At 33.3% G+C, this 59764-nt stretch overlaps 1 protein-coding gene and 2 long non-coding RNA genes across 3 annotated transcripts; 2 read left to right on the plus strand and 1 right to left on the minus strand.

Moving 5' to 3' along the window:
- Positions 1–20897: 20897 nt before the first annotated feature.
- Positions 20898–22373, minus strand: LOC149906934 (uncharacterized). The gene is made up of 3 exons (XR_016456960.1): positions 21800–22373; positions 21612–21673; positions 20898–21537 (listed from the first exon to the last, which is right to left on the minus strand). It is a non-coding gene; the product is annotated as an uncharacterized LOC149906934 (long non-coding RNA).
- Positions 22374–37142: 14769 nt separating this feature from the next.
- On the plus strand, positions 37143–38533 carry LOC149906935 (uncharacterized). Its single transcript, XR_016456934.1, has 3 exons — positions 37143–37709; positions 37836–37897; positions 37972–38533. It is a non-coding gene; the product is annotated as an uncharacterized LOC149906935 (long non-coding RNA).
- A 4713-nt stretch (positions 38534–43246) lies between these two features.
- LOC149906936 (uncharacterized) lies at positions 43247–44197 on the plus strand. Its single transcript, XM_090103849.1, has one exon. The coding sequence runs from the start codon at positions 43247–43249 to the stop codon at positions 44195–44197; it is 951 nt and encodes a 316-aa protein (XP_089959975.1).
- The last annotated feature ends 15567 nt before the right edge of the window (positions 44198–59764 follow it).

Consider the following 59764-nt stretch of genomic DNA (forward strand, 5'->3'; position numbering starts at 1 on the left):
GTTGTTTTGTTAACTTAGAATTAGAGTAAAATTGTTAATTTAAAGAAGAATAAAACCGGCCAAGTGCGAGTCGGGCTCGCGCACAAAGGGTTCCGTAGCAGCAAATATAATAAATTACAGTTAAATCAACCTATCTCAAAAACTATAAGAGATACTTTGATCAAACCAAAATTCGTTGAAAGAGTTAATTAGCATGCATCACCTCTATTTTTTTTAGAATTTTATACCCCGTAGTTATAAAAATAGAGGGGGGGGGACATACTTTTTACGACTTTGAGAGCTGATATCTCAAAAACCGTTCACTTTAAGAAAAATGTTTTTTAGAAAACTTTATATCATTTTAAAAGACCTTTCCATTGATACCCCACACGGGTATGTACATCGAAAAAAAAAATTTCATCCCTCAGTTACATGTATGGGGGGCCCCACCCCCAATTCTTTTTTTTACTATTTAGTGTCATATTTTTGTAGCGGTTCATACAACACATATTCCCATCAAATTTCATCACTGTAGTACTTATAGTTTCCGAGTAAATCGGCTGTGACAGACGGACAGACGGACAGACGGACATGACGAAACTATAAGGGTTCCGTTTTTGCCATTTTGGCTACGGAACCCTAAAAAAGCCAGCTTAGAACTGAGAATTTAAATGAAAACCAATTAACTTTAAAAGTGGCGTTCAAAACAATTTTGAATACAAAACGCGACTCAATTACGATTATCTTAACCATTTTATGTACCCTGAAGTTAAAAAATTATAAAAAGCCCTAATTAGTGATTTTTTGAACCAGTTTAATCGTTGACCTTAAGTAAATTGCCTCTAATTCAACAGCGGCCCTTTTGTTTAGAGTTTAGCGATAAATTGAACAAAATGGTTTCGCGCTAAAGCTTATATTTAACGAATTTCTGCTTTATTTATTAAAATTAATCGCCGTGGTTATTTTATTTACTAACCGTTGTTCCCGCCTTCCGCGTTCCCGAAGTTCAAAAGAGTTAAAATTGGTTACTTTATAAGTATTTTACATTGTGAAGACAAAGATTTGTCAGGAAATTTCTGAATTTCTTGACGTTTTTCTTACGGGGAACGCTTGTGGATAAAATAAATTAATCTTATAAATGAAAATTAATTAATGGTCACGCTTAAAAGACAATAACGAGTAGGTACTTAGATTGCATATTCAATGTTCATCAAAAATCATTCAGTACTTTCGTCGTAATTGAAACATACATTCAAATATCTATACATCTATTCGTCCAAACATTAATCAAAGTATTATAGATTATTGTAACACCCAAAATTACTACTGGTAAAATAATTCAGAAAAAGGTCGAGTATAGTTTCGCGTTAAAACACAACAAACAATCAAACCTTTCCTCTCCATAATAGTTTAGGCATATCTTTATTACACAGTCTAAGTGCCTAACTACGAGGATTCAACGTAAACTATAAAAGTATATCGTGAAACGCTTAAAAAGGGCTCATTAGATCCGGTCATGATGGAATTATTCATAAAGTGAAGTTCTAACTAGGTGGTTAGTGAGGTAAAGCATACTTTAATGGTAGGACGGGAAATCACTCCATTCTCCTCGGCCGGCGTGTGATAAATCGTCACAATTTTTCTTTCATGTCCGTGAAATGCTTTTGATGTACTATGATGGAGTTGCGGCAAGTCTAGAAAGTTCTTTTTTTGCGTTTTTCATGTCGGTCGGCTCAAATCTTATATATAAAAATGAATCGCAAAATGTGTTGGTAAGCGCATAACTCGAGAACGGCTGAACCGATTTCGATAATTCTTTTTTTATTATATTCCTGGAAGTACGAGGATGGTTCTTATGTAGAGAAAACGTAAACATGTACCACGGGCGAAGCCGGGGCGGACCGCAAGTTTCTTATAAATACGACTATAAAGACAAACGGCTGGAAGGGAACGAAATAAGGTTGAATAAGAAATAAATAATACGTAAAAAAATCTAAAAATAAATGCGATATAATCTCAGTAAAAGCATAATCACCACTTAGAACATTTAATCTCTTTGCTAATTTCTTCATCATTTTGTAGGGAGCTTTACGAAAAGATGAGACGCAGACGATTCACAATAAATGTAACAAAATTTGTGTACACAAATACCGTTTATAACATGTCGTTTATTCATTATACAATGTACATCCTATTCCATTCTATTCCAAACAGGCATGTTTACGACGGTCTATTTCATTGTCTGAAATTACATAGCGAAAATGTTATAAGTTTGCGCGAAAATCCGTGTTATACATAGGTAATGCGGATATTTCCCTAGCAACAGTACAATGGCTGCGTATTTCGGAAAGGAATTCTTTTAGGTCACGTACTGTGACGGATCGAGGACGGAGGAGATAGGCCTGCACATATCCGATATATTTCACCGATCAACGTTGGCCGTGGAATTTGTTTTTCGCTGGCTTTTGCGGTTGATAGGTACGTTACAATGCTCGACAGTGGCTAGTTTTTTTTGGGTTTCGTTTTTTTATATAAAAAAGAGCGTGTGTGCCGAGCACACGTGTTAAAAGTGAAACTTCTTTAGGAAGATTAAAAGATACCAAAATTGTCGCCTTCCTCCATGACGTGCCGGTATTGCCATGACGCGACCTTGAAATTTTACTCTCAACGCACTTAAGGCAGTTTCACTTCAACAGTTCTCGTTGTTCGCAGAGTATACCAGGTAAAAAGTAACAAGGTAAATGCTATCTCATTTATATAAATATACATTTTCTACAAAATGGTGCTAAAAGAATTCTGTTATAAAGGCTTCGCTGTTAGTCTCTTCTATCAAAGTGTTTATGAGCTACATTATTTTAGCACAGTATTATTTATACTGAAATAATAGGAATAAAAAATATGAATCCCACTATGTAGGTACGAGTATATCGGATTTCAGCTTGCATTTGACCGATTTGTGTAATAAAAGATAACAAACTAAGCTTGTATTCTAAATTGAAGAGGTTCAATTGAGAAGAAATGGAGGGTTTGAAATTTGTTTTATCCCTTACTAGCTTACCGCCCGCGGCTTCGCCCGCTTTGTCTAAAACCTAATAAATTATATACCAAAACCTTCCTCTTGAATCACTCTATCTATTAAAAAAAACCGTATCAAAATCCGTTGCGTAGTTTTAAAGATTTAAGCATACAAAGGGACATAGGGACATAGCGACAGAGAAAGCGACTTTGTTTTATACTATGTAGTGATTAATATCTAAAAATACTCTAATAAATGTAACACGAGTATAAATAAAATCTTTGTTAAGTACCTATTTTCGGAGAAAAATGACTCAATATAATATATTATTATTTTACGTTAATTACTACTTAGTACTATAATTCAGGTCACCTAAAACGTACTTAAATATTTAACATCGACCACTGTTAATTACCATCTACGTAACGAGTACAGTAGACTTATAAATAATATGTAATAATATCTTAAGGGCCCTTAGTAGGTGAAAACGGCAAAATGTGACTGTTTTCTATGAGCTATAATTGAAAATATTGAAGTTTTTTGGCACTGAAATTTCTAATATATATTACAGAACGTATGTGTGATGGGATGACTGTTTCCAAAACACGATTGGAAAAATTTTGCTCGATAAAAAAAAATCCTGCAGTTACCTCTAAAATATCATATAAATGCTCATTACAACCGTATTTTACGATAAAAATTCGTATAAAATCACAAATACATAGGTATTTACCTTCTCGATTTCGTGACTGTTTTAGATTTAGAAAATACTAAATATTTTCATTCACTTTTTGATAAAAATGTGAATGGCGCTTACGATTTTTAGTTTCGAGCACGTTGATTCCATACTAAACGTGGACCCCCTCATCCCTTACCTCAGGCCCGAATAGCTGAATTTTCGCTGACCGCCTAACCCCCCTTAATACAAGGACAACACATTATACTTACTTTTCATTAAAATAACTTTCATAAAAACTCAAAAGATATTATGTACTAGCTGTCCACCCCGGCTTCGCCCGTGGTACATATTTATGTTTTCTCTATATAAGAACCATCCTCGTACTTCAAGGAATATAATTAAAAAATAATTATCGAAATCGGTCCACCCGTTCACAAGTGATGCCGTGACAACGCGAAACGGGTTTCATTTTTATATACATATATAGATGACTATATAGCTCAAAATATAACTACCTATGGATTATACAATTAAATTTAAGAAATATATGTCGGAGACGGTCAATAGCGCGGATGTAAAACGACTCTAAGCACGAGTTCCGGGAGGTGGCAGCACAGTGAAGTTGGCGGCTTACTTCATGCTTGTACCGGGTCGAGCCCGTGAAGGCTCGCCCTCGGGACGGCACTTCACATTCGAACATCGAAGAGTTCGGACCTTCCACTACTAGGAACTGTTAACCTTTTCTTTGCTAGTGTTTAATTTAAATGTGTAACGTAACGGTTATTAAGTGATTGTATTTAAAGTGATTGTATTAAAACTGACATGATTAAAAAGAGCAACTATAGAGTTTCTTGCCGGTTCTTCTCTGTAGATACTGCTTTCCGAATCGGTGGTAAATAAAGAAATGATTGAGTTTGAGGTGTTTCTTTGCTCGATTACCCAACGCAACGCCCACAGCTTGAAAATAGATTCACAATCTACATCTTGCTCCGACATCAGAATTGGGATCAAATCGAGCAAATGAGAAAACACGTGGCGATAACCTCGATACGATATACGATAACCTGATTAAAAGTCAAAGCGCCGCAACCACGTGGCACTTCGATCCAGTTTCAACGGGAAGAAGCATCCTACAGATCTACGAGCATACGTGTCACTGAGCAGCTGGTGACAAAGGGAGAGCTCGTTATGTGCGGGCAGGGTGGCAACTTCGCCTCGCACTGCGCGGATGACACTGCCGCTCGCATCACCGCGTCGGAAGCCGTATCATCGAGAGCAGCGCCGTGTCATCATGTCGTGCACCGTGCCATTGCGTCGAGCGTCCGGCTTCGAGCATCATGCGTCGAGCGTCGAGCGTCATGCGTGGCGCCATGTGGTGCTGCATCCATACTGTGCGCCGCGGCACCAAGCTGGGCTCCGCGACACCACGCCAGGCGTTGCGCATCCACGCCAGGCGCCGCAAATCCACGCCGGGCGTCGCGCTACCATCACTACCATCAACACGTCGAGCCTGAGATCACCGGAACCAGAGCGACGTGTCGACGTGTCGTGCAACTATCCTTCAATCTCATACAAAACCGGTCAGTAGATAACATTCTACTTTGAGTGTACAGTAAGATAAAGAAAGTAGGTTTTCAAAATGTAGTAACTTCAAGTAACTTATTCGAAAGAAAAAGAAATTTATTGCCAAAAACATTAGTTACAAAATTTATTTTAAATTAATTGAGGAAAATGGTCACAGCCGCGGCAAAATGCTGCACAAAAACAGTGCTGATTTACAGGTTGTACCGAATGTAACGATTTGATTTTGTTAAAAGTTGTAGCCTACAAGACCAGTGTATAGTTTAATCTTATTGCATTACATTTAACTAAACTCATTTACGCAGTGTTGTTATTATTAGGTCGTGCGATATTGCTTTACGGTTTTGTAGTTAAAACTTATCCCATTACATTCAGCCCATCTTAGTTACGCAGTGATCAATTAACAGTACCTATTTCACTTATTCAGGGACGGGTTTACATTAGTAGGAAATTCACGTAATTTTAAAAAAATATTTTGTGGCGTAAGCACTGCCATCAAGATAAATCAAGTAATGAATTGCTTTAATGTTTGTTATTTTGTGAGCTAACACTAACAAAGAAAGCACATTAATTGGTACACTGCATCCAGATCCCTCAATGGAACGTAAACAATAAACATTCACTTGTCCGTGTATCAGAACAAAAACAGTATGCGAATTACTTTCAAATTAGTTTCTAACTACCCGCGTTAGTTTCTTGACTACCCGCATTAATTTCTTGAACTACCTGCGTTAGTTTTTATTTAGGCTATACCCTTGACAAATAGCAATTAATTGCTACACAAAGACAGCCTTATTGTTATTCGAATAAAAACGAAAAGTAATGCGTTAACTAGTGCATCAAAGGTTTAATAAACTTTTCGTAGGTTTTATTTAAGGTGACGGTGAAGTTGTGAACAATTCACAGTATGCAGTTTTTACAATATGCAGTTTTATGAAATGTTACAGATTTAGTTTGATCGAATAAAAGGTAAATCGAGGCATTTAGTTTTGAATTTTTACTTGGAGAATTTATTAGGTCCTTTCATAATACAATGTCGCAGATAATTAGTGTGTTCAAATAAACAGCTGCCCTAAGATAAATGTTATGATTGGAATACGGGTCTAGATTTAGTTTGAGTACGTAACTTGATTGCTTTAACTATCTCATCGACGTTTGGGTCCGTTCAATGTTAAGATATTAAGACTGTTGAAAATAATCTTGAGGTTAATAGCGCCTTTACAGTTTACATACTGTCGTAGAAAGAAAAACCCATCCAGGTTTTCTGAAGGTTTTTGAAGTGAAACTTCTTTATCGGGGTTGAAAAAAAGAATTTAGTGTAACATTTTTTTTCGTTACGCGTGACATTTTTCCGTTACGCACCATTTTTTTCTCATCCCTATCACGCGTGATTCGACATATTTTGTAAAGTTGCATATAGTTAGTAAATTATTTTTTGAAAAATAAGGTCATAAAGAAGTTTCATTTCTTACGTGTGTACACGTACGCGTAGTACACGCACATATTTTTTGTTTTTTTAGCTTCAAATAAGTCCTAAACGTGGAGTATTCGATAGTACCTAATCGATTTACATTGTGTGCATTTAATGTAATTTCTTGCTAATCGTTTTTGTGACTAGCTGCAGTTTGACATCAACTGAATACATCAATTAGGTAGTTGTACAGTAGTTGTTGAGCAGTTCATTCTTATTAGTTAAAAGTTTTGAAGGGTTTCTCGCGATTATTTTTTTTTTGGTAGGCAGATATATTATCACATGATTACTTTAAATTCAAGTTGGTAAATATTCAGTTGAGAATAAGCGTTCACCACTTTTTGAGTGTTTTCTGCTGTTCAGTTACGAATTATTCGTTTTAAACTTTTTAAGGTGTTATTTTTGTGTTGTATTTTGTTTGTCAATGATCATAACAACAAAATAAAACTGCTGTTAACATTTGAGCAAGCTGCACAGGCTGTCACTATGATAGACTTGGGAGGTATAGTTCAGTAGAGTTGTAGTGGAGTATAGTTGTAGCATACTGATGGTTGTGTTGTCTCGTACGTTGTGAAGTAAATGTGTGTTGCGTGAAATAATATTGTGATGGTAATGTAGTTCATCGAAGGATTGTGGTGTTCTATCTGGCATGAGGTCCAGGATAGTAGATATGTGTTCTGACCGGTCAGGAGGACCGGGGCAGTATGGTTACCCTGTAAGGTCAGTGTGGGCTGAGGCAGGATGGTAGTTATTTTGGTATCCCGAGATGAATTACCGTAGTAATGTAGTGTGAGAAATGGCGTACGGGGACACATGATTGTCAGTATGGAGGATAGGAGATAACTTGAGTTTATTAAAACGAAAAACGATTAAGAATATTGATTCTGTTGGAAGAGTAATATTCAGTTCAGGTTTCACTTTTTTTTACTGTTGAGGTATTGAATCCTGTAAACACCAATAATCACTTTGAAAAGACAGATTTTGTTTATACTATGTTCGAGTAACTTCACCTTGTTAATATATTGAGGATGCCTGGGGGCCAAGTACCACTTGAAGTTGATTAATGTTTGAAATTTGAGTTTGAGTTGAGTTATAGCGGTGAATCTTAGTTCGATTGGTCAGAGTGTGCCAGTAGTCATTTCGTAGCCGTAGTCCGTTGAAGTCGGTGTCTGCTATAAGGGGTTATGGCTGCTTATAGTAAACCGTGGATGCGCGGTTTTATCGTAGTCCGTTGAAGTGCTATTAGGCGTATCGATAGCTGCATGTAGTAAACCGTGGATGCGCGGTATTACCGTAGTCCGTTGAAGTCGGTGTCTGCTATTAGGAGTTATGGCGGCTTATAGTAAACCGTGGATACGCGGTATTACCGTAGTCCGTTGAAGCCGGCGTCTGCTATTAGGAGTACAGATAGCTGCTTATAGTAAACCGTGGATGCGCGGTGCGCGGGTGACGCTGGCGGAGGTTGGGTCTTGTAGAGACCATTGGATATGGAATATGGAGTCCGTGGGACTCGGCATTCGGAGGAATGCGTGTGGAACAAACATGAGGTTTGTTGTGGGGCTTAGTGAAAAGCCAGAGTTTGCATTCGGAGGAATGCGTGTGTGTTGTTGGGCTTAGTGAAAAGCCAGAGTTGGCATTCGGTGGAATGCGTGTGTGATGATGGGCTTAGTGAAAAGCCACAGGCCTCGGATAAGATTCATGCTCTAGTTTTTTTGTGATACTTTAATAATGATCTGCTGATGACAATAGCAGTGAAAGTGGTATTTGGTTGCTTAAGCGTTATTTTCTTTTAGTAGTTAGTTCATAAATTTAATCGAAATGATCAGGATTCAATGTTTCATTACTTTAATCAAAATGGTTAATTTCAAAGAATTGAAGTTGGAAATTATTTTAGGATATTCAAATTAAGAAAAAACCTGTTTTCATATGAACTTAAATTTTGTATTATGAGATTCTTTGCTATAGGACGTTTCTTGTACAAATTTCATGATTCTGTGTTCACAAGAAATATCCTGAAGGTATTGATTCCTCGTGTCCCCTGCGAATGTCGAAAACTGCTATCTTTTGATCGACTGTTATAACTTTTCAAAGCTTAACGGGACGATGGTATAGACTGATAGACTTACGGACAACTAAGTGATCTTAAGGATTTAGTTTTTTCAGTTTTGTGGTTTAAAAGCCTAAAAATTTAATATCAGAGTTTAATTGTAAAAATTTGTCAGGATTGGCCGAAGAGCATGTACTGTGCGAGATGTTTTCTGTGTTACAGCACCCACAAACACGAGGACGTGTTCAGCGCAGGATGGCCGTGTCGGAGACGGTCAATAGCGCGGATGTAAAACGACTCTAAGCACGAGTTCCGGGAGGTGGCAGCACAGTGAAGTTGGCGGCTTACTTCATGCTTGTACCGGGTCGAGCCCGTGAAGGCTCGCCCTCGGGACGGCACTTCACATTCGAACATCGAAGAGTTCGGACCTTCCACTACTAGGAACTGTTAACCTTTTCTTTGCTAGTGTTTAATTTAAATGTGTAACGTAACGGTTATTAAGTGATTGTATTTAAAGTGATTGTATTAAAACTGACATGATTAAAAAGAGCAACTATAGAGTTTCTTGCCGGTTCTTCTCTGTAGATACTGCTTTCCGAATCGGTGGTAAATAAAGAAATGATTGAGTTTGAGGTGTTTCTTTGCTCGATTACCCAACGCAACGCCCACAGCTTGAAAATAGATTCACAATCTACATCTTGCTCCGACATATATATCATATAAATAGCGTTTAACCCGGCGTCATTGTGGCTACTAAACAGAACTTGGTCGTTGTGGCCGGGTAAATTTTACCCATGTACATTATTGTGCACTGAATCAAGCTTATGTCAATATTAGTTTTCTATAATAGGGAAATAGGTAGTTAAATACATAATTAATAAAAATCAAACATTTATTTATCATAAAATGAGCATATTACTCATCAAATTAAATCTGTTTATTCTGTGATAATTTTTTTAGAACATAACTTAAAACGTTTCTTCGAAATATAACATAATAGATATTTAGAGACAAAACATAAAATTTTCTTTAGAACATAAACCTGAAATCATGAACTATATAAAACAAAGCTTATTTACTAATAATATACCGACTTATTCGCTATCGAGATCAACGCAGCGTTTTCTGACCTTGTGCGGACGTTGGTCCGAGGTGGTGGAGACCATTTGGTGGAATTGTCTTTACCAATATAAAACTGTTGGTTACTTGTTGAAACAATTACTTCTTGCTCATCATCGCTGCATTCCTGTTCCGTATATCACTGCCTTGACTTTGCTCTGAAATATGGTCGAATTCACCCTCGTCGTCTGAACTGCAATGTTCATTTTCACTGGCGTCAGCTTGTTCAAACAAGGCTAGTAGTCGACGTTGTTCGCTTTCGTAAGACATGGTTCATAAAATTGTGCAAAACGATATGCAATTTATCAATAAACAATAAAAAACAACAAACACACTGTCTTTATAAATGTTACGTGGCCATTGTGGCCGGGTATAACTTACCCGCGCGCTCTTTACACATGTCTACACTACGAGGTAGCCGAAGCAACACAAAATAGAGAAGAGAATATGCGAACAGAGGTCAACGACCGCAGCTACTGTAACGGACAAAAGACGTGCGCATTTTGTTTTAAAATTATGACAGTTTTAAAATGCGTCGGGTATTAGATACCCGGCAACAATGACGCCGGGTTAAATAAATACAAAGCTCTACAAATCGTATTTATTTCCAATAATTCCTAATTTATTACGTAATTACTGCGATCTGAAGATATTTTGATTCTGAGTGAATTCACATGTATCATGGGCCTCAGCCCACACCCATACATATTTTATCATTCGGTTTGCTTGCGTTTCACAAATGTAGAAAATAAAGTATAATCCTCTGGGTACGGTTAATCCTTTCGCTTTCAAAAATTCATTACATTGCTCACGTTCTTATTTCACGGTTCAAACGAGATCAAAAAGTACTAAATAGAAATGTTTTACGTGTTAGTGTAGTGCGGGTACTCAAACTATGTGTGAATAAATCTATGGGGACTACATTTATGATGGTTTATGAATTCGTGTGTAGCTCTTAGATGATTTTCTCTTATTTTTCTTATATTTATTTTTAAGCTATTGCATAGCTTCTATCGCGGGCCTTGAGCACGGGGACCGAATCGAGAAATTCCGTAACGAAAATACCTCACGCTCCCCACTCCGATGGAAACGGAGGTGTGGCTTGAAGGCATGCTATACAATAGCTTTACCGCGGCAGTCCCCGAGTGCCACACGTCTTTTTAATTTTACATTTTCATTAAAATTGATTACAAAATCTATGTTATAATGGCTAACGGTTTGTTACAAAGTATTGTAATTTTTAGTAAGACTATCATCAGTTTAGTTATTAATGAATTCTATTCACATTATAAAATGTGTTATTTTACATAAAAGTACACCTTTCAAACATCCTCTTCCCTCATAATGTTATCTATTTACAAACACGCTCTATTTACACGTTCATAAACTACCACAGCAAACACTACTTTCATATGTCCACAAAACTTATATTATCTGTGCGATCAAAAGAAATACCCGTGTATAGTCTGTGACGTTGACATAAAGGTTGTTGCGTGACCCATCGTGTGTCAACGGATCTGATGAATGCCTTGCTAAAACTGTTTTTAGCTACGGAAATATCCTTCCTATTTAACTGGCTGTTGACTTGACTAGACAAGGGAAGTCAACCCATAGGGACACCGGACACGGGACTTTTAACTAGTTTAAGAATTAGTAGGTGAAATACATGAACATTATTTTTGGATAAATACACAAAAATTCATGTTTTATACTGAAAAAGGATTTGTAGTTTACAATTAATGCAAAGTGCACAATAAGTATTTCTGTTGTTTGAATTTTATTTTTCAGTGATATTTTTAAGCATTCAATATAAAAATGATTTATAGAGAATAAAAGATTAAAATAAAATCACAACGCCTTAATAATACAATTTTATTTAAATACAATTTTATGAGTATAATCTGTATTTCTGAGTATCGTTATAAATTGTAACAAAACGCCAATTATGGAATAAATAAAATGATTTTAAAATTTGTTACACAACCTATCTTGCTACCAATGTAATAAAATAAGATTTCTCAGTAACACGAATTTACTTATATTTATCTGTTTCGCATAAGAATTCTTTCTTTTTTATAAAAGAATAACGGTGTTTATTTACGGCATGCCAACTGGATGGTTTCTATGCAAGAAATGTTGATAAATACGAATAAAGTGATAGGATTCTCACATCCCACGCTTTCTTTTATTAGTTATGCTTTCAATACATTTGGACGAAAATATAAGAATATATCGGAACACCACAATAACGGTTTATATATAACCTATATTAACAAATTTCATTACTTTTCTTATTTCTTAGAATACTTAATTAAGATCTATCCTAATTAACTCCTATCTGTGACAAGGCTAATATGCTAACATGGACCATAGTAGGTACTATATCTTCATAATAACAGATTTATTGCACAGAATATTGAAAATATTGAGTTTCCACAAATTAACAATTACTGTTTATACATCAAATAATGTTTGTGTACTAAACTCGCTACCCAAATTTGTATTCATACGAACAAGCACAAAGTGAAATGAAATATTGTATTTACTTTTATTTCTTACCGGGAAAGTTTTTATGAAAAACTTTGCTAATATTCAGGTACTTTTATTAAACAAGCCATGTTAAAGCACTGTATAAACTAATTTTAGCGAGAAGCGGCTACTGGGTCGGCTTCGCAGTTCGCAGATAAAAGGTGCTTGCGAAATGAATATTTTAAGTAATTAGTACATTTAAAAAATTCATTCAGTGTTTCATTTAGTTTTTATCACACCTCTATGTTCTCAGGTATAATATGTTTGTGAAACTAGTTATTTTGTTAAACTCATTCAATGTGGAAATGTTCGTCTATGTACAGTTAAATATTTACTAATATTATAAAGCTGAAGATATTGTTTGTTTGAACGTACTAATCTCGGCAACTACTGGTCCGATTTGAAAAATTGTTTCGGTGTTAGATACTTAGATAGCCCATTCATCGAGGAAGGCTATAAACTATATATCATCAAGCTATGACCAACAGGAGCGGAGCACTGCTGGTAAAACCGCGGAGCACAGCTAGTTACAGATATAATTCAAATTCTCAGTAAATTTATTAAAATAAATTAAGTTAACAGCAAAATGCGAGTTTATGATTATGGTATATAAAATAATAAATACACTATGACAGACTAAACTTTAATAATCACTAGTTTCCCCCGAAATGTACAAAGTACTAGATTATGCTTCTAGACTCCAGAGAGTTCTTGCAAAGTTGTATAAAACAGGGACATGGCTTAAAGTTATTATAATTAAAAAAGTTGCGGAATGATTTTTTATATTTTTATGATTTACGGTCACAATATTTACTTGCTTTTTATTTGGATTCGATCCCATGTAAAGATATATTTATTACTAGCTTACCGCCCGCGGCTTCGCCCGCTTTGACTTAAACCTAATAAATTATATACTAAAACCTTCCTCTTGAATCACTCTATCTATTAAAAAAAACCGCATCAAAATCCGTTGCGTAGTTGGAAAGATTTAAGCATACAAAGGGACATAGGGACAGAGAAAGTGACTTTGTTTTATACTATATTGTAGTGATAATATCTTAGGAATTGTGATTTGAATAACGCATTTCAAGAGTTTATTGCCTCTTCTTGAAGTAACTGCTTTCGAAACAATATCTATATGTCTGTAATCAATTTTTATATGATGATGCAAAACCGCATGTAAAAGAAACAGCTTAGCTCTTGTAAACAGATTTTTTAGTTTTTAATCAAACGGCTCTAGGTACTGAATCTTAAAGCAGGTGAAATGCTTGTATAAGCGGGATTATCTTGAATCTAGATAAATATAAATACTGTTAATTCATTTTTACTGTGAACTCAGTAATATTAAGTAGATATTTTTTCGTTCCACGACCCCGAGCTTTTTCTACTTAATTTTAATTTTGATATGAAAGTCTTCTCTGAGTAAAAAAATAAGTCTATTCCAAGCGTAATCATGTAATAAGCAATTACCATTAACTTGTGATTCACCTCAAATTACATACAAATCACATCAAATCTATACCGTGCCTTCATACCATCCGATGCGATATATCGGACGATAAAATCGGAGACAGTAAAATACTTTACTAAAATAATATCCCTGTATATTTCTAATTAGGCACAGTCGTAACATTAAGATTGTATGCTGTAATTATTATATTGAGTTAAAAAAAATCACTTACTATCCTGCTATTACTAATGAATTACGTAGACAAGGACGCCATTTTGATCTCATTCTAGCAATTGACAACATTTCATTTTTTATAAGGCCATGAAAGAAAAAAACCGTTTCTTTATTTTGCTCATGCGATTACAGAAAAAAAATTATTTCATTTTTTAATCGCATATTTTAAGAGAAATTAAATAAAAACGATAAATGTGATGATGACGTCATACATACGGAGGAATAAAAATACGCCTTAGCCTAATTTAAAAAAAGCTAAAAAAAAACTAACACTGACATTTACAGGGTATGGCATGTGTCAAATTTCATATTAATGTCATTTTTGTGAATTATTCATGTAAACAAACTTTTAAATCGTGTTATTGTGTTTTGGTTTTCTAATTTAATCTCATTAGCGTGATGTTTGTTTGATTGGAGTTGGACCAATTCATTTATATTATACAAATAGTGCCTATAGTGTTCATAATTTTCTTGAAATAAAAGACTTTGTTTACTTACTAAAAGTTGTATTTATTTAACACTTTCCAACGTTTTTGGGATAGTATATTTGTTTCCCAGAAATGTTCAGTACCCCATAACAAATCCTGCATAAAGTCATCATCATCAGTACTTGTAAATAAGTTTCTTTTGTTTAAAATTTGGATCAGCAAATAATAAATAACAATATTTACAAATCAAAGTGACAAATGTGCCAAAATGTCAAATACCAAGTTTTTTTTTTTTAATTTAAACTAGGTATGTGGCAAAGGAAAAAATGTATTCCTCCGTATGTATGACGTCATTTGGCGCTTACGACATTTTAGAATGAGATGATTTTAAAACTCAAAAAGATGAATGAAAACTTCCATATTTAGAAAAAGAAAAAAATACGTGTATCATAATTTTTGATCTAGTTTTCATTAAAATAAAAAAATAAGTAGCTTAAAATTTTGAAATGTTGTCAATTCTACATTTCACGCGTCTAACTTTTTAATTGGCTTACAATAACCAGAATATCGTATCGCATATGAAACTTCGATTAACATAATCTAAACTAAGCTAAGTCGATAAACTAACACGTACTAAAAGTTATTAACGTGATTAAGGTAGGTAACGTCTACCATCTAAATATAACGAGCCGCGCTTGTGACATCGACTTTGCGTTGGCTAGATAACTTTAATTAGTTTTTTAAGCCACGAAATTGTATGCGGGCAGCAGTTTATATTATTTCAACGCGAGATAAACAGATTAACAGCTTAGTTTATATCTGGATTTCACCGGATTTTAGTGGAACTTAACTAGTTTACAAGAATAATATTATCTCAAGAATGTTTTGAAATTAAAGGGTTTATAACATCGCGCTATGATCTTTCGGGTGTTGTTAGTTTGGTGAAATTAATTAAAGGCCTTTATATAATTAATCATGGCGTTCATTTCTATATTTAGATGAAATCGATGTCGATTCTTATGTAGACATGGTAACGATGTTAAACATATTTATTATGTATTATTCATGCTTGTAAATTTATGCCAAAGAAATTGTTGTATAGAAAATTGAGTTAAGTATAATTGAACTAAAATTAATACTCATCTCGATTTTCCAATATCCTGAAATATTATTTGAAAGTCGAAACTCTCACTCATCGAAAGCTTTAGTGAAGTGATATTATCGATTATTGACGAACTTCATTCGACGTTATATTATATTTGCAGTGATAAATAATACAATGCTTTACATGTTCATTTTTCATACGAACCATTTGAAGATTTGAAGATCTTCTTTAGTTTTCCAGTATTATTTTGAAGATCAAAAGAGTTAGAGCCGCTTTATTTAAATGAGATTCCTTCCTTCTATTCAGAAAAATTTATATAAATCAGCACTCAAATTAAAGATACAGCTTTTTAATACGTTTACCACTTAACGTTCTTCTTGTACTTGAATGTCTATTTCTTCTATGTAATCTTATATATAAAAATGAATCGCAAAATGTGTTGGTAAGCGCATAACTCGAGAACGGCTGAACCGATTTCGATAATTCTTTTTTTATTATATTCCTTGAAGTACGAGGATGGTTCTTATGTAGAGAAAACGTAAACATGTACCACGGGCGAAGCCGGGGCGGACCGCTAGTCTTATATATAAAAATGAATCGCAAAATGTGTTGGTAAGCGCATAACTCGGGAACGGCTGAACCGATTTCGATAATTCTTTTTTTATTATATTCCTTGAAGTACGAGGATGGTTTTTATGTAGAGAAAACGTAAATATGTACCACGGGCGAAGCCGGGGCGGACCGCTAGTATCTAATATAATAATCTTGAATGTTCTATTTCTCGAATAATATGTGTCACACATTCACACATCTGAATAGAGCCATTATACCTTTTAACTCATTTTCACTGGACACTGCTGGACTCCACTCGCTCGCAGACTCCTGATAAAATTAAATTATTAACAACACAGTTAACATTGAGATATTTTCCGCATTTGCAGTAAAACTCATTAACAATATGTAACGCCTACAGCGAGATACTTTAAAATTACCGATGTTTATTATGCAAATGTAATAATATTCAGTTCAATGCAGTGACTGTGCTGGCATGAATTATTTTTATTAACGCTTCCAAGTAAATAATACAGTATGAAGAACAGAGAGTGTTAACATAATATTTTTTCTGCTTTTACTATAGCTTATATTATGTAAAACTTCATCAACATAAATATAGGAAGACGTTGTAGCGTGATGAAGCTATAAAATCGTTTACCTTTATACGCACGCACACAAACACATATCCACACAAATACATGTACGCAAATTTTGTATAAAATTTTGGCTACTATAATGTACTCGTAGGTGAAATTTAGACCCATTTTAGACCACTCTGTCTTGTTTTATTCAAAGCTTTGCTACAGTTTAATGCGTGAACGTAGTTCTGAGTAGAACTGAGCGGGTTCCAGGGTTCAATTCCCGGTGGAAAACTAATAAACAAAATATACCTGGGTCAGACAGGACAAGGCTGGTCATCTACTGGGTCATAAAGGAAAATGGAGCAGAAACTAATGTGGAATGTTTGTGAATTCAAAATGAAGGAAAGTTATCTTTAGTTCATATAAAATTATCTACATATCATATTATAAAAATCAATTGAATAGTTTATTACTATTATGCCAATATAAAACAATGATATAAAAGTGCTGGCTGGGATAATATAAAATTGAACAAACGTCACCGCGGCTGCAGGTGGAAAGAATTTTAATTGACAGCTGGGAGAATAAATGTTACTAAAATTGGTATACTGAAGAAAACCGATTTGATAGAAGGCAGTGTTTAAAGAAAACATTGCAGGTAGGTACTCAATTGTCATCAATGTGTGGCAGTTAGGTAGCTTATAGTCTGTCCACTATAAGAATTGCTTTTTGACAGCTCGACGGGTGATACCAGAAGTGATGTTCAAAAGATTATCGATTGTGAAACCATTACAATTATAAATTCAAAATACTATCATAAATCGAATCAGGTACGTAAATAATAATTACAACGTAAACGTACTAATAAGATATGTAATAATAAGACCACATATCTATGCATTGTATGTTAAAACTAAACTAAACTAATATTTTATTATTTATTGGTTTCTATCTTACAATTTGGTTGTCTTTACGTTTAAATTATATAACATAATAGAAGAGTTTTTCTTAATCGGATATATTTTACAGAGTATTTCTATCGATTATTTTAATCTATCGACCCATCATTGAATAATTCTGTGTAGGCATCACTAAGTGGGCGGGACCTGTCCATGAAGTACGTTAATTATTTGTATGACATTTTAACATAGACAATGCAATCCTACATAGGCGTGAAGCTGTCAAAAAGCAAATAATATAATGGACAGAGTATAATGCACCTTAATGTCTATTATTCAATGACTATTTTCTAAGTGAAACTTCATTAGGAGCGTTGAAAATACAATTTCAAGATCTCGTTATGGCAATACTGTCACTTCATGGAGTAAGGCGATGATGGTTTCATCTTTGAATCTTGCCAAAAAAGTTTCACTTCTGACACGTGTGCTCAGCATACGCTCTTTTTTATATTAAAGAGTTGTCGTATGATTTTTTTTACCATGAGTATGTATTTTGTGGATATCAAACAATTTTACCCTCGATTAGATGGAGCATTAATAAAACCGTAATTACTGAGAGTGCTATAAAAATAAAACTCAATTTCCTGGTTTAATATCGGGCTTTCTAATGGATAAAAATTTTTACTTCGTCGTAAGTTACAAAATCAATTAGCCAAAACTCACGTTAATTGGCGTCTGCAGAGCCCAGATACACAAAAACAATATTAAACAGCTTATCGAAAAAACTGGAACCTTCGCGGGCTGAATTAAGTTTCTGGAAAATTCTAATGAAGTCGGCCGGTTAGTTAAGGCGAATAGCTAATGACCTATAATGAAAAGGGTTTCGTTGATAACGTCACTTATTTATAAATTAAAGATGTAAGTTTGTACGTAATGTATCCTCTCAAGACTGTTTCTAAATTATTCACTATTTAAATAAACCAGTGAGTCAACATTAGTGACGTTGTATTTACTTGTGTTTGATATTACGCGAGTATTATACATTTATAAATGAAAGATTATAACGGATTTTAAACGCGATTTATTCATTATATCATCATCCCGACGTTTCGCACACTTTGCAGCGAGCGTGGTCACAGGGTGAATAAGATGTTATACGTCTTGACGGTCATTCAATAAATCGCGTATAAAATCTGTTAAAATATTTAATTTCTAAATGTATAATAGGTACTCGTATAAAATCAAACACAAGAAAATACATCACTAATGTTCACTCACTGTTTATTTAAATACTGAATAATTTAGAAACAGTCTTGAGACGATACATTACGTAGAGATACATTTTCAGTCGCTCGAAACTGATTGTGTCAAGTGTCAACTGTCATTTATATCGATATGAGAGAAATTCATAGAAATCTAAATAACAAGACACTAGAAGTCGTAAGCGTGCGTGACCTTGTCGCCACTCAGGTGATTTGCACATCACCAGTGCATTCGTCACTGTTCAGTTGCTCTGGAGACGTATGAGTGTATACATGGTGTGTTTCAGCAATTCCCATTGCGGAAATTCTTCCACAAGTTGTAATTATACTTATAAAGGAATAATATTTCATCGGAAAATATTTTTTTTTTAGAAATAATGCCGTTTTTCCTTAAAATTATAGAATATTTACAAGTATTACGAGTGTCACCATAGTAATCGAAATAACAATGAATGACACAGTCGACCATTCTTATTATCACGTTGTTCGTATTGGAGCAAAAAGTCTCATATACTTAGGGATGTTATTCTAAAATAAACCGTAAATTCGTGCGTTAGGATACATATTCAAAAGCTTAATTTAATAGATAAGTTAGTTTTCACTAAAATCAAGCTGTCAATAAAAGGCATAGTTTACTTGTATGTACTGTTTAGCTTTCGGTTTGAATGTGTTGATTTTGGCGACAGCGGTTTTCATACGAATTATGACATTATAGCACTTCTATGTGTCTTGTTATTTAGATTTCTATGGAGAAATTAGAGTGCTCGAATAGGATAATATTACTATTAGTGTAGGACTTATAATGTTATGGTATTTGTATATTATTTGGTCATAGTCGTAATTTTAAATGTATGAGGTTAATGTTTGTTTAAAAATATATATTAATTTGTTATCTGTAGCTTATAAAAAATTCTAAAATACTTCAGGGAGAACAGACATTCTACGTGCAATTAAAAACTTCAGAGACAAAATATGTTCTAGGTATGCGGGATTAGATATTACTCCGTCACGATACTTTTTGGTCCTTCGATATCTTGGTTTCTTCTCGATGTTTTCCTTCACCTTCAGCAGTGCTGTAAAAAAATATTAATATAAATATTATTTGATAAAAGTGTTATAAAATATTATAGTACTTATTTCTGGTTCTATTGTTAAGACGATACACAAAAAAAAATCTACTGCTTGGCGGGCGGAGTCTAATAGCTCGCTATCGCGAACGCGGGTGTGCGCGAAGTCATTCTTGCAAACTCGCCGCGCTGCCGCTGGCCGACTCGGGACAAACATGTATGGAGTCGTCATACAGTTATAATATTCTTATACATATATTTAATTGTTGATTTATTGGTTTTATTTTCTTGCTTATAAACAAATAATCTTCTTTTTAACAACTACTTAGACATTATTAATAATTATTTTTATTTCGTAATGTTTACTTTATTACAAAATAATACAGGTTATAAATAATCTTTAAAATAACAAAAAATATTGTTACTCTGAAAAAATGAAATGGTACTCAATAACGCGGACTACTGAATGGATTTAGATAGAATTTGATGCTGACGTAGATATTACATCATGCCCAGAAATGAAAGGTAATATTTCTGAAAGAACTTATAAACCCTAATTCTTCTCAGTCAAAGTCAAGAGTGGAAGATATCACTAATACAGTAAAACTGCGATGCGAAACTTTGGATGTTAATTTGTATATTTTTTTGTTAGTTGTTACTTAATCACGTCAAGACTACATTACCAATTTTGATAAAATATAGCTAATTGCCTGGATTTACACATAGGATACTTTTTATCCGAACTGAACACTTCTGTGGGATAAGACAGGATTCACGATATAATCTAATTCCACGCGGGCAAAGCCGCGGTCGGAATGATATTTTTTTTAATAAAAAAATTGTTTAAAAAAAACACAAAATATATTGACGCATGTATTTATTTTTTGCACTCTATTATAATTGTAATTATTCATTACAAATAATCAAAATAAAATAGCCAGAACAAAGTTAGGCCCTGGTAGGGTATGTAGGCAGGTACAGCAATGTGAGACGAACACTGGCTTATTTATACCAATAATAATGTATTATAAACATTAAATTAAGTTTACTTTCTAACAACAAAAATACATAATATTAGCTAATGTGAAAGCGAATCAACCAATCATCCCACAAAAATGAAATGTGCACACAAATATTCATCCAAATCGGTTCATGTCATTAGGAGGAGTGACTGCAGCGCCATCTTCCGGGCCCAATTGTGTTTCCAGATCACCCAGGAACTCAATTTAATATACTTACACAACATTTTTCGAAATGAAAACTCACATTACTATGTAAATATGAATATAAACCTGTTTTATTACTAAGCAATTTCCCGCACAGGTGTAGTAAGTATAAATGAAATAAATATCAACATCAAATTCTTTATACAACATACTTATCTACCACCTTCTAAGAAATGTAATTCTTGAAATTATTTCGTATTTTTTTTAAATATAATACTACTCCAATGAGCTCCTGTTCCATATTATGTCCGCCATACTTCCACTAAGTTCACCATGATTTTTTATTTCTTTGCACTTTGTTGCTTTTTGCTAAAAATGGAATCATGCTATAAAACCAGTAGAGCTTTGATAACATACATTTTTGACTGAATAAAGGTACTTACGAAGGAGTGGATTCACATTGTGAACAATCTGTGGGTTTATTTTCCTTCTGGATTCCGGATTTCTGAACAGATTATTTATGCTATAAATGAAAAAATCTAACACATTCGTTATGTACTTAAAACAGGGGTACATATCAAACATCGTCTATAATACAATTATCATCAAATTTAAAATAAAACCAACTAACTTCATTAATTTGTTCCAATTGTAAGCATTCTTTTTCCTCCAACCTTTATGTTTCTTCTTCTTATTTTCTTTATTGTCCCCATTTGTCTCATTTTGTCTTATCGTGTTGTCACCCTTTTTTACGATTGCGCGAGCGACACAAGTTCCCCGTGTGACGGCCGTAGCGGGAATGACTCGTGCAGCGATCGGGGTAGGAAGGTGCAGGGCGGCTCTCGATATATTGGCTGGTCGCGCGCTAATTTCAAGTATTTCTTGTTTATTTCAAAACCATCGCATATTTCAAAATTCTAACACGGTAGACGTATAGGTTGTATATTTTATAGTTAATATCCAAAAAGTCGTAACTTTACGTTTGTTATTTTGAAGATGCCAGAGATTAAAAAAAAATAACAATGATAACTTTGTATTTTTTTTCTATCGAGAAAATATCATGGAATCATGTTTCTAAAACGGTAGACGTATTGTGTTACTATTGAACTTTCTTGTCAAGAATTTTCATCACGACAACTTTAATAATATAAAAATTACGAAGGTTTGAAAAGGGCCGTAAATGTTAGAAAAATTAATTCATCACCTTAAACGAGCGCCGAGCGTGATCACAAAATAAACAGTAATTCTAAATAGGACTATTAATCGTCTTAAAGAGTATTAAGTATTATTCGAATTTCTTATGTATATTTAAAAATAATTCGTACCTATACCAATTACTAGCTAAGAGATAATGACCCCTACTAGAAAAATAAAAACAATCTATTTTGAGAGCAAATTAGTGAATTCGCTTGTCGGGCACTTTTATTTTTATCCACTAACAAAAATGATAATTTATGAGAACGAAACACGAACAAATTTCATCAAAAATCGATTGTTGTTCTTGTTTTATCTATAGTAAATTTTAGTAAGCCCTGTAATATTTTGTGTATGTGGTATAAAACTAAATATTCAAATAAAATATTCAAATATTTAATACATATCTTAAACATCTCAATTTAGAAGCATTCATTATAACGTCAATGGGAGCGCACACAAAACGCCACTAGAAAATGCTTCGTAATTAATTAAGTTCTACATTAAGTATATAAAATGCAAATTCTAAATCTCTCTGATTTAAATATGTAAATATTGTGCCTTAAGAAGCATGCACGAGTATACCGCAGTGTCTCATCTACTTTATTTAATTAAACCGACGCTCTGAACAATTGTATAAGTCTAAACCAAACCATTTCAGCTTCTACCGCATTCTAGAAGGCCTATATTATATGGATTTGAATCCTATAGGGGTAAAGACATTGTACAATAGAGGAAAACTTAAGCGGTAATATTATACAAGCGGGTAACGTAATGTAAATATTATCAGCTGTTTAACTGATATGATAATTTAATTTATAAGATCGATACAATTTATTTTAATTTGTATTACGCAGACCAATATTATATTCTTACGTTCGTTAGATATAATGTATGTACATAAATCATAAATTTTAACTATAACACGAATATTGAGTACAAGCACACAATATATTCTTCATTACAAGTACACACCCCAAATTCTTCGTATCAAATTACTCCCAGATTAAACAGATATACAATAACAGATATACTGCGCTCGAATGCTGTCACCTTGAGCTGTCACTTATCGCACACAGCCGCAAACGCGCCACTTCAAACTAAACCCTTTCAAGCAACGCGTTTCATGTTTACGTAATCCGTGACCAACAAATACGGGTCAAAGTGACCCGGCGAATCTTGTATTCGTAATTAATTCCAAGTACTATGGGGCTAGAAGCGGGCAGTTGTCACGTGACGCCTGCAAGCTACGATAAAATAGAGGCTGTTTAATTTTGGCTCTATTCCATCTATGTGGCGTTTGAAGCAAATAGTTTATAGCGTCCGAGGATTAAGTCTAGTTAAACGTTATTTCATTATGACATCGCATTGAGTGTGAAAGACGGTGCGGTATAGATGTACCTATATTTTATAGTTCCTTTGGATCTGATAATTTTGTGCTGGTTGCTTGTATACAAAACGGGTCTTTGTGCTATTGAATTAAGTGGGATGTTTATTCAAAAGATCTAGATATCGCTAGCTTTATGCCCGCGGCGGCACTCGCGTGCACTTCGCGTTATCGCGCTGTCGCGTTTTCATGGAAATTTCCCCCTTCAAGTTATTTTGGTGACCTTAGGTTGCCTAGTTTCTTCTAGTTAAATCATTTCTTGCATAATTCAAGAAAAATGGTTCAATATGATATTGTGTACCTAATGCAATAAATTTATTAGAAATTATAATATTTTTATCTACAAATTTCCCTTTGACATAATAATAATTATGTTATACGATCGTCAACACAGAAATTTACCGAGAATTAACCCTTTTTAATCGTTGACATGCCTGTCTGCCTACCATCGTAGACACTTCCGTAGACCTTCTACAAAACTGCTACGATTTAGGAAAAACATGTTTATAATATATACTATTTGGTTATCTTTTACAACATAAATATTATTAAATATAAATAAGTTGTGCTGTATAAAAAAAGAACCATTGAATAGAAGTTGAGTGCATTCGTATGTCATATAGCAAATATTTCAAATTTCCTTATAACATACAGATATCTTAATTTGTTTTAAATGCTAAAATATTCATTGTTATCACTTGTACAGCCGTGGCTTGAAATAATTGCCTTGACATAAGAAGCTTACAGTTCCACGTCGAAGTTGGCATTACTCAAAGCGAATGCCTTGTGTGCTGTGTGGGTTTCTATTTCATATTATCTTATTGAAACTAATTTACTTCTCAATAGGTTAAGACGTAGTAAATGTGGGATTATAATTAAGTAGCTTATATTTATTTAAATTTTATGCTTTAACATGCGGCTATTGGTTGTTAAAATTATACAATCGATTTGAATGTATTGCATCAATTGCAAGAAAAAAGTAGGTATGTAATACAAAACTTACACTAAAAAAAGAGCGCGAAAGGCAGTTTTATTAGAAGTAAGTGATCTCATTTCGACAAATAACTTTTGTTCATGATATTTTTTGTAAATTTTTGTCCGGTGTATTAACTTCTAGAATAAATAATACCAAAATTTGCCAAATGACTGCTCTATAAATTATTATTATAAACAAAACCATTCTCAACAAAGCGTTGTCATTATATTCAGGTTTGTGGGTGGTCAGAATACCAATAAATATATCAAATCCAACGCACGTTATATTTCAGTATTCCATAATATAATAGAAGTGTTGGGTAGCCTGTCCACGGGACACCATTTAAAAGATCTATTGTATTTTGCCGGGTTTTAAGATAATGAGCCCTTATTACAAAGGCGTATTCCGCTTTGATCGTGGTCACTTGATTTACAAGCGCCATATCTATTAAAAGGGGAAAAATAATTATTCCACTTCCTTTGATTGCAGACGTTTAGGATAAATTCTTTTAATTTGTTTATGTATGGGGATATTAAAATGAATAATGATAACACTTACGTATGGCTGTTATGTTGTTGTAAGTAGATAACATTATAAAATACTATATGTGAATGCAGAATATTATAAAAATGCAAAAACAAATTAAAAGTGATAATGAAAATAAAAAACACAAGACAATCACACTTTAGTTTTGAAATGTTTTGTACCGTACTAGGCTGACATTTCGTACTCATGACATTTTCGAAGGGAATGAGCTTGGGAATGAGGGTGGGTGGCTCTAATTTTAAATAAAAGCATTTTATACAAATTAGTTCTGTTGTATGTAATATGTAAGCTTGAACGTAGAATAATTAAGAAACATTAGAATTAATCATTGGTATATTTTCTATTTAGGAATTGGAATATTTTTACGAGAGCCCCAGTCTATCTTTTAACAGAGGGTAGTGCTGAAAACGTCATTTTTTTTGAAACGTTAAACGTCAACGCATTTAATTTCATCTTCCTGCTACAATGTGGAATTGGCTTTAATTGTAAAAACATAGCAGTGGCGTCAAATAAATTATTAACTATAAAATTAATGCACAAAAAGCAGTTTTGAACCTCGACACTATTTTAAATTGTTTCGTAGGAAGTTTCTACACAGAAAACAATCTATAATACCTACAGTTAAATCGCTTATAATATGTCTTTCATATTATATTTTTATTCAATCACGTCACCATTCACGTAAATAAAAATACGATTATAAACGTCTTTGATAAAGCATTGACAAGGGTGCGTTCAAAATGTTGACTCAACGTCGCGCCGCGGCACATCACTTGACAGCTGACAGTTCGAACGAACAAACATGGCGGACAATCGGCCTGTCAGAAGAAATATTTACCCACACTTGACACGGTCAACTCGAAACTTTGTTACGGTTTATGATAAAGATTTACGTTTGTGGTATGCGAACTAAAGGTTATATTGCGTATTAAAAATTCAGCTTGACGGTCAGTTTTGGATTAAAACGGAATTGTAGAATAAACACAGCATATCTGTACGAGCAGGTTAATTATACTACATAAATAATTTGCTTTATATTTTGGACACAGACGTTAAATTATTTACAAACATACACATTTGCAGTTATAATCGTTCAGTAATATAATATACTAGCTGCTCCGCGCAGTTTCACCCCCGTGGCTCCTCTCCTGTTGGTCGTAGCGTGATGATATATAGCCTTCCTAGATAAATGAGCTATCTAACACCGAAATAATTTTTCGGATCGGAATCGTTCCCGAGGTTAGCGCGTTCAAACAAACAAACAAACAAACTCTTCAGCTTTATAATATTAGTATAGATTTGATCACAGATACAAAGTACACGTAGACTACATGGTTTCCATCCTAACCTAATACAATTTTCTATATTTATAAACATAATATAATAAATAATATTAGTTTGCGAAAAGCCTTAAGAACCATGATAATAATATCCTTATTACGTTCTTAGTGTATACGAGAATGCTTATTCTCTCTGTTTACTGAACGACGAATTAATTTAATCTTAAGGATATTTCCATAAGATTGTATACCTAGTTGGAGTTGTTATTAATTGAATTGCTTTTATAAACAAAAAGCAATGTACAGCAATTTATTATGAGATTAGATTTTATTGTCAGCGATTTAGATCGATATACACAGGATATAATGCTAAAAGTATGCTATGGCTTATAAACATTAGAACACATCCATTATTTTTGTACCCTTATGTGTAGATATTTTTGTATTAATTATTGGGTTTTACTTGTGGCTTCCCTGAACATTAAAGAAATAAAAGCTTTATGCAATAAAATTTAAATGTAACAGAATACATTAATGATAAAAAAGTTTTATTAGCTTTTAGGTGCGCATGTTAATTTTGATGATATGGACAAGGCATGCACTATGGTATTTAGTTCTAAATAAAGATTTTTGAAAGATCGGAAAAATAAAAGCTTGGTGATATATAGCTAATTATAAGCTTTATGATCGATATAAATCGAAGTTTATCTAACTGTTTAATAGCTTGATGTGATTAGAAGTAGATTTCTTTCGTTTTCCTATTTCCATGTTTTAAATAGAATACGACAACAAAAACCAACAGTTTTATACTTGTTACTTATTTATGTCCTACCATGACGAGTTTATTTCAAATATCCGGCGTCCAACTACAAAAAATGTACATCGTTTCCTTTTCATTTGAGCGTAGGCACTAGTGTCAATATGTACGTATCAGAAAAGCTAGCTAATATCCGCTTGGCAGCATCCACAATAAATATTTTGATAGCGCCCGCTAGCTCGCCGATAATCCGTCTTAAAATTGGATTTAATTGTTTTGTAATTGTAGACTACAGGCCCATGTTGAAAAAATTATGGGTCATTTGACCCACCACCTGACCTATCTAGAATGATATAAGAGCATAAAATAATAAGATTCAGCACTATGACGTCACTCGTAAGCTGTCCACCTGAGTGCAGATGAGAATTCGAAAGTTCAGGTAGAGATTTTCTCCCCTTGTCTCCATGATTTTTGTACGGCGTTGCGGAATAATGGCTTAAAAGCAGTATAGAAATAGTATGACACAGATGCCGTACAAAAATGGTGGTCCACAAAGTCGGAATTTATTTTTATTTTTCGACAGTTGCCGGGGTAAATTTGGTCATTTGATTTTGTACGGCATCTGTGTCATACTATTTCTATACTACTTTTAATCAATTATTCCGCAACGCCGTACAAAAATCATGGAGACAAGGGGAGAAAATTTCTACCTGAACCTTCGAATTCTCATCTGCACTCAGGTGGACAGCTTACAAGTGACGTCATAGTGCTGAATTTTATTATTTTATGCTCTTATATCGTTCTAGATAGGTCACCTGGTGGGTCAAATGACCCATAATTTTTTCAACACGGGCCTGTAGTCTATTGCGTTATAATTTGCTGTATCAATTATTAGGGAATGAAAAATCTCTTCTGAGGATGGAGTCTTTTCTGCCTTTTATATAGTCTTGTATAGCGTAAAATATCTGCTATTCTTATCAAAATTAATATTTGAACCAAATATTTAAAAGTCAAATACAACTCGCATTTTCCTAAATTATTCTTTCTCCAGCCAGGCAAGCAATATCAATGCAGACATATTCCGTCATTTTCACAAAGGACCCAAGATAGCAAGAATCTTCGCGTCAAACGAATGTCTCGCAACCCAAAGTCATAATACAAAGTAAACAAAAATATCTCGTAAAATGAGAGCGTGCAAATACATTGTCCCGTTGAACAGCAACTTTGAAATACTTTTTAGAATACTTTATCTACTCCGCGGTCTGGAAGCCGACTATTGAAGTTCTCACAATTTTTATTACAATGCTTTGTTTTGAATAGACTGTGGAGTAAATTGAAAATTATTTTTGGTACACTTTTAGTCATTTTAGATATAATTAAATGGGGAAAAGATATGTAGATATTATAAATAAGCGGATTTAAATAAATAAATTAAATGATAGGCAACCATAGGTAGCCATAATAAATAATTGATTTGTAGAAATGGGAAATTTTCACCTTCTGCTGTACTAAATTTAATATTGATAATTATAAATATTATAACGTTACTATAATAATATTTAAGAATTTTTCCAAATACAATACATAATCAAATAATCTCAATCGTGAACGATATTGTATCATTCTGTCTGTTTTATATAAGTTCTATACCTTTTAAAAATATTTAAACTGAATACATAATTAAACATTAAATCATTTTCACGGTATGGTTAATTGAATTTCGTGTATTTTAAACTCTTAAAGTGTGTTTAATTAAAATATTTTGACACGCAAATTTTCATTAATAATATTCCTTCAGATTAATTAGACAAGGGTAGACAATTCCAATAATAAGCGGTCGTTTACTCAATAAGATACTAAGATGACCTTCTAGAAGGGTTGATACGGTTTTTAACGAACAATTAATAATTTGGGGACAATTATTATCTGGCTTCAGAAAAGCCAAGCCAATTCCGAAAATAATTACTTTGGCTTTGAAGTTCATTACATGGATATTTTATAGTTAGGAGCTAACGTGGTTAAATATAGTTTGTGACTATTTATTAATAAATAAGATTTGTGACTATTTATCTGTATGTTTGTTTGTAGTGCTATTATTGGATTTGTATAAATTATAACAAACAGAAATCGAGAAATTTGGCAGAAGGAGACTTTTAATACTAAAACTTTCTGTTTGAACCTGACCGCCTCCTTGGTACAGTGGTTGACGCGTGAGCGTAGAACCGAGGGGTACTGGGTTCGAATCCCGGTGGAGACGAAGAAAAAAGAAATGTCTCGGTCTGGTAGGACACAGAAGGCTGATCATCTACTTGTCCCTAAAGAAAATCGATCAGTGAAACAGATGTATGCATAATGCATCTGCCCCTTACCCCACTACGGGGACACGGGACTTCACTCACTCTGGTTGAACCACTCTATCTATTAAAATACCCATCATAATTTGTTGCGTTATTTTAAAGATCTAAGCATACAGACACACATACGGGGGAAAGCAACTTTGTTTGATACAGTGTAGTGAAGGGGAATAGAACAACATTATTTAACAATATAACGTTAAATTATAACATGGTTTCAGTAAGTATGCAATGCTTACCAATTTTGGGTAACAATAACAATTCACGTTAACGCAAACAACCATCGAACCAACAACTTTAAACTCATTTACTGATATTTACACTCCATAAAGTGTTAGCACGAAATAGTTAATCAGACGGTTATCTAACAGTTAAATAGTTTGGTTATAGGAACGCGGATACTCTGTGAAACTATCTTAAACTTCCTACACCTACGCTTTAGGAGTTTTTAACTGACTTCGAAAACAAAAGTTCAAAAACTATTTTTTGTCTCTTTTTATACTTTATAATAGATTAGCTGGTAGTTTTACGATACTTCAGACAATAACTCGGAAGTTTTGAGGAGCCTAAAATTTTTGTGAAATAATTATTTAGTGTAAGCATTGAGATATACATAATATGGAGACGACACCGCCTACATCACTTTATATGTTCCGCTCAACATAAGCCATATGGCTTAACTGCACGCTCATTTTTTATTTGTTTTAAAGTGAAACGCATCAAATATGCCTTCGTGATATTGCAAAAATAATACACATAATACGGAAAAGTGACTAACATAACTTTTCATCGGTAAGTACCTAACTAGATAATAATTTTTAAAACTTAGTTAGAGCAAAAAAATGGCGCACAGATTTTGTTCGTGGTGTCTCCTCCATATGTAGTAATATTATCTCAATGAGTGTAAGCTACTTTATCAACGTAGCAGTTGATAAAATCTATAATATATATTAAATCCTTACATCATCATCGACCGCATCATTGACTTACAGTCGATGATGCGGTCTTGAATAAACAGATACTTGAACAATTTAAATTTTCGTTGTGTAAATATACGTTGAAGATGCTCAAATCCCTCCAAATTAATACCAATTAATTTTATTTTGTTAAATCAGTTTTATTTCTTCATGAACAATAATATTATATTAAATTTGATGATATAAGACAACTAGGATATGAAGTATAAACGTAATAGAGAGTACAATTCTCAAAGTCGATTTGATCTGTTAAATTTAAAATAAAATTTCACAAATATGCAATTGCATAGAAATAGCCACATTGTATCGGTGTCACCAGTCCGGTTTCAAACAATACAAACTAAAGATATATGTGCTTGCAGTTCGTGAAATGAGAAGTCGTTATTCAAACTGTTATGATTTTAAACTTTTGAATGTTAGATGCAACCGGAATATTTATAAACGTTATTTATAAATAACGTTATAACATGAAAATGAATATTTTTGAAAGAAATAAATATTTTCTAAAAATCACACACACAAAAACTTATTTTGATAAAATGTAAGTTAAATTATATACTTTGAAGACAATCCAATTTCCCAATTTGTGTGATTGTGTTAAATGGATGTCAAATATCTCTGTTACCAGTTACCATTAAATACCTAAGGTACGTAAACCATTTAATAAGGTACCTCTGATTATGAATATCCATTTCATATTAATGTGGTACTGATAGAATGTAATTCAAAGCTTTCCCAGCAAAGGTTTCCCGACTTGTGTGTGACTCAACATTAGAAATTGACACGTATGTATAAGTTCTAGACACGTTCAAAACACCTGATTCAAATGTGTCGAACTCGTCTGGGGGAAAGCTAATAAGCTTCGGAACTTGGCTTCTTCAAATAGTTTAGTGATTTATCAATACTAACTTCTGTACTACTGGCCTACGAGTTGCGAAACGCGTATAAATGAAGATACTAAATAATTAACTGTTAACTATGTTTATAATGGTCGTATTAAGAGGAGGCTCCCTAACATAAAATGTAGTAATCCTTAAAAAAGGCATAATTTTTTAATAAAAAATGAATCGAGCGAAAATGTTACAATTACGTAACTGTCTTGTACATGGAAAGAAAAAAACCCAATAAATCATATACTAAAGTTCCATTTTGATTGTATGTGTGACTGTTTCAGAATATTAATACAAATTCACATAAAATTTAGGGAGCCTCTTCTTAACACTAACAAAAAAACAATTGAAATTTAAACATTACTGTGTTTAAACATTAGTGTGTGTGTGTGTGTGTGTTTATTTATGTAAAATAGAAGAAAGTTAGTCGAAGTTTTTGACGTCACTGTTTTTATGTTTGTGACAGCAAAACTTACTTCTTTTTGTAGTTGGAAAGTCTAGCGAGCAAATGAGGTGATATAGCACTAGTTCATTTGAAGCTCGTTTTTGTGCAAACCAGAAAACTAATATTAGACAACTTATAAATAATCCAACGCCCACATCAGAATTTCTCTTAGGAGCGTAAAAGAGCCCACTAATAAATCTTGCAGTTGCGTCTCACTGGGATGATAGATGAAATGTAAATACGTACCGTAGGCGGCTGTGGACAAATACGTAGCTGTGAAATTAATATGAATGACGCTTCTAATATCTTATGAAACACACTTTCGCTAGATAATTAACCTAATTAAATTTCTGCAATAAAATGTGATTTTTTAGGTAAAAAATTGGCTTCATGATATGTTTGTTCAGATTGATTGTTGGAATGTTTTAAGAGTCTTTTTAAATACATACACAGAAGATTATTTTAATGCAATAAGCACATTACTGTAAGCGTATATAACATATTGTAACGTCCTTCATAGTGGGCATTACAAAAATCCAGCGCTAAGTAGGATAAACGCAATAAACGACAATGGCATCTGTAATAAAGTTCCGAATGGGCAGTAATTCGTGGAACTACAAGCGTAGCAGAGCGATAATTCAATGAATTTGCACCAATTCGGTAGGTGCTTTAGCAAACAGTGTGCAATTGGGAGTTTTTCATTGGCGTATTAGCGCGCCGTCCATTACGGACGCGAATACAGAAGGGGCGCAATGGGCCAGACTCCGGTGTTATTGTACGTTTGGGATTTTTATGCAAAACATTTTTTACAAATGCGCTACCAGCTTAATGCCTACGAGAAAAAAAAATGTTAATACGCTACGAGCCAACGAGCTGTTTGTTGATTTAAAAAGTATATGGGTCGATTTGTTCGGTCTATTAATAGCTTTTAGATCTCTTTGCAGCTCGGTACTATGGTGTCTAACCTTCATTTAAATATACAAATCTTCTGCACATCAACATTTATATTGATAGTTTATACCATAGAGCCTTTCACTCTATTTTATACGTATACTTTAGTTTACCTAAAAGGGAAAAATAAATCTTATTGCATTCAAGATAATAAAAGTTAAAAATGCTTTAATTCACATTCTATGATTATTCTCACGCTATCTCTAATTTTAATAATGAGAATTTATTTAAAACACTTTCATAACGTCATTTTAAGAACAAAATTTTTCATCGTTATCATGATTTTTATTAATCCGGCCCTGGTGAGAAGTTTTTTGTGAGGCCTAGCCATCTCAATAAATCTTCCTAAGTGGCTCGTTAGTTGCTCCTCGATGGAACTCACTTTACACTGGCGTTTATCGATTTTTTTTAATTATCTTGGTCATTATAAAATATCAACAAAAAGATAACGAAATAATAAATAAAAAAAACAATATTATAAAGTTAATGTATAATTAGGCGGCCTTATCGCTTAGAAGCGATGTATTACAGGCAACTTGTAAATCTAAAACTGTAATTTTTATATTTTTATATAGAATAAACTTAATGAAAAAATCTGCAAAAATAGAAGTGGAAAGGTAAAAATTGAAAAGCGAGGAAAATAAGAACATTATCAACAAACAATATACAGATAACCGTTAATTAGTGAACACTTAGTGAACACAATCCCATAATTTTTCTCTTTTATTTTCATAACAAGTATCAAATAATTACTGTGAAGAGATTTTAATTAATTTCGACGGTTTCCTTTTAGTTCTTAACCTGTTTTCGTTAATTACGACACGCCACAATTTACAGGATTAAAAATTATAAATTATTGGTTGGCAAGCGAAAATATTGTGAAATTTTGTATATTTTTTAATGAGTACTTTTGATATATTTTTTATTGCATAATTATTTTCAATATTAATTGCAATTATAAGTGCAACAATTGCCTTAATTATAAATTTGATGAATAAAACCTAACATGTTTTGTATTGAGCGGAACGAAAGTAACTAATACGTGCTATTATAATAAATACTACGAACTACATCAAGCTTTATTATAAACTAGGCCCTAGGGATTTCTTTTTCATCATAATGCCGAAGCTTTTTGTTGATTTCCGTTGGTAAATCAAATCCGTTGTTACGTATACGAGATACGTGTAGTCGTAAGTATTATACACTAGATTTCCGCCCGCGGCTTCGCCCCCGTTTTCAAAGGAAAACCCGCATAGTTTCCGTTCCCGTGGGATTTCCGGGATAAAACCTATCCTATGTGTTAATCCAAGTTACCCTCTATATGTGTGCTACATTTCATTGTAATCGGTTCAGTAGTTTTTACGTGAAAGAGTAACAAACATCCAGACAAACTTTCGCCTTTATAATAGTATTAAGATTAAGATATTATAATTATTATTACCCCAAGATCGATACTATGAAACTTGATTCAGTAAGTGTGAATTTCCCCCGATTTGCGTCAACAACTTGTACTATAACTTGGTAATTTTGAAGTTCTATTAAATTAGGATAGTCGATTATAACAAATGATATTTCCACCCCCGGATTCGCACGCAATTAAAACACAAATCTCTTTTCACTTTTTACTACCTACCAAACATTTTTGAAGTGAAACTTCTTTAGGCGCGTTGAGAGTAAAATTTCAAGGTCACGTCATGGCAATACCGTCACGTTAGATAAGTATAAGCTTCTTGGTCACGTCAGAAGTAAGGCGACAATTTTGGTACCTTTGAATTTTTAAAGAAGTTTTACTTCTGACACGTGTGCTCGGCACACACGCTCTTTTTATGTGATAAAAAGGCCAACAGGCCTTTGTCTAAACATCCATTATTTTTATGCTAAATTTCATGAAAACTTGAAAGCGTAAAGACAAACAGACTTTTACTATACTAGCATAGAATAGGTATGGTTATTAGAAACCCGAGAATACTATACGGAGTACTCTGATTAGAACTAAACATAATAATTATTCCCTCAGTGATTTCATCTACATATTATAAGTACTTACATATAGTAGTGTGTATTAATTAAAGCCTGTCATAATTATAGTTGGAATGTGACCCTATTTCTAATATACCTGTTGACTTTACAAACAAAACTTATGAAAACTCAAATATTGTTCATGTAATATTTGGTTTTGTTCGTGTTTCTTCTGTTACTCATACGAACGTAAAATATTTGTCATGTAAAGGCGACTTACATAGCATTACACGTTTGGGGTTTGCTTATCTATATGTTGAAGTGAAACTTCTTTAGGCGCATTGAGAGTAAAATTTCAAGTTCATGTCATGGCACTACCGTTACGTCATGGAGTAAGGCGATCATTTTGGTATCTTTCAATCTAGCCAAAGAAGTTTCACTTCTGACACGTGTGCACACTCGCTCTTTTTTATTGCTTCACTGAAATTTATGGAGAAGTTATGTGTAATACAATATATTATAAAGCTGCATATAATATCTAAAGAACAGATTAAAAAGCTTTTTTCTATTGGAACTTGCTTTCTTTTCTCGTCTCGTATGGTTGCCTGGAAGAGATCACTACAGCTAAGTAATTTATCTTTACTAAGTAATATATCACTACTAAATAAATTTATAATCTTCATTACTCAAATTAGTCAAGATTTCCACTGCGTACTATTCTATTGAAGAGTTATATAAATAAAACAATTGTTTTTTTTGTAACGATATTATCGATATTATGTGTCCTACATAGAGCCAGTAAAGTCTTGGACTTGTCTACGATGACGTCATACACGTATTATATAATATACAGGGCATGCATTTTGGATGAATGTCCAAGCATCACATTAAGCTTGTATGATTCGCCGGCTATTGTATACCATTAGCATACGATTACCGGTTGATACCGCTGTTTGCGAAGCCAATTGAAATTTAGATGTAACCACTAGATCATTGTTTATTGTGAATATTTTAGTTTATCGGACATTTGTACGTGACCGTTTATAATTTTGAACTAAATACTAAATAGCAATTACTGAATATATTTTTTAATTTAAATAAAGTTTGGAGGTCCTGACTATTTAGTTTGATGAGGAGAGATTCTATCTATTGGTGATTGATAAATGGCATGTATGATTGATTTAAATTCGTATTAGTTTATGTATGTATCATTATTTCTGTTAATATTATATTTGAAGTATTGTTTCCTAATCACCTGATAGCTCATCTATAACCATAAAATGGCTCTACTTAAAGTAGTTTATTTTACTAGCGTTGAAGTTAAATGTTTGTGTATTCTAATAATACTTATGGGTTTAGCATAATATTGTTAAACAATAAAAACGTTACAATTATATAAGATTTCCTATATATTATGAAGTTTCATTATGATAGAGTCCAAAAAATTACAATAACAAATACATTTGATTACAGAATCTGCTAGTAACACTGTTAATTTAATTTTCTTTCGACATCTTTAAAACCTACTTGAAATGAAAATATATTCTTTTGCTTGAGAAAAAAAAAATGACCCCTTACTTAGCTACGCGCAACCACAGTTGCAAAAACACGATCGAGAATCTTGTTTCGCGCAACTGTGGTTGCAAAGCGACTTTCTTATTTCAATTGATTATAAACTCTATTTCATACTCTCAGAGTCTAATTTTTACGTATTTAAACCAAAGACAACTAATTGATTCGTCTATTTTTCTCCCCAGTACTACCAACCTTTCAAACAGAATTTTGGGAATATCTTAGTTTGTATCTTACGTGTCTTACAAGGAAGTGTTAAAATATGCCGTAATTGTTGTATTTTATTGATTTCTACTCGTGTTTACTTACCAGATTATTCTCTAACATGTGTTTTATTGTTATAAAGTAATATTTTAGTGACCGTTGTAATAAATATGTAATAAAGACGACTTTAAAAGTTAGTAGACTTTAGACGATTTCATAACTTTTTAAGGTATACGGTAATCATATATTGTAGTAATAACACAGTTTTGTATAGTATTATTACAATAGCAATCGATTACAGTCAATATATTTGAAGTACTCCTCTCGCAGAAGTCATAAATTAAGTTTTAATAGCGGTGCGTCGAACGCGCGGCGCACGTTCCAGAGCACTAGCAAAGTAGGCTACCTTTATTTTTTTTGCAAGCTATTTAGCGTATTTTATTTTTGCAACTGTGGTTGCGCAAAGCATATGAGCGGTGATGAATTAATTTTTCTAACATTTACGGCCCTTTTTAAACCTTCGTAATTTTTATATTATTAAAGTTGTCGTGATGAAAATTCTTGACAAGAAAGTTCAATAGTAACACAATACGTCTACCGTTTTAGAAACATGATTCCATGATATTTTCTCGATAGAAAAAAAATACAAAGTTCTCATTGTTATTTTTTTTTAATCTCTGGCATCTTCAAAATAACAAACGTAAAGGTACGACTTTTTGGATATTAACTATAAAATATACAACCTATACGTCTACCGTGTTAGAATTTTGAAATATGCGATGGTTTTGAAATAAACAAGAAATACTTGAAATTAGCGCCTGACCAGCCAATATAGCGAGAGCCGCCCTGTACCTTCCTACCCCGATCGCTGCACGAGTCATTCCCGCTACGGCCGTCACACGGGGAACTTGTGTCGCTTGCGCAATCGTAAAAAAGGGTGACAACACGATAAGACAAAATGAGACAAATGGGGACAATAAAGAAAATAAGAAGAAGAAACATAAAGGTTGGAGGAAAAAGAATGCTTACAATTGGAACAAATTAATGAAGTAAGTTGGTTTTATTTTAAATTTGATGATAATTGTATTATAGACGATGTTTGATATGTACCCCTGTTTTAAGTACATAACGAATGTGTAAGATTTTTTCATTTATAGCATAAATAATCTTTTCAGAAATCCGGAATCCAGAAGGAAAATAAACCCACTGATTGTTCACAATGTGAACCCACTCCTTCGTAAGTACCTTTATTCAGTCAAAAATGTATGTTATCAACGCTCTACTGGTTTTATCGCATGATTCCATTTTTAGCAAAAAGCAACAAAGTGCGAAGAAATAAAAAATCATGGTGAACTTAGTGGAAGTATGGTGGACGTAATATGGAATTATGGAACAGGAGCTCGTTGGAGTAGTATTATATTTTAAAAAAATACGAAAAAACAAGAATTTCTTAGTAGGTGGTAGATAAGTATGTTGTATAAAGAATTTGATGTCGATATTTATTTCATTTATACTTACTACACCTGTGCGGGAAATTGCTTAGTACTAAAACAGGTTTATATTCATATTTACATAGTAATGTGAGTTTTCATTTCGAAAAATTTTGTGTAAGTATATTAAATTGAGTTCCTGGGTGATCTGGAAACACAATTGGGCCCGGAGGATGGCGCTGCAGTCACTCCTCCTAATCACATGAACCGATTTGGATGAATATTTGTGTGCACATTTCATTGTTGTGGGATGATTGGTTGATTCGTTTTCACATTAGCTAATATTATGTATTTTTGTTGTTAGAAAGTAAACTTAATTTAATGTTTATAATACATTATTATTGGTATAAATAAGCCAGTGTTCGTCTCACATTGCTGTACCTGCCTACTACCTACCCTACCAGGGCCTAACTTTGTTCTGGCTATTTTATTTTGATTATTTGTAATGAATAATTACAATTATTATAATAGAGTGCAAAAAATAAATACATGCGTCAATATATTTTGTGTTTTTTTTTAAACTTTTTTTTTATTTAAAAAAATATCATTCCGACCGCGGCTTTGCCCGCGTGGAATTAGGTTATATCGTGAATCCTGTTTTATCCCACAGAAGTGTTCAGTTCGGATAAAAAGTATCCTATGTGTAAATCCAGGCAATTAGCTATATTTTATCAAAATTGTTAATGTAGTCTTGACGTGATTAAGTAACAACTAACAAAAAAATATACACATTAACATCCAAAGTTTCGCATCAGTTTTACTGTATTAGTGATATCTTCCACTCTTGACTTTGACTGAGAAGAATTAGGGTTTATAACTTCTTTCAGAAATAGTACCTTTCATTTCTGGGCATGATGTAATATCTACGTCAGCATCAATTCTATCTAAATCAATTCAGTAGTCCGCGTTATTGAGTACCATTTCATTTTTTCAGAGTAACAATATTTTTTGTTATTTTAAAGATTATTTATAACCTGTATTATTTTGTAATAAAGTAAACATTACGAAATAATAATAATTATTAATAATGTCTAAGTAGTTGTTAAAAAGAAGATTATTTGTTTATAAGCAAGAAAATAAAACCAATAAATCAACAATTAAATAAATGTATAACAATATTATAACTGTATGACGACTCCATACATGTTTGTCCCGAGTCGGCCAGCGGCAGCGCGGCGAGTTTGCAAGAATGACTTCGCGCACACCCGCGTTCGCGATAGCGAGCTATTAGACTCCGCCCGCCAAGCAGTGGATTTTTTTTGTGTATCGTCTTAATAACCGAAATTGATCAATTTATTCCCTTTTAACAACGATCCAAGGTTCATTCAACTGCTATAATAGTGGAGTCAAGATTATCAATATTGGAGTATAGGTCAACGGGCTTCATTATTCATAGATTTGATGTTCCGAATTCATTTGTATCCATTGCCTTTGATGATCCCCTTATCAATATGTCGCCATCAAATTATAGTTCCGATTTAATTTAGATTTGATTAATATTTTAAGTTTTAACGTATGAATCATTTGTGTTGTGATGGTTTGATTTGATTTACACACAATCAAATCAATCAAAAGATGTTTTGAATACATTTGTTAATTTATGTTTTTTATCTATTTCAAAAATAGCGCTCTCTCTGCACACGTTTTGAAAACATAACAAAATCAATACTTTATGTTTTTGAGTAAGTATAATGAAGTTCGCGTGGAATGTAAGCCTTTTTTAAAATGAAGACGAAATTTAAATAAATACGAATGTAACGAGTTAATTGACGCTGTGATTAAGTACATTGTAAATTATAACGTACATTACAAAGTAGGATTAATTAGTTCGTAGAAGGTGCTCACTGCTCTGCTCGGATTATGTATATTATATCTTTAGATTTGTATATCCTTACATGCTTTTCAGTTTAAAATAATAATACGCTAATAAAATATGCGTATTCCATGTATTCCTACTAATTTTATAAATGCCAAAGTTTGTGAGGTTGGATGGATGGGTGTATGTTACTCTTTCACGCATATAATACTCACCCGATTAGAATGAAATTTAGTATACAGGTAGCTGAAGACCCAGTATAAGACATAGGCTACTTTTTATCCCGGAAATGCCACAGGAACGGACACTATGCAAGTTTTTCTTTGAAACTCGGACGAAGCCGCAGGCGGAAATCGAGTTGAAAAATAAAACAATTAACTTGTCGCCTACATATTGTACACTAATAACATAGCTACGAAGTACCTATATAGTGAAGATATTTATAGAAATCATGTAGAAATCGAAGGGATTATTTTTTATACGTACGTTTCTCGGTATAAATATTCAAATATCACGTATTTTTGTGTAACAGCGAAATTCACATTGTCTGTTTGATGCTGAATTTTCTAGAAAAGCCCTTTCCTCGTATATCCTCGTATTTAATGAAAATGTACGTAATTATGAGGATGTTAATTTATAACACGTCATTAGCGTTTTCATTTTATGTTTTCTCGTATAAACATTCACATTAAATTAAATATTAAATTTGAGGAAGATATTTTACTTTTTTAAATAACAATTATATTTTTGCTCGTTATTTTTGCAAGTTGCGAAACGGGTTGAATTATACCTAAGTGTACCTATGTACGTGTAACTATATATTTTTGTTTTATTTTGACTCTTATTTGGTATTATTTCTCATAATCTACACTAATATTATAAAGAGGAAAACTTTGTTTTTGTGTTTGATTGTAATGAATAGGCTCATAAACTACTGGACCGATTTTAAAAATTCTTTCACCATTCGAAAGCTACATTATCCACGAGTAATATAGGTTATATATCATCATGCATACCAACAAGAGCGGAGTAATGCGGGTGAAACCGCGCGGCACAGCTAGTACACAATATAATAATATGTATGTATCCGTTCTTCCATGTGGAAACACTGTTACACTGATGTCTGATACTGTAAAATTATATTCGATCTATTTCGCTCACAAATAGCTTATTTGGTACCCGTTCAAAAGGTAAGCAAGGATGCAATTCAATAATTTGTTTTAAAAGTGTTTAAAAAGCTATACAGGGTGTTACATAACATTTGCATGTCACGGATCGCGGCGGTATCAGTTACAAAGCGCTATCGTAACGGGCCATCGGGCCCATTCAATTGTGAAAGCCTATAGCTAACGCGTGATGGATGTTGGATAACTTGTAGATTAGTTGCTGAAATTTAGGAGCACGCTGTATATGGAATTTAATTCGTAAGTATCGATTATTGATAACGGTGACAATTGACACCTTTAGGCCACACTGGTTTAAATTCGGGTGATGGCTTGAATTTTCGCTTTATATCCAATTTAGTGAGAGGGCAAATCACATTTTATATCTCTGGTTAGAACCAAACAGGCATTTAGAATCCCATTATGGATAAAGGCATATAGGTAGAACATATAATTGAGTGTAATAAATAAATAAAAAATAAAATAAAATATCCTTTATTGAATTATTATGTACATTAATGGACGACTAAGATCCGTTAGGCAAAAATAAAAATACAAGAGTTACATTACATTACACAGTTATTGAAATAACACAAAAAAGTATCAATTTAGAAGTTATTTAAATATTAACGCAGAAGCCGGGCATAAAATGCCAAGATGCTGCTACCAAAATTCGTTAAAGCATTTATAATCGAGTTACTAGAAGTAAAAAGAATATTCCTAAATCTAGCAACGCGATGCCTGATCAATGCATCGAGAACCGGCACGCGGGCTTCCGCGAACATGCTAGACGCGCTACACCAACGCGGTAGTTTGAATAAAATTCGGAACGAATCATTGTATTGTACCCTAAAAATTCGATAATTTTCTTTTTTATACCTTGTCCACAGTTGTGGAGTATATAGAGCGGTGCAATAATAATAAACTTAATTATAAAAGTAAGAATGGATTTATAAATATTCAAAAGTAAACTATAATTTAGCGTGGATATGTTTACGTTTTACGCAGAGTTCTTTTTATCAAAACATATTACTAATTTAAACATAATAGAAAATAACTGTAAGTGGCATAGTTGCCTGTCTGAGATAGGCAGTTGATAACAAATCACTGATAGTTGTTAGTCAAGATAAACTAAGTGAGAATAGTCGAGTCGAAATCGATTAGAATATATCAGAGCAATGTTGGACGATCAATGAATACTATATTTACAAGATAAATTATTAACAGAGGGCTTTGTATTTATATTATTACCAGAAATAAGTAAGTACTAGACAGTCTTCAAATTAAATAAATATCCCTCTTCCTCTCGGACCACGCTCGCGTGCAGTCGTGTCTTTAACCGTAGTGCTTATTAGTTTATTGAATAAATAGTAATTATTCACATTAAAATCCATCACGAAAAATAGGAGCGCATACTCGCAAGAAGCTGTGTGTACAAGAACGTGCGATAAACCTCCTTACTGTTATTGCGATCCTAGTACAATCAGCTACGTTATTTAACAATAACTACAGCACCTTTTGCTGTCCTGCTCACTCCAACTGAGACAACCAAGTGACAACTTACGCTGCTCGTTGCGCCCCGTCTTTCATTCAGAATAAACTACTATTATAAAGGTACGAAAGAATTTACTATACGAAAACTAATTCATAATAAGAACTATACGAGGAATCATAAACCTCCTTGGACTTATGAGACCCTGGTGAATGTGCCAATATTAGATTAATGCAATAATTATTCAAATTTCTTCTGAGACATTGTGATGTATTAAATAAAAAACATCCTAATTGTTTATGTCACCGTAGTATATCACTCGAATATAAAAGATTAAATTCCTTAAAGATTTCATTGATTAAATAATCAATTAATTTTAATTGAAGATAAAAGAAGAACGCATTTGCGAACATAAGAAATAATTATTTGGAAGCCTCCTATCAACTTTTGTGACCCTGGTACTGTGACTTGCTACTTTGAACAGCTGAGACGGAAATATATTCGCAACTCTTTTGCATATACATAATTGATTGATTACCTCTACTTGTTCATAATTCCCTAGTACTCAAACCGGAATAAACATAATTTGTTATTGATAAAATTAACTGCGAATTTTAATTGAAAAATGCCACTTAAACGTAGTCCACCGACTAAGAAGACTGGCTTATCCCCAGGCATGAGTTCAGATAAATCTTCTTCAGACTCCCGTTTAAATGAGTTGTCTGACACTTCCCAATCATCAACTTATATTACCCAACGACTTAAACGTGGAAGGGAAGATGATCTAAGTTTTGAATTCAATAAGTTTAAAGAGGAGTTTAAAGCCATGTTTTCTACTTTTACAAATAACCAACAGTCAGAACTACAGACTATCGCAGCAAAAATGAAAGAAATACAGGAATCCAATCACAATATAGACAATTCCATCGCCATGCTAACAAGTCAAAATGAAGAATACAGAAGAAAAATACAAGATATGGAAATTCAGGCAAAGAAGGATAGAGAATATATTGTCATGCTAGAAGAGAAAGTTGAAGATACACAAAGGGATATTCGTAAAACAAACATTGAGATAAAAAATGTTCCAATACAAAGTGGAGAATCTAGGGAAGATTTAATAAATATGTTTTTACACCTGTCCAGAAATATTGATTGTAAATTGGATAAATCTCAAATTCGGGATATTTTTCGAGTTCGTCCCAAGTCCCGCAATGGGGATACTGTAAAGAACTCAACTATTGTAATCGAGATGGGTTCTGCATTATTAAAACGCGATATACTGAGTATGGCGAAATCCTTCAATATTAAAAACAAAACGAAACTACAAGCGAAACACTTGGGACTCATGACAAATGGTGACACCCCTATTTTTATCTCAGAACAATTAACTCAAAAGGGTGCTCGTCTATTCTTTCTCGCAAGAGATCTCACAAGATCGGGTAACTTTAAGTTCTGCTGGACGTCTTTTGGTCGTGTATACGTAAGAAAGGATGAAAAGTCTTCAATTATCACTATAAAAACCGAGTCACAAGTTCATCAGTTAATGCAGCAACAGCAAACTACGACACAAGCATGACTCGCGGTACTACTATCTGTTTTTTATTGTCTCTCATTAACTGCTCTAGTGTTAGTTTTATATATTATTTTTTACTTTACTTTTAATTTTTGGATTGTATCTAAGCATATACAGGAGTTTGAATTGTTTGATGCCTCAACTAGTTTGAATTCTCGATGTATCTCAGTACACTATTCTACTCACCTAACTACTCATATTTCAACTCACACCACACTTAATTTAGCTATTATCATAAATTACACTACACACACATACACAAAATCCGCACACATATTGCTATCATTCAAACAGTCTTACGAGTTCATAAAACTTGGCCTTTTATTGGGGGAATCTATACTAATTACCGTATACTTTAGCATCTCATACATAACCTGTTTTGATTATGACATTATTATCCAGTGTCAATTTCTCTCTGAACTAATACAATATCTCTGCTTTTTAATAAAAGCCTCACTGATACATCATGTGTACACTTACTTAAAAAATGGCAGCAGTTAATCAACTTTATGCAATAAGAGACTTAGACCAAACAATGCCATTTCCACAAATAAGTTGTGATATACAGGACCTTACTAAATCCATAAATATTTCAAATGCAGATCTTACTATAATGTGCCAAAATATAAGAAGTATCTACCGTAACCTAAATGACTTCCTAACAACTGTATCGGTACTAAAATCTGATGTGGACGTACTAATTTTTACAGAATGTAGATTAAATAAATTTAAACCTATCCCACAAATACCTGATTATACTGCACTAGAATCGGTATTTAATCAAAATCAAAACGATGGAGTTATTATCTATGCTAAATCCTATCTCAGACCTAACCTAAAAGAAATTAAATTGGTACATGCATCTTGTGTGCAGCTGGAAATCCTTGACCTTACCATTTTGGGCATCTACCGATCGCCCTCTAAACAAAATGCGTCCGAATATATAGAATCTCTTAATAACCACCTTGTAAATATAAAATCACATCGTAACATAATTATAACAGGAGATATAATATTGACATTCTAAATAGTATGAACGAACAATCTTACGAACGTAATAATAGAGTTACTTATTTAAATATGCTGGCTGATCATGGTTTTCTTGCTGCACACACGCTGCCAACGAGAGACTCTAGTTGTTTAGACCACTTTATGGTGAAGCTAAACAATTCAAAATTTTCGGCAAATTCTGCTGTATTAAATACCAGTATCACTGATCATCTAACAATTTTCTTAAGTATATCAAAACTTAAAATTCATACCGTAAATACAAAAATTATTGAATATGTGAATTATGATGTAGCCTATGATAGGCTTCTTCAAAAGAATTTAGAGTCTCTGTTATTGTGCGATGATCCTAATTTAGTCACGGAGTGCCTACAGTTATATTTATCTGAGGCATTAGATGAGAGTAAGACAATAAGAAGAACGACCAAAAAACACCGAACTATTAAACCGTGGATAACAGCAGGTATTCTCAGGTGTATCCGAAATAGAAATCAAATGCAATTACTTAAAGTTAAAGCGGACCCTCTAAACGATATTTTAAAACTTACATACAGACGTTACAGAAACCATTGTAATAACTTGATTAAAAAATTAAAACGAAATTATGACAGAGAAATGTTAAGTAAAGCAGCTAAAAACTCAAAAGAATTATGGAAATCGATAAGACAAATTACCAACTTTAAACCAGCTAAATTACACAGTAAAGATCTTCTCAAGTCGGATTCTTCTCCTTGCAAATCGGTAAATTTGGTTAATGATTTTTTCGCTGATGTCGGTAAAAAGTTGGCAAATCAACTTTTGACTAAAAACTCTAATTTGGTAAGGAACCCTGCTCCAAACACGACTAACCTAAACAGCTCTTCTTTCGTTCTTCTAAAAACCGATGTCAGTGAAGTTAAAACAATAATCACGACGTTAAAATCTGATAGTGCCCCAGGGTGGGACAAAATACCTACAAAATTTCTTAAAATTTGCTCTTCTATTGTAGCTCCTGCTATTTGTCACTTAGCGAACTTATGTTTTAGTACAGGTATATTCCCTGCTCAGCTGAAAAAGTCAGTAGTTGTTCCGGTGTATAAGGGTGGGGATGGATCCGATGTCAATAATTATCGCCCCATCTCAGTTCTGCCAGCAATCTCTAAAGTTATCGAAAAGCTCATTAATAGTAGACTCCTTAACTACTTTGAAAAATATAACATCTTCTCTGACTCACAGTTTGGGTTCAGGCGCGGTCTTTCAACCGAAGATGCTGTGTTGAAATTAACATCTCTTATATCTGACAGACTGGATGAAGGCAAAAAATGTTTGGCTGTTTTTCTAGACCTGAAAAAGGCCTTTGACACCGTTTCCATCCCTATTCTTATCCGTAAGCTGGAGCATGCAGGCATTCGTGGTACACCCCTTAATCTAATGGAAAGTTATTTAACAGAGCGGACTCAATGTGTAAAAATAGAAAATTATATTAGCTGCGATAGAGGCGTTACCTGTGGTGTGCCACAGGGAAGCGTTCTCGGACCAACGCTCTTTTTAGTCTATATCAATGATCTCACTAATTTAAGTATATTAAATGGAAAAATCTACTCTTACGCAGATGATACGGCGATAGTGTTTAGTGGGAATTCATGGCTTTCTGTATTTAACGCGGCACAGATAGGTATTTCTAAAATTTCTGATTGGTTAATAAGTAATCTCCTCACTTTAAACATTAAAAAAACTAATTACATATGCTTCTCAATTAATAATAAAACACAACCTAATCCTAATCTTAACCTTAAGCTCCACGAATGTGACGGAACTAATAATTTAAATTGTACTTGCGACACTATTGAAAAAGTTTTTACTACAAAATATCTCGGGATCATACTTGATCACCGCTTATCTTGGCATTCACACATTGATTATATGAACGAAAGAGCACGGAAACTAATCTGGATTTTTAAATCTTTGAGACATGTAACTTCACATAAGCTTAGGAATCAAATATATAAGTCCTTAGTTCAATCAATCTTAGCATATTGTATTCCTATCTGGGGGGGAGCTAACAAATCTAAATTCATAGAAATGGAGCGTGTGCATAGGTGTCTTCTGAAAGTCATGTATCAAAAACCTCGCCGGTTTCCAACGACAGATCTGTATAAACTATGTGATATTCTAACAGTCAGACAACTATACATCTTGCTTATTACAATAAAAACACACAAAAAAACACCATTTATTTATACCACAGTGGAGGGAAGAAGAAGGAAGGAGGTAATTAAAACTCGTTGTACCAAAACTGTTTTTGCCAGACGCCAGTACTCAGCTAACTCAGCTTATATATATAATCATCTAAATAAATTATTTAACATTAATAGACTAACTTGTTGTGATTTAAAAAATAAAATAATGAATTGGCTAAAAACACTAAATTATGATGACACAGAAAACCTTCTTGCTACGTCATGTACTGTGTAATTATTACTTTTATATTATTTATTTAACTATAACCACGTGTAATCATTAGCTGGTAAATATTAATTGCTATTTAAATTCGATCACTCACAAACTCGTGTTCATACATAAACCGACAAATTTAAACACACACACACACACACACACACACGCACACACACACACACACACACAACACACAATACACAAACACATCACACACACACAATCATACACTCCACTATTTAGTTATTAACAGTTTATTTTTTTCATGTAGATAACCTATTTTAAGTTAAGGAAGAGCGGGTCCTCCTGACACAGGTTTTATCTTAAACTTACTAGGAGGGCCCTACTACTCCAAATTGTGTAAAATTTAGAAAGGAAATAAACTATTTTTATTTATTTTTATTTTTTTTTTTATTTAAAAGTGATTATGGGCCTTAAAAGGGTTAATACCTGTATAAGTTTACACAAATATGTTCAATTAAAATTCAAGAACGTCGAAATGCATAAAAACTTAGGATAAGAAGATTTTCCCGTCTCTTATCACGAATGAGCATGTTCTACATGTTGTCGAACTATCTACTTATCAATGCCTATATCGAGTTTATTTGAAATTCAAATTTAATTCTGGACCCAACATCCTTGTATTGGGACATTATTGCTATGTCCTTCAGAGTTAGTTGAATATGTATCGACATTTAACAATTACCATAAGTAAATCTATGTCTATAATCTATATTATGTGTACTTCCCTAAATACAAAAATATTATTTTCTCTCTCTCTCTCTTTTCAGCCTTTCTCCGTCCACTGTTGGACATAGGCCTCTCCTATAGCACGCTAATTAAATATTTTTTTTAAATATTATTTAAATAAAAATCATCCGTAGTAAACGGCCTCATATAGGGGCCATTTTATTATAACTATCTCCCCCATGGTGTTTGATTTATTTTAGCCCCACGCGTTGAGGATAATCGTAAGGACATCGACTCAAGTGGCTATGATCCTTTATGAGCAAACTATGGGGCGATGGATTGCCCAGTCATCAAGTGCGTGCTCTTACGGTAATAGGCCTTTCATGTTTGCTTAGGCGGTTGTTTTATTGTGTATAATGAAGGTACTAGAAATGTATGGGTGTATTGGCGTAATTTAATAAGGCTAGAAATTGCAGGTGCTATTGGCGAATTACTTCACCATTGAGTGGTTTCTTTTATGCACAAGGAAATAATATTACTGTATCGAGAACATTTTGTTTTCTCTGATAGTCCATACAAATAGCGAAGAGCCACACAACTTCTGAATCGCGATATTTTCTCTACAAACAATATACAACTTCCCGACAATATCTTAGTATTCACCATTTCTGTGATCTGTGGTATTCACGTGTATTTGTTTATAAAAATACTAGGTTTCCGCCCGCGGCTTCGCCTGCGTTTTGAAAGAAAAATTCGCATAGTTCCCGTTCCCGTGGGATTTCCGGGATTCATTTTCCCGGGATAAAAAGTAGCCTATGTCAAAATATCTCCATACCAAATTTCATGAAAATTGGTTCAGTAGTTTAGGCGTGATTGAGTAACAGACAGACAGACAGAGTTACTTTCGCATTTATAATATTAGTATGGATAAGTTAATTACCTGTAAATTACCTGTAAATCTGTATTCATCATTAAATTTTAGAACAGTATTATTAGCTCTTTCCATATAGAATTTCTCAATAGAAATTAGAAACCCAGACACTTGATACAAAAATGATAATGATATTCAATTGCCTGATATCTTTTTATAAAGTAATTCAATTTCCCTCTAATATTGGCATAGTAACAAGAGAAATTATATACATTAGGGTTATAATATTAATAATACAATAGATATCAGGTGTGTGATACATCGACGAATACAAGCAACCGCGTTACAAGGTTATTGAATTATGTGCGAATTGATTCAAAGCCAGGGGATATCACTTTGATCAATATCTCCAGGCTTTGTGCTACATTACTTACACAATACCTAGAATCACGTTTCATAATAATCATATTACCTCCTGTCTTTTTAATTTGTTACCTATCTAACTTGAAAATCCTGCGTACAAAATTGTAACCCTATCTTTGTTATACTCTATTTTTTACACGCTTTATATTAGCTTCACCTGTACGTTGGTTTGTTTGTAACCGACTTCTTTGGGCGCGATTTTGACCCACTTTAAACGGCCAGATTTCGTTCAATCTTTGTAGATTTATTGAGGACCGATGACAATACACTAATTTGATAAAATTATTCAATTCTATTCGGTTTCTATAAAATCGTGTTTTTTAGTTTTTTTAACTATTAATATTATTTGTATTTTCCTGTGCTTATAATATTTATTATATTAGTTGATAAACAGAAATAGAGGATAAAATTCTAAGGTTACTCTTATGAAAATAAGAAAAAGAAATCATTTATTTAAATCTGTAAAGGGTTTTTACCTTCGTAATTTTCTTGGTATTCATATGGCTACTAAGTTACATATTATGTCAGTAATTGAGTCCGCTACAGAAAAAACTTGAACGTAATTTAGTTAAACCTTTTCAAAGTTTAGTTTCCACAATTCAAGGCGGGTGAAGGAATTTAAATATCTTACGATTTCCTCCCAGACAATTTAAAGATGCAAATAGTTTTTTAATTAGTTTTCCCTTAATTACATTTAAAATTACTACGGATTTTATAAAAATATCATACTTTGATATTAAAGGATTAAGCAGCTCTCAGATTTATTCATTTTAATCTTAGTTTGGGAAACTTAATTATTTCACGTTTTAAAAACGAAATTGGTTGTTATTTTAAATTGTTAAATGAAATTTAATCACAATAGTACTAACTTGTTTGTTAGAAGTAAAATATTAAATCTTTAATAATTGTTTTATTAATTGTTACGAAAAATACAGTTGAATTAGAAAATAATAAGTACCTAGCTACTTTCTTGTTAATAAATACAAACACAGTGGTTTTACCAATGGCACAGAATATAATTTATAATAGTACCTACTACGTACAATGGGCTTAAAATACGTCTGCTGTATTCAGATATAGATAGTTCCATTATTGAGTGGTGGAGCTCTAGATTCAACGACAATTTTTTTTGTTTTTCGTTGTTGAAATTTGTATCTATATATAACTAGAGGTCCGCCCCGGCTTCGCCCGTGGTACATTTCGCAATAAAAGGTAGCCTATGTCCTTTCTCGGGTATCAAAATATCTCCATACCAAATTTCATGCAAATTGGTTCAGTAGTTTAGGCGTGATTGAGTAACAGACAGACAGACAGAGTTACTTTCGCATTTATAATATAAGTATGGATTGCAAATTCATAATATTCAAACTATAATTGAGAGAAAAATTAATGAGTGTAAAAAATATCACAATAAATGAAGGAATCATAATATATGCTCTTTACCCCGGAGATGATTAATTAGACCAAAAAATAAAAATCAGTTCATCCCCTAGATATTCAGGAAAGTGTTAAGTATTTTTTGCACGACTTACCGTCCCTAATATATAAAATACGGGCCGAATTCGTTTAAATATATTACGAAGCTGACCTTAATTCAATTTTCTACCCTAATAAGGCGAGTCATCATCTGTTATGACTTGTAAAAACATCGTAAACGAAATCTTTAGGAGAAAAGGGATAGATCACTCTTTGCATTTGATCCTCTTTAATAAGAAATGGGTGAAGCTAGTTTTAGAGACAGACTGCGCAGCTGGTCCCAATATTTATTGTATGTTTATGTCAGGGCCAATGCTGATACAATGCGCATCCTAAGAGTTGTGTGAACGGAATAAAGCTTTTATGCTCTCTGTTATCTAATATCTAATCCATACTAATATTATAAATGCGAAAGTAACTGTCTGTCTGTCTGTTACTCAATCACGCCTTAACTATACTGAACCAATTTGCATGAAATTTGGTATAGAGATATTTTGATACCCGAGAAAGGACATAGGATAGGTTTTATCCCGGAAATCCCACGGGAACTATGCGGGTTTTTCTTTGACTGCGCGGGCGATGCCGCGGGTGGAAAGCTAGTATCTAATATATATGGATGTATGGATGTTTGTTACTCTTTCACGTAAAAACTACTGGACCGATTACAATGAAATTTAGCACACATATAGAGGGTAACTTGGATTAACACATAGGATAGTTTTTATCCAGGAAATCCCACGGGAACGGGAACTATGCGGGTTTTCCTTTGCAAACGCGGGCGAAGCCCGGGGCGGAAATCTAGCTAATTATATTTCTAGTGTCGATTGCTGATAAAATTCACTGTATGTGAATATTTTTATTGCTACAATATGGATTATGTATGAAAATCTATCTTCTACTACTCTATTTAATTCTGATATCTGTTTGTTTTTTTCTTTATTTGCAACATTTTTAATGTCATTATGGATAATAACAAACATTTGTTTGTATTGTGGGAGTCGAGCATTCTTAGGCATGAATTTGGTCAGCTCGCAACGGCGAAGGTAGAGCCAGGAAATAGACCTTAAATCTATACTTATATTATAAAACTGAAGAGTTTGTTTTTTTGAACGTGCTTATCTCAGGAACTACCGGTCCGATTTGAAAAATTCTTTCGGTGTTGAATAGCCCATTTAACGAGAAAGGTAGGGTAGGGGTATAGGCTATATGTCATCATGCTAACACCAACAGGAGCGGAGTCACGCGGGCGCAGCCAGTAGTAGCATAAGAATGTTGCAATGCCCTTGTATCATGGGCACTACCGTCCGATAGGTTTGCCGCTGATATTAACAAAAAAATTGTTTGTCTGTAAAGGCGGTTTACTGACGATAGTTGAACGTGACAACGTCCGATTGTGCTTCTTTGTCGCTCGTTCCGCGCTCTCGCTTGCACTTACATTCAAGCCTTACATGGAACGCCTCAGAGCGAGGTAACGCCGCATGAGTCATGTTTTTTCGTGCGTGCAGCCGGCTCTATCGAATTATAAGACGTTGTCACGTCAAAAACATAAATTAAACAGAAAGCCATTTTTTACATTTCCTAATATACAATTGTCCTGCACTATAAGACACAAATGTGTACGTGTCTAACGGCGGCCAGTTCCATAAAGCTTTGTTTGGATTACACGGATTTTTATTGCTTTTCCCACTATTCGAAGTGTCGGAGATTTACAGCTGCTCACTTGGATGTTGGAAATTCGGACACGGCTTGAAAGATTCATGTTTATTATATTTTCACTGTCCGGTGTTATGGCTCGAATTTCTGAATCTGGTTTGATTGAAATATATTTGCGTTGTAATAATATTGTTTCTTTACGTAATGGGATAGTGATTACGCTGGGAGTTTTTTCAAAGGGTCTTGTTTACTTTTTTAATCTTGGATAAACAGTAGGTCATGTAAGGATTAATGTTTGGAATTTGGATCAAGTTGTATACCAATTACAGTGAAATTGATTCGATAGTTTTTCCTTATAGAACAATATTACATTTAAAGACAATATGAAATTGATACCTATTTAAGTACCTACTACATATTAAGAAAGTTTCAAAGTTACATTATTAATAACTCAGGCCCCGGAATCACAGACACAATAGAAAATCTATTGTGTCGTGGACCGATCGGGTCGTTCGGGGCTCAATGGGTTAAGTGTAGAACAACGTGAAAGCATTTATAAAAGATTCCAAGATTATAACGAAAAGAAAAAAATCAATCACAGATCATCACATACTGACGGACGGGCAGACAGACAGTGAAGTCTCAGTAACTGGGTTTGGTTTTACGGCTACCGATGAACTTACATTTTAACTTTTCAGATATTTCTATAGTAAAAATGAATCGTAAAATGTGTTGGTACGCGCAAAAATCGAGAACGGCTAAACCGATTTCGTTTATTATTTTTTTATAATATTCCTGGAAGTACTAGGATGGTTCATATGTAGAGAGAACGTAAACATGTACCACGGGCGATGCCGGGACAGACCGGTAGTTAAATATATAAATGACCTTACTGCTTCACACCAACTGACAAACAAGTATAGTACTCACACATGATTACGTTTATTAGTTGCATGGTACGAATCAATCCCCAGTGAGCATGTATTAGCGTGTTTCCGTATCTTATCGTGAGCTCATGTAAACAACCCTGAAAACCTTTTTGCAGCCATTTACTGTCAAGCATAAGATATACGACTATCCCTTGTGCCTGTTCCCGGAGAAGTCGCATCAGTACATCTGTTATTTAAATATAATGATACGACAGAGAAGCTAAGTAATTTTGGGTACATTTTTAAAAATGATAGACTTTTAACGCAATATTGCTATGAAAGAAGTGTTCTTTTAGGGTGATAATGTATTAAAAAGACTCGTCAACTCGGCAATGCGTGCTACAAATCTTGCTTATACATTCGTTGATTTCTGTGATCTCCAAGCAGATTAAACAATAACAGAAAATTCGATAATTATTAATTTACTTTGGACTTTGAACCAACACCAATCTGTGTTAGTTTTAAGTATTTGGCTCCCTTGCAACAGATATCAATTGTAAAAGTGAGTTTTTCGTTTACTTTTTCTTTATGTTCACTGTGAGACGTAGAGGAAACAATTGTTAATGTTACCATTGTATATATCATTTATTTATATACTAGCAATGCCCTGCGGTTTCACCCGCATAGATAGCGATATCTTTACAGTGAAAAGTCTACTATAGGTCGGACATGAAAATCACCTTTACCCCGTCCCGCACTACGGCCTTTTTTTTTTTTGTTTTAGTGGGGCAATCTTTCATAGATACCCACGGCCTCCAGGGGAGGGGCCGTGGGTTATGTCGGATTCCTACCGACCAAAACCCCACTGTGTTCCGTCAAGACGCATATTGGTAGAATTCCTCCGTGACCCCCGCACTACGGCCTGCTCGAACAGTATACTTAGGCCCTTCGCTCATGGAGCTACTCAAAAATGACTGAACTAATCAGTAATTACGATTACAAACCAGTTACAAATTGTATCTCGCATACAACGCTACTCAAGTTATAAGGTTTCAGTCACTTCTGTTATTTGCTCGTTCATTTTTATCATAAAAAACAAAGAAACTCGGGAAACCAGTAGCGTGGAGACCGGCACGACGTGTCGCGCGTGATTGGTTGCTAACGCGTTACTTACCAGTTAGTAACTAGTCGCGTCGTGTGCGAATCTCCATAGAACATGTATGGGCTGTGACGCTCAGGCAACTCGTTAATAATTTGAGTTTGTGACTAGTTCTTTTTGAGTAGCTCCATGAGCGAAGGGCCCCTACTATTTTCTGTAGATTGACACTTTTAAATTCGTTATATCTTTTGAATGGAATATCCAATTCTTTTCATTTAAAAAGTATTTTGCTGGTATTGAAACAGTCTATAATAAAACATCATTTAATGGGATAAGGATTAATATATGTGTATGGATAACATGGTTTGATTACTGTCGGCACTTCTATTTACTTTGAAAACGTAAAAAAGTTGTTGTAGTAACATAACTACTGAAGATGGACATATGGTATCGCGGACTTTCTTGTAGATATTGATCCATTCTATAATACTGTAGAACATTTTTTTGTTCTATCTTCAATAGATTCCGCAGCGCACGCGATGAAAGAAGTTTTATTGAGGATTTTTTTACACCTTGGGTTACATTATTGCATTTTTGGTAAGGATCTCTAATTTTTTTGAAAATGCAATATAGCCTATGTTGCTCAGTAAAGATGCAGCTTTCTAATGGTGAAAGAATTTTTGAAATCGGTCCAGTAGTTTTTGCGTGAAAACCATACATACATACATACTTACATACATACTTACAAACTTTTCCTCTTTATAATATTAGTATAGATTATACGGGTTTAATTGTTTCTGTAAGATCTCCAAATAAATAAATAAATAAACACACCTGACTATGAGAATGCTGAATATTAATTTTCAATATATTTCCAACTCAAGAGATTCCACCGAAAATTGATAACAAGATGAATGAAAATAAGAGAGATTTAAAATAAAGTTGTAATCTCGTTTACCAAGATCAAAGCCAACTTCTGTGGCCTGTCCCTTGTTTATTGATAAACAGTCTAATCGCTTTAGTGGTCGAGATCGGTTAATGTAGATTAACACTCGTTATAATTTTAATTTAGTTTGTGGTTATAATGGATTTCGCTTATGTACTCAGCAGTCAGTTAAGTGGACGATCATTGGATAAATGGATTTAGATTGATGTTGATAAATTTTCAATAAAATTTTTCATTAGATGTATCTTGGAATTATTCATAGAAGTTGGTATAGCAGTTTTAATAATTTTATTTAGCACTCAAAAGGGCTTAGGTAAATGCCTCATAAATGCCTCATATAATATTAATTTATATGCAGAGTTTTTAATTCCACTGAATCGTTCAATTTTTCAACACATTGAAATGTATAAGTTACCAAAATAGCACTGAAAAACCCAGTTGTAACGACAATGTATTGTCCGGTCGGAATACGTATAACAAACTTCGGCATTGTTGAAATAAATTCAGGTACAGTAAGAATTTATAAAATTCACCGAGTCGGTTTATTAAGTCCGAACAGAAAGCCTGAACATATTTACGGAACACGAATCGCCTGAAATGTTTATTTCTTTTTTAAAATAACAGATTGCGTAACTTTTTTGGTAATAGCTATTTTTCTCTTATTGTTAAAGTTTTATTTTGCGGCGTAAAACTGTTTCAATTTGTATGAACTGAAACACGATGAGATATTTAAATGTTTTGTATTACGATTCTGCTTAATTACCTTTTGTTTCAACATCATGCCCATCTGTAAGGATCTATCTGTATAAAATAGCTTTTGTTGCCAAAAAAGCAGTTGTAATTTAATCTATTCGACCAAGTTTTTTGAATTTGTATATATGTATTATTATTATATAAGTAACTGTACATTTCTTTGATTGAAATTATCTGTTATTTTAATCATAGGGATAGATTGTTGATGACCAGGGAGTATGTCCTTCTCACTATCAGAATAGTAGGTATGACATTATGTTTGTTCTTATTTGTGTTGACAATTAATGTTGGCATAATATGGACGCATGTAACCAAAATAAGAATTCCTTAACAACCAGATCTTACGAAGTCTAGTCATGTCTTATATAATATCATTAGACCATATAAAAGAATTGTACTAACAATGCTACAACACATCTTCCAAACAATACACATGTAACATAAAAGTCAGACGTCTTCAACCCCAAGGCTTCATGAGATTTAATTACCGGCGGAGTCAGCACTCACGCACGCCTGTCTGAGGACCATTGTGACGAACCTCTTTTGTAAGACCACTTTTTTAGTAAGAGTGTCCTTGCACGGTCGAATGCATTTGTGTTGATTTTAGGAAGGTGGCAACACTTTTGAGTAGATTTAGCGCGCAAATTAAATAAAAAAGGTTGCGCGTGGGAAGCGATCGATTCATTTTTTTGATATTTATTATTAAAATAATATGATTTCTTACATGAAATTTAAAAATTAAAATAGTCAAATTTATAAATTGGCATTTAATTAGGTATATTTAGCAATAATACTGAACAAAGTAATAATCTAATTCATTATGCCTATATAGGTTAATGGTTAGTCTTTGTCTGGAGTAACATTTCTGCAAAATACATACAATATCCAGCACAAATTAGTTTAAAACATAATTCATACAAAAGGTTTCGTGCAAATTGCATAATAAAATAAAACAGAAAGTGATGCAACGTCGACTAATCCACTTAACGTTGTTAGCGGGATTAGACTGAACTCAGAATTAGTTGGACGTAGAAATTACAATAATTGTGGCTCGTTTCTGTTATAACGAGTGTAGGAATTATGTTAATGTTAATAAGCTTTTATTATGGTAAGTGAATACTGAGAATACATGGAAATTGTAAAACTATAATGTTCTGGAAATAAATAGTAAATTTAATGATACATGATTGATTCTAATATGATAAATACTGCGTATCAACTAAATAAGTGTAATGGCATGCCCGGCCGGCATGACATTCCCGGGTTTCTTATATGTAGATATTTAGTATGGGTTGACTCAAGGGATATTACTACCTCACCTATCTGCCTTATATTGAGCATATTAAATATAAACGATCGGCAATAGGTACAATTTTACGGGATAGCACTGTGGGCTTTTTACGGTGTCTTATCCGTTTATATGTCATTAATAGTTAAGTAAAGTTGAACCTGGTCCAGCAAAAAATTTCTAATCTATTCACTTAAATAAGCAGTGTGTATAGAAACTCTTCGAAAGACTTTCCTTATCTATACTAATATTATAAAGAGGAAAAGTTTGTAATTATTTATGTATGTACATGGTTTTCACGCATAAACTACAAGACCGATTTTGATGAAATTTGGCACAGATAATCTTTAGACCCTGAGAAAGAACATAGGCTACCTTTTATTGCGAAATATGTACCACAAGCGAAGCCGGGGTGGACCGCTAGTTATTATTATCAAATCGGACATATTACTACTTCTAATAGAAGTAGTAATATCCCTTCAATATACTGTATATATAAATTAAAAACTTACTTACTTACTAAAATTTACTACAATCGCATTGTACAGAATACTAAAATCGTAAAAATAAGTATTTGCTAGTTCGTAATTACCTAGTTCAATGTTTTTTGTGCCTTGTTCGATTCAACTTCAATTTAAATACGTGAATATGCTCTGACCAAAGTTGTTAGAACTAAGATAGGATTGTTTACTCTGTGTAGATTCGAAAAATATACTAGCGAATGGAGTTTTCATTCAAAGTTTGGTATGTACATGTGGTCATATAATGAACATTGAATATATAATTTTTACTTGTTCTGATTATTGATGGCTTCGATGTTGCTCTTAAAATTAAAAGAGGAACTTTAATATTAGCTAGTTTTTCTCTTGTCGCTTAATGTTCCTTAATTGTACAAATATTAGGTCGTTAAGTCAATTTCGTTTTAAATATAAAAGTATTCATATTATTTTTTCCTAGAGTGTACATAATTTATTATCCTATCCTATCCTACTAATCCTATTTCCTACTCCTACTAATATTGTAAATGCGAAAGTTTGTGAGGATGGATGAGTGTGTATGTTTGTTTCACGCAAATACTACTGAACCGATTACAATGAAATTTAGCACACATATAGAGGGTAACTTGGTTTAACACATAGGATAAGTGAGATCCCAGTAATCCCACGGGAACGGGAACTATGCGGGTTTTTCTTTGAAAACGTGAGCGAAGCCGCGGGCGGAATTCTAGGTATATCTATAAGTGAATTCGTTATGAATATTTAATACTAATTTTAATCGCTCGACATAATGTTCCCTGTAATGAAATAAAATAGTTGTAAGAAATATTTATTGCTCGCCGGCGGCATATTTGTGGGAGTGAAAAATAAGACTGTGTGTATACGATACTGTATTTTGATTCCAGTTTATTTTTATCTTCTTAATAAAAATATTGAGTCCGACACAACAACGTTATTACGAATATATTGATTCGGAGCTTTATATTACATCTAAATTGATATTGAATAAGTTATAGTGAACGTATATAAACGGTTATTTGGAGATATCATGAAAAATATAGATATAGATTTCGTTTTTGGTTCGTAGCTTGATATGTTGATATAGTATTGCATAGATTTCTTAGTGTTTCTTACTTAGTAGTATCGGTATATTAATTAAGTTGATGAGTCTAATAAAAACATTATTAATATAAACCTCATTGGAATTATCTGAACTTTAAGGAAAAGTAAGATTATATTATAAAATGTATAAAACAAAAAAAATATGATTGTGAATATACGTGTCAAAACATTCATGCTTATTCCTTTTACAATCTTGATTGCGAGACATAAAAATAAAAACAAAGGCGAAGGATATTTCCCAGTAAAAAAAGATCTTTTAATTGGATTATACTTTGTGTTTTATCCTTGTAGAATCGTGAACAATGGAAGTTTTCTCAATCAGACGTCGCACGTAGGCCAGGTAAATCTCCGAGTTTATGTTTAGGTATATATAGGTATATTATTGTTCATTTAATGATGTGGTTAAAAATAACATGTGTCCTTACTCGACTCCTAAACT

Source organism: Colias eurytheme, chromosome 7 (genome assembly GCF_061535395.1).
Source record: "Colias eurytheme isolate Ceu_HAF_F1 chromosome 7, ilColEury1 Martin Lab GWU primary, whole genome shotgun sequence".
In the NCBI taxonomy this organism is placed as follows: domain Eukaryota; kingdom Metazoa; phylum Arthropoda; class Insecta; order Lepidoptera; family Pieridae; genus Colias; species Colias eurytheme.

Coding starts and splice junctions, on each gene's coding strand:
- LOC149906936 (XM_090103849.1), top strand. CDS start 43,247: ATGCCACTTAAACGTAGTCCACCGACTAAGAAGACTGGCTTATCCCCA.